General features: G+C 40.1%; 2 protein-coding genes across 2 annotated transcripts in view; one reads left to right on the forward strand and one right to left on the reverse strand.

The window, feature by feature from the left end:
* The first annotated feature begins 23,487 nt into the window (after nt 1-23,487).
* LOC120528570 (cocaine- and amphetamine-regulated transcript protein-like) lies at nt 23,488-46,083 on the forward strand. Its single transcript, XM_039752752.1, has 3 exons — nt 23,488-23,987; nt 35,325-35,408; nt 45,597-46,083. The coding sequence occupies exons 1-3, from the start codon at nt 23,853-23,855 to the stop codon at nt 45,702-45,704; spliced, it is 327 nt and encodes a 108-aa protein (XP_039608686.1). The 5' UTR covers nt 23,488-23,852; the 3' UTR covers nt 45,705-46,083.
* A 21,253-nt stretch (nt 46,084-67,336) lies between these two features.
* jtb (jumping translocation breakpoint) overlaps nt 67,337-72,089 on the reverse strand; it is a 15,235-nt gene continuing 10,482 nt past the window's right edge. Inside the window, exon 6 of the mRNA XM_039752738.1 lies at nt 67,337-68,973. Within this exon, the coding sequence (XP_039608672.1) occupies nt 68,817-68,973 (157 nt within the window). The 3' untranslated portion in view covers nt 67,337-68,816. The remainder of the gene's footprint in view (nt 68,974-72,089) is intronic.

The raw sequence follows: 72,089 nt of genomic DNA on the forward strand, positions 1-72,089 counted from the left end.
GTCAGTGAACACTGAATTGATTTTTCATTTGCAGGATCTGCATCCTAAGTACTGCTTACCAGATGAACAATAAATATGAGAAAATGTTTTTAATTATGTCAACAGAGACCATTTTACATTATAAATGGTTCAAGGTAATCTCAAAACAGCTTCACTGTTTAAACCTCTAGCTAAAATAAATAATACAGAATAACAAGATCTGTACATTACTTATTGGCCACAGAAATATTCTAGGTTTCTGAAATGAAGGTTCATTTATTTGTTTGTAAATCCCTATCTGGTGTTTACCTCCTGCAAATACACTTGCAGACAAATCCTGTAATAGTTCAGAAGCACATGGTCTAAATATGGCACCATGCACAGAGGTAGATTAGCCTTGCGTTTATAAAATTCTTCTGTACATGACTTGAATGTTCTGATTTTGTAGTACCGTTGCACACTCTGCTCTAAGGTGTCCCAAACCTAATGTCACACATAAGGTGAAGTCCTGCCAGTCTAGCAGATGGCTAACAATAGCTTTATGAAAGTTGCTTCATGTACTTACTCTGGAGACATAGACATCATGCCCAGATTACCAGTCTATGCCATGCACCATAAGGATGTCTGCTATATAGACAAGCTCTTGCCACTGCTGGAAGCTCTTGCCATTGTATATCTTGCTCTAGTAACTTTTATAAACTATCCTGATTATTAAAACACTGGCTATTAAATCATTAATCAATTTTACAGACTTACTTATTCCACTAAAAACCAGCAAAGGTTGGACCTAATCCTGACAGCATCAGTTTCCAGACAGGAATTGATGGGATGCTTGTCCATCACACCATGGAGTTTCATGGTTACCAATTACTGTATACTTTTCTGCATGTCTTTGGGGTGGTCAGAGGAAACGTGTACGCAGAGAAAATTAATGCAATCTCTTAAAAAAAAAAAACTTACTAACTGCCCACAGACAGTGATCCAGTCAGAGAATGAACCTGTGGAAGAAGAATGGTAGGCTGCAGAAATATTAAAGGGTTAATGCAGTCATTATGCCTGCTAGCCAGTACCTAGGAGGCTCCTCTAACTGGGACTGAACCGGATGATCCTCGGATTGGAGGAAGCTTGAACCTGGACACTTTCTCATCGATCTGCATGTATATAATCCAAAGTCCTTGAATGCCTTAAGTTTTGTATCTCTTTGTTCTTTCTTGGTGGGTTGTTCACTAGAAACTTCCAGAAAGACAAAGAAATTAGAAAGGATCATAACTTTGTCAGCATACTCCCTATGTATGTAAGGCCTGTTCCTTTGTACTGATGTCATTCTCTACATGGACTCGCAAATATCTATTATATATGTAATTAATAAAGTGCTTACTTAACTAATCATATAGTGAAGACTTGTATTTTCAGCAAATCAATGGCTCTGGAACTAAGTTATAGCAGAACTTAATAGTGCTCCATCATGTTATTAAACTATCCGTACATTGATCCTGATTTACTGAACTCGATCATTTAATCCAATATTAATGGCACAAAGTATGGCTGCACTGGACTCTGAACGCCCTTCCTAGAGTGCTAAATTAGACTTTAGTGGATTTATTTAGCATTACACAGTGGCACTTGTACACTTAATTTGGAAACCACAGTAAGTCAGTACAAGCTAGCAAACTTTGCATTATATTTTGGACCACCATACTCATAGCTTCTGTCAAGTGGTGAGAGCATATTATGTCTGTGCTCCCTTACATGTCACCTCATATCTTATACATTTTTGTAAGTGAGATCTTTTTGGTGGTACTGTTTTATGGTAGAACATGTACCTTTTTGGCTTCTCCCTTTGTGCTGCTTGTCTGGAGTTTGATTCAGTTTACTTCTTCATGCATCAAACTCATATGCAAAGTTTAGTTCATATGATTTTGTTTCTTTCCGTAAGTGACATCATACATTTTCACACTATCTAGCAGGGATCAAAGTTTTAGTGCTGGGCTGTTTGATTTATACACCTATTTCATATAAAAACTTTAGTGGGAAATTCTTTGTCTCTCTGAGGTCATTATACTGGAATGTTTTGGTTTATGTCTGTAAGGAACACTCATTCTTAAATGACATAACACTTTTCAGACCCACTTACGTCAACGTGGGGTTGTAGCCTGACCTGACAGCATCACAAAAAAGAAAGAGAAAAAAAAGCCTGGATGGGAAGCCAGTCCATCTTAGGTCCACTCAAGCAGATCACAAGGGGGCCATTTAGAAACACCAGTTATTGAAGAGGGCATGTCTTTAAGATATGGGAAAAAAATCAGAGAAAAATCCACATTGATGGCAGACAGTGCCCAAAATCCTTAGGTATTGTGGTTGGGAATGGGATTTGAATGCAGAGAACTGGATCTGTCAGACAGCAGGGCTAACCATTGTAGAACTTCATGTTATAATAACATGACATGACATGACGTGGTGAAACATGAGGTAACATAACAACAGAGAGCCACATACTGTAAATAAGTTAAACAAGCTTAACTCACAGCGGAGATGGACAGTTTGCAATTATCTCTTTATTAAACTGGATATGGTTTGTAGATTTTTACATAATAACTAGTTATAGAATATAATTGTATTGATTAAACCTATGTACTGTAAGATTAAAGGACTGTGGCATTGATTCCATCACATCTGTTGAACAGTGGCTGTTGGCAGCAGCAAAATTTAATTATACTGTATTTGGTGTGTCACTGTATTCTTTGTATTTTATAAATGTGAATAAATCAAATGAAAAGTTGGGTCTCCAGAGGCACTCCCCTTAAGTCAAAGTCAAAGTGAACTTTATTGTCCTCTCAACCATATACAAGTGTACAGATAGACGAAATTGTGAAGCTCAGGGTCCACAGTGTAACAACATGAAGTGCAAATAATAAATTAAAATTAAGATTTAAATTTAAAATTAAAACACAAACAAGATAAGACATTGTGCAAAGACAAAGAAGTAGCAGCAATATTGACGTGTAGTTAGCAATATGAACATTGATGCAATGTATGGTATTTGCAATCTAGATACTTAAATATAGTCAATAAATATGTTCTATAATAAATAAATAATAAATAATTGATATAGATAATGCAGAAATTATCAGTGTGTGATAATAGTTGTTTAAGACGTGTGTAAACAATGACAGGTCAGAATGTTTCACAGCAGAAGGATAAACAGTGACAAAATCCTTAAAGATCAGTATGAGATTTTCAGTTCTTTTCTACGTGCACACTCGTCTTTGCAGGACAGTGTTTTTAGAGGCAGTGTGGAAGATCTCAGGGGGGCAGCAAGGTGTTAAGGAGTCTGACAGCTTGGGAGTAAAAACTCTCCGGCAGCCTGGCAGATCTGGCTTTGATGCTGCAGTATCTCCTCTTGGATGGCAGAAGTGTGAAAAGTCCATGTGAGGGGTGTAAGGGGTCCCGCACAATGCTGCAGGCCTTGCGGACACTACGTTTGTAAAAAATGTCCTGTAGTGAAGGGAGAGACACCCCAATAATGTTCTCTGCTGTCTTCACTATTCTTTGCAGGCGCTTGCAGTTGGATATGTTGCAGATGCCGTACCAGACAGTGATGCAGCTGGTCAGGACACTCTCAATGGTGCCTCTGTAGAACATGATGAAGATGGAAGGGGGAAGACTTGCTCGCTTTAGCTGCCTCAGGAAGTGTAGTCTCTGCTGGACTTTCTTGATTAGTGATGAGGTGTTATGTGTCCACATAAGTTCCTCAGTAATGTGCACACCGAGGAACTTGGTACTCCTGACAATCTCCACATCTGAACTGTTGATGCTGAGTGGGATGTGGGCAGGATGTAATTTTCTGAAGTACACGATTATCTCTTTTGTCTTGTCGACATCGAGAGATAGATTGTTGTCTTCACACCATGCAGACAGCCATTCCACCTCATTTCCATATGCTGTTTCATCATCCCTGCTTATTAGTCCCAGAACTGTCGTATCATCCGCAATCTTGATAATGTGGTTGGTTTGTGTGGCTGTGCAGTCGTGAGTCAGCAGGGTGAAGGGCAGTGGACTAAGCACGCAGCCCTGTGGCGCTCCTGTGCTCACTGTGATGATGCGGGAGGTGTTGGAGCCCATCCGAACTGACTGGGGCCTCTCTGTCAAGAAGTCCAGGATCCAATTGCAGAGGGTGGTGTTCAGGCCCAACCTGCTCAGTTTTAAAACCAGCTTTTCAGGGATGAAGGCAGAGCTAAAGTCTATGAATAACATCCTGACATATGTGTGTTTTTTATCCAGATGTGTCAGGCAGAGGTGAAGGGTAGAGCATATGGCATCCTCAGTTGACCTGTTTGAGCGGTATGCAAACTGAAGAGGGTTAATGTTAGTCTTTATGTGTGACATGACTAACCTTTTGATGCACTTCATTATGATTGGCGTGTGTGCAACTGGTTGGTAGTCATTCAAGCATGTCACTGATTACTTCTTTGGCACTGGTATGATGGCGGTCAACTTGAAGCATGGTGGAACTGATGACTGGCTCAGAGATGTGTTGAAGATGTCTGTGAGGACACCAGTCAGTTGACTGGCACATTCTTTGAGCACACGACCAGGTATGTTGTTAGGTCCTGCAGCCTTGCGTGGATTAACTCTGGATAGAGTCCTCTTCACATCAGTTATAGAGAGACAGAGTACCTAGTCATTGGAAGGAGGTGTTGCTTTTCTTGCAGGTTCTTTGTTCTGCACCTCAAATCGTGTGAAAAAGTTGTTCAGCTCATCCGGTAGTGAGGCATCACCATCGCTGCTGTGTGGGTTGGGCTTGTAGTTTGTAATTGTCTGAACAACCTGCCATATACGACATGTGTCTTTTGTGCTGCTGAAGTGTTTGTTAATCCTCTGCATGTATACCCACTTAGCAATCCTTATAACATGAGACAGGTTGGCTCTGGCCACCCTGAGGGCGGCCTTGTCTCCAGATCTGAAGGCTGCATTTCTGATCTTGAGCAGCTTGTGCACTTCTCTCATCATCCAGGGCTTTGGTTGGCTCTTGTGGTAATATCCTTGGTAACAGTAACATCCACTATGCATTTGGAGATGTAGCTAGTCACAGAGTCTGTGTACTCCTCCAGATCCAGATTTTCCTCCTGAAAATGTCCCAGTCTGTCAATTTGAAGCAGACTTGGAGAGCTGAAACAGCACCAACCTGCCACACTCAGATGTTTTTGGGGCTTGATGAAGGAATAGGCCAATGGTGTATAATGCGCACAAATCCAGTTAGTGCAGATGTTACTCATTGAGGCTCCACAGATTGTTTGGCACATCTGCACTAAACAGGGTATAAAAGGGTTCTGAGGATGAGATGAAGAGGAAGATTGAAAACTCAGGGGAGAAGAAATGAGAAAATGGAAGAATTTGGGGATTGAACCAGCATGGTGGGGAAGAGAAAATGCAGTCACGAGGACCTGAGGTGAGTGATAGGAACAATACTCTGGGGTGGGTCACTCCAGTTGACAATTAATAGTAGCAGAAATGATTGTGTGCTTCCATGGTCATCTTAAAGATGGCAGTAGGATGAGGGAGATGACCCTGAGCATCCTCATAATCACTGGCTGAGGTGTCATCGATGAGAGCCAAAGAAGCTTAACTAGTTGGTGGTGGCATCACATATGTATTGTTAGTGCCACAACAGATGGGTATGATTCCTTACTGGGATGCCATAATAAAAGAAAGCAGAAGGACAGGGTCTCTGGCTGGATGGGAATAAGAATCCTTACCCTGCAGTGAGGTCAGAATACAGCCCTGCTGAGTTCTGTGGGTGCCTCCTGGAGGCACTGCAGTGAAATATGGTCCCTACTTTGTGAGACCCCCGAAGCCTCAGAAGTACTGTTGGCTCAGAGATACAAAAAGCCATGACCAAGCAGTCAGAATCGGGAGGAGGTAGACGAGACTTGATAGTAGGATTGTAAAGGAAGAGGATTGTTTTCTGGGCTGTTTATATGTTGGTTGCCTTAATCTATCCGTGAATATATATATATATATATATATATATATATATATATATATATATATATATATATATATATATATACTCAGCGAGAAAACACCGAGCGTCCGTCCCTTTTCAGGACTGTGTATTTCAACAATAATGTTTTAAAAATCCAAATAACTTTACAGATCTTCATTGTAAAGGGTTTAAACAATGTTTTCCATGCATGTTCAATTAACCATAATCAATTAACATGCACCTGTGGAATAAACAATGTCGTTAAGACCTTAACAGCTTACAGAAAGTAGGCATTTAAGGTCACAGTTCTAAAAGCAGGACACTAAAGAGACTTGTCTACCGACTGTGAAAAACACCCAAAGAAAGATGCCCAGGGTCCCTGCTCATCTGCGTGAACGTGCATTAGGCATGCTGCAGGGATGCATGAGGACTGCTGATGTGGCTAGGGCAATAAATTGCCATGTCCGCACTGTGAGACGCCTAAGACAGCGCTACAGGGGAGACAGAAAGGACAGCCGATCATCCTTGCAGTGGAAGACCACGTGTAACAACACCTGCACAGGATCGGTACATCCGAATATCACACCTGTGTGACAGGTACAGGATGGCCACAACAACTGCCCGAGTCACACCAGGAACACACAATCCCTCCATCAGTGCTCAGACTGTCTGCAATAGGCTGAGAGAGGCTGGACTGAGGGCTTGTAGGCCTGTTGTAAGGCAGGTCCTTACCAGACATCACCAGCAACAACGCCGCCTATGGGCACAAACCCACCTTCGCTGGACCAGACAGGAGTGGCAAAATGTGCTCTTCACTGATGAGTCACGGTTTTGTCTCACCAGGGGTGATGGACAGATTCGTGTTTATCGTCGAAGGAATGAGCGTTACACCGAGGCCTGTACCCTGGAGCGGGATTGATGGCTAGGGCCATTCCTCCAGAAATGTCCAGGAACTTGCAGGTGCCTTGGTGGAAGAGTGGGGTAACATCTCACAGCAAGAACTGACAAATCTGGTCCAGTCCATGAGGAGGAGATGCACTGCAGTACTTCAAGCAGCTGGTGGCCACACCAGATATTGACTGGTACTTTTGATTTTGAGCCTCCCTTCATTCAGGGACACATTGTGAAACATTTTTAGTTTATGTCTTATGGTGTTGACTCTTTTACTGTTCATACAAATATTTACACATTAAGTTTACTGAAAGTAAAAACAGTTGAAAGTCAGAAGACGTTTCTTTTTTTGCTGATTATATATATATATTGTGGAGAACGGCCGGCATTTCAGTCCGGTCAAAACGTCCCTTCAAGGAAGGAAACAGCCTTTTCAGGACACTACATCCCCCAGAACTTTAGATGGCAGCTCCCCTGGATGGAAATGGCTTCTCGGATTCATGCAGGGCAGCATGAGACATAGAGTTTGTATCCTCAGCCCTGTTGGGTGCCGTAGGTGCTGCCAGGGGGAGCTCACCAAGAACCAGGGGGATATTATGAGGACGTCAACCCGGAAGTGCTTTGGTGTCACGAGGACGGAAGCCCGCATTACTTCCGGACGATTAATAAAGGAAGATGTGATGGTGACCCAGAGAAGAAATACTTATGGGTCACGAAGTATAAAAGGACTATAGGAAACCCCAGCACACCGAGCAGGAATTGGGTGGGAGTGCAATGGAGCTGCTGGGAGTGGAGGATTGAATTATTGTTTATTATTGTATTGATTATTGTTATTTTTGAAGGAATTGTGGAATTCCGGTGCTTTGGGCAATTTATTGAAGAAGTATTAATAAAATCTTATTAGTGCTTTTAAACGTGTGTCTGGGACGTCTGCCTGACGGGCTCAATGGGGCAACAGTGACACCTAGCATCCACAATATATTGTGATAAATGGCTGGCTGCTCAATCTGGCCGGGACATCCCTAAACTGAAAGAATGGATTTGGCAGAACACTAGGTGGCAGCTCCCCTGGTTGGTAACTGTACCCCAGATTCCCTTGAGGCATCCTGGGACATGTTGGATGCTGTGGGTGCCGCCAGGGGAAGCTTATAAAGGACCTGGGGACTCCTACTTTTCCTACAACAAGTACTTCGGAGTCAAGAGGACGGAAGCCCACAGTACTTCCAGGCTGTTTAAAAACTGATGATGTGTCATTTGACCCGGAAGAAGAGGAAGAACACTTCCGGGACAAGGAATATATAAAGGACTGGTCGAGACTCAGCAGATGAGCCGGAGTTGGGAGGGAGTGTGTCGGAGCTGCTGGAAGGAGAGGAGGATTGGATTGTTGTGATTATTGATTATTGATATTTATGAATTGTGGCGATTGTGGTGCTTTGTACACTTTATTCTTAAATCTGCTTGGTGCTTTTAAATGTGTAAAATGAATAGCCTTGACACACGTAAGAAGGTTTGGGGCAGCCACACATATATTGTCCCTGGCTGCAAAAGGGTTCTGACACAGCACTCATGTGTACTATTTCAAGTTCTCAACTGAACTGAGGAGGAAAGATGGCGGCTTTATAAGCCAAAAGGCGGAAGTGATGTCATCTGGCCGGAACCAGAAGTGACTTCAGTCTAGGGGCCAGAAGTGGAAATGACTTCAGTCTAGGGGCCGGAACCGGAAGTATCATTGCATCAGGCAAGTTTTCCCATTTTTGGCCTGTAGAGATAACAGAGGTACGTTTAGTGCGCCCCCCCCCCCACCCCTGACCTGGTGGGTAATTACCTCCACTTGGTTCACTCAGCTCACTCTTAGTTGCACGTGTATGACAATATATATATGTATTATGAAAGGCACTATATAGCGCCTGACCCGACACAGATTGGACACGGGAGGCACGTATAAAATAAAAGGACTTTTTATTGCTCTTCAGCTGGAGGGCACGTCTTCCCCGTACTCCTCCCAGCCACAACACAGTCCCAAACACCAGTACAGTACAGCGCAGCACAGCACAGGACCAGGCCAGGCGCCTGTCACAGTATGTAAATAGATCTATCTATCTATCTATCACATATTTTTTGTTTTTGCTTATTCATTTTATTACTTTGATTATAATGCATTGCTTGCATTTGTTTTTTATTATTTTTATATACAGTATAATTCTGTGAGAGCATTTTTGGGCTCTACTATGAGACACATTGAGAAACATCCTTGTTTTGCAAAGATTTTCCTAGCTTGACACTGGTTGATTTATTGTCCCAAAACAGCATAATTTTAGTTACCAAAAATGTCACCACACTTTGGCATTTTGGGAGCCTCAACATGGACAGTGTCCATATGTGCTATATCACATGGGACTCCTGTTCTCCAAACTTCTAAACATGACAGAAGCAGATGTATCAAAAGTGCTTCCACTAACTGAGAGAGGGAGGGAGCATCATGACCGCCGTATGAGCTTTTCACCCTGCCATTATTCAAATTATGTAATGGATCTTCCCTGACAATTCCTGAATTAGATAGTATGCCATTAAAATCCTTTAATGCAAGCTAAGTATAAATTATTATTTGTTGTAGTATAATTGTGGTTATTGTTATAACTGCTGCTGCATTGAAGAACACATACAAATTTTATAAGGTTTCTGACCCAGAGATTAATCTTCTTTTTTATTAAGATTCTTCATTTTGATGTATAGAATCTGACCCCCATCTTTTTTCAAACCATTTTGTTTTTCTTCCATGCACTGCTACGTCAAGATAAGCATGTAACTTGTTATGGGTATCCTTCCCATAATGCAACAGGTTTGTGTGACTGGGATGTAATTGGCACTACCACTTAAAAGTTAACTCACATTGATCTGAGATTAAATTCATTCATTGTGATCCACATCATTGAAGTCAATACAGTTATTTGGTCACTCGTGTGGCTTTGAGACAGCACTGTAAACAGAATTACCTTTGCAGTGTGATTCCTAGCACTGAACCTAAAGGACACAATGGTTTATTATTATTATTCTAATTCTCGGCTAATAAAGTAATAGGTTTCTTTGTTGTCTCTACCATCGTTGCGACATTTTAGTTAATGTACATGCACCAGAAAGGGGATTAACCGGCTTAAAAAGGTGATGCACACCACAGACGAAAGTTCAACAAGAGACCTACAGTTAAGAGAGAGCTGCATATGTCAGTGCAGGCAATGGAAGGCAATGGTCACTAGGGAGTGGTGGAGAATGTCAGAAGAACAGCCAGACAGGGGTGCCATTGCAGAGGAGAGAGAGAAAGAGAGAATGAAAGCTTGGGTAAGTACATGTAACATTCTCCCAGGATGTTAGATATCAGGCAGCTGAGCAAGTGGCAGGTACAGATAGGTCCATAAATATTTGGACAGAGACAACTTTTTTCTAATTTTGGTTCTGTACATTACCATAATGAATTTTAAATGAAACAACTCAGATGCAGTTGAAGTGCAGACTTTCAGCTTTAATTCAGTGGGTTGAACAAAAAGATTGCATAAAAATGTAAGGAAACTAAAGCATTTTTTAATACAATCAGTTCATTTTCGGGGCTCAAAAGTAATTGGACAATTGACTCAAAGGCTATTTTATGGGCAGGTGTGGGCAAGTCCGTCGTTATGTCATTATCAATTAAGCAGATAAAAGGCCTGGAGTTGATTTGAGGTGTGGTGCTTACATGTGGAAGACAACTGGCAGTCCAACAAGCTCTCCATGCAGGAGATGATTTGGCTCGCCTACCCCCGTGTTTGGTTTACTGGATATACAATTTAAAGAGATTTTTATTTTTCGGGCGGCGGGGGGGTAGGTCTCGGCTGAGCACACGCTAAGGAGATGCCTTTGGATCATCTGCTGTCTTTCTGCTGCTGGCGAGCTGCCTATTCTGCTTGTTACATTTCATTGCTTTAAGAGCTGGGAGCACATAATGCTTGTCTGCCAAAAGCAATCCAACAACTGCTAGGTTAGATGTCAGTGGACTTGTTTTAAATGATGGCTCACTGCCTTGTCTCACATGACATTGTAAAAACAATACTTCTCCTTTCCTTGGCCCAGGCGTGGTTAAATGTCTTTCTTGCAGGACATATAACGCTGCTCGCATTGTGAAGGGGGGGGCAGCGTCGATCATTTTAAAGTCTGTACAGCCGCTGTCCTTTTTGCCACCAAACTGTGTTTTCTTTGAAATTAAACTTGTTGTTGCTTTAACTGTTGTGGAACCACAGATTCTCATAGTGTATGGTCCATTATTGTGTAAATCTACGTTTTGTGCATTGAATGATGCGAAGGTGAAAAGACTTTGTTTTCTGCTCTTTGCCTTTTATTTCTGACCTCGCTTTTTCCTGCCATTTTTTCACTTACACCTGGTCCTGATGATTAATTTCCTTTTGTTTGCGCTAATGCGATCTTTACTATCTTTTTTTTGATACTGTAGCGACTGACATAATAAAGTGTCACAAAAGTTTTATTTGAACAATCGGCGACTTCGTAACCCCAAACACAACTTTCTAGCATCCTTCCCAACCCCTCATCCCCTGGGTCTCGCCCCCCCCCTCAATTGGACCTAACAACACAAAAAAGGCTTCAACCTGGCTGGGATGCTACAATACTTTGGAATTTTACTGCTTTCATATTCTTTACCTTTCTCTGCATGTGTATCACACCATTGTTTGTTTGAGCCTTTCATAATCTCTTACCGGCCTTTTTTTCTCTCCAATGCTTTTGGGTCTCTTTACTCCACGTTGCTCTTTCTTCTTTGCTTAGTCGTTGACGTTTCATCTAGAACGTATTGTCCTTATACGCTTTAAATGTGCTGAGAACACAGGATCTGTGTGTGCTACGTGCCTTTACACAACTGAGTGTTTTGCTGGCTGTGCTCTCTCATTTGTTATTGTTTGTGTCTCGCGGGTCTTTTATGTCTTCCGAGAAGATCACGTCTCGTCGCCCTGCTTTTCCTTTCCAGGATTTTTTTTTATAATAAATGTAGTTTAAAGTGATGGCTGAGAAAATTTCATGGTTTCTTGCAGAAAAGAAATAAAAGAAGTTTAAGGTATAATACAAGCCAATGGTGACCAATACTGTACAACAGCAAACAATGTGAAAAGCTTCCATGAAAATAAGAACAAAATCTCACAATAATTGTGTTGTGTAATCCACATGTCGGTTACCCAATTGTATGTTCCAAAGATGCAAAACATGTTCACTTTTTGCTAAAATATTATTAAATTTATACTTCCAGAATAAGCAGTGCACCTCCACTCAAACAAATGAACTGCTTGTCTTATGTGATCTTCTTCTGCTTCTTTCAGCTGCCCCCTTTAGGGACTGCCACAGTGGATCATCTTTATCCATCTTGTTCTATTACACCCATCACCTGCATGTCCTCTCTCACCACATCCATAAACCTCCTCTTAGGCCTTCATCTTTTCCTCTTACCTGGCAGCTCTATCTTTAACATTTTATACTTTTCCCAATATATTCCGTGTCTCTTCTCTGGACATGTCCAAACGAATGCAATCTCACCGTTCAACCTGAGCTGACCCTCTAATGTACTCATTTCTAATCCTATCCATTCTTGTCACACCCAATGCAAATCTTAGCATCTTTAACTCTGCCACTGCCAGCTCTGTCTCCTGTTTTTTGGTCAGTGCCACCGTCTCCAACCCACCTAACATAGCTGGTCTCTCTACCAACCTGCAGATCTTCCCTTTCACTCTTGCTGATACCCGTCTGTTACAAATTACTCCTGACACTCTTCTCCACCCATTCCACCCTGCCTGCACTCTATTTTTCACCTCTCTTCCACACTCCCTGTTACTCTGTACTGTTGATCCCAAGTATTTAAACTCTTCCACCTTCGCCAACTCTCCTCTCTGCATCCTCACCATTTCACTGACCTCCTTCTCATTTACACACATGTATTCTGTCTTGTTCCTGCTGACCTTCATTCCTCTCCTTTCTAGAGCACATCTCCACCTCTCCAGGGTCTCCTCAACCTACTTCCTACACTCACTACAGGTCACAATGTCATCAGCAAACATTATAGTCCATGGGGACTCCTGTCTAATCTCATCTGTCAATCTGTCCATCACCATTACAAATAAGAAAGGGCTCACTTATTTTCCACTCCTCAGGCATCCTATCACTTTCCAAGATTCCATTAAACAATCTGGTGAAAAACTCCTCTGCCATCTCTACTAAACATCTCCATGCTCTCTCAGGTACAGTATGTAATTTAGACCAATGGCCCTTCTATTCTTCATCCTCTTCATAGCTGTCCTTGCTTCCTCCTTGCTAGTCTGTTAAACTTCCTGATTCACTATCTCCACATTGTCCAAACCCTCTCTTTCTCTTATTCTCTTCATTCATCAGCCTCTCAAAGTACTCTTTCCATCTGCTCAACTCACCCTCCTCGCTTGTGAGTACGTTTCCATCTTTATCCTTTATCACCCTAACCTGGTGCACTTCTTTCCCAGCTCAGTTCCTTTGTCTAGCCAATTGGTACAGGTCCTTTTCTCCCTCCTTAGGGTCCAACCTCTCATACAACTCCCATACACCTTTTCTTTAGCCTTCTCCACCTCACCCTTCACAATACTCCTTATCTCCTTGTTCTCTAGTCTACTTTCTGCATCTTCTTCTTCGCCAACCTCTTCCTCTGAATACTTTTCTGTACTTCCCCATTCCACCACCAGGTTTCCTTTTCCTCCTTCCTCTGTCCAGATGTCATGCCAAGCAACCTTCTTGCTGTCACCCTTACTACTTCTGCTGTAGTTGCCCAGCTATCTGGTAAAGCTTCACTGCCACCCAGTACCCATCTTACCTTCTTCCTGAACTCAACCTTGCAGTCTTCCTTTTTCAACTTCCACCATTTGATCCTTGGCTCTGCCTTCATTCTCTTCCTTTTATTGATCTTCAACGTCATCCTACATACCACTATCCTGTGCTGCCTAACTACACTTTCCCTTGCCACTACTTTGCAGTCTTTAGTCTCTTTCAGATTGACCCTCCTGCATTGGATATAATCTACCTGTTTGTATCTTCCTCCACACTTGTATGTCATCCTATGTTCCTCCCTCTTCTTAAAATATGTACCCACCACATTCATGTCCATCCTTTTTACAAAATCCACTATCCTCTGGCCTTCTTCATTCCCCTTCTTGACACCATACCTACCCATCACCTCCTCATCTCATCGGTTCCCTTCACCAACATGTCCATTGAAATCCACTCCAATCATCACTCTCTGTCCTTTGGGTACACTGTGCATCACTTCATCCATTTCACTCCAAAAATCTTCTTTCTCATCCATCACACACCCAACTTGCAGGGCATATGCACTAACAACATTCATCATCACAGCTTCAATTTCCAGCTTTATAATCATTACTCTGTCTGACACTCTTTTCACCTCCAAAACACTCTTAACATACTATACCTTCAGAATAATCTCTACCCCATTTCTTCTCCCATCCGCACCATGACAGAATATTTTGAATCCACCTCCGATCCACCTGGCCTTACTCTCCTTCCATATAGTCTTGCATGCACAATATATCAACCTTCTTTCTCTTCATCATATCAGCTAACTCTATCCCCTTACCAGTCATACTGCCAACATTCAAAGTTCCACTCTCTTTACTTTCCTCCTCTCCTCCTGCCTCCGGACATGTCTCCCCCCTCTTCTTCTTCTTCTTCTTCAGCCAACAGTAGCCCAATTTCTGCCAGCACCCTGTTGGCTAACAGTACTGGAGGCGGTCGTTGTTATCTTTATTGTTGTCTGCATATTGATCTGATAAAATTTTACATTGGATGCCCTTACTGATGTATCCTTCTTATTTATTCGGGCTTGAGACCGGCATGAAGAAACACACTGGTTTTTGTAGGGTCCCCTGTGGCTGGGTTGTTTTCCTTATGCGATAATGAGTAAAAAAGTGTCACTCAGAAAAATGAACTCTTTTTTCCCAAACGCCATGGGAATCGTGAGGTTGTAGAGCTGATTTGTGAAACTTTTTTTGATACGTATTACCCATCCTACATCAGAAAATGATCTTTTTCTTTGTTTCCAAAACAGCAGTCTCATTAATGTTAAGATTACATGAAAAATATGATCAACCAAAATCTATGGTGATTATGTTATGTGATAGTAATTGAATGACTACACACTTAATAAACTGAATAGCTTTTACATAGCTTGAATATTTATTACCCTAGATGTAATTCATTAGTACTGCTATCTATAAGAAAGTAAAGACAAAATGCTGTAATGTATCTTTTATATAAGACTATTTAATTTATACAACTTGCAGTTTTTAAATCCAGTAAAGTAAAATAATGTTGGGGTTTTGTTAGTTGTTTTAGTTTGTTGAACATACAAAATTTTATTTGCTCTAACCTGACCACATTATACATTGTCACACACGTGCGCATGGGAGGCAGCTAAAGGGCTCGAGCAAGGGCGGTTTGCCAAAGCATGCTGGGATGTGGCAAAGTGCACTGACTTTTTTTCTTCCTATCCTGTAGACCACCTGGCCCTCTTGACGTCACTTCCGGGACTAAACCAATGGAAGAAGACCTTGTCAGCCCCGGCCCCTGTGATGTCACATCCGGACTCGAACCAATGGCTGAAGACCATGAGCCCGATCCCTATGATCTCACTTCCTGTCTTCCCCTTTAAAAACCTACACCTTTTCCCTAGTCCCCCAGTTCTGTCTTGGACTCGGTTGTGTGCACATCAGTGCAGCATTCATTTAAACGACCTTTTGCAGCCAGGAAACCATATTATATGGGTGGCTTCCCCAAACCTTTCTATGACTCTGTGTGAGTTTTGTGACAACATGTAAGGAAACGATACTAAATACTTTAATTTTCAATTTACACAACTCAGTTTTGTGCAATATGTTCATATAACACAGTTAGATAAATCCAGCAAATTATTTATAATATATATATTATATAATTATTTATTAATATATATTATTATATATATGCTTAACCAACTTTTTGTGTTCTATGCACTTATTTTATCGAACCACTGTTGACAGTTTTCATTGAGACAGTATGTAGTGAAATAAGATTAGGTGGGATTGACTTAAGAAAATTATGTATCCTCAACTAAAAAAAGTTTAATAAACCTGTGTAATTTTAAAAGGGAGTCACTTACTTTAATTCTACATAAAGACTTTACCTTAACTATGATATGCTTCCTGAACACAAAGTGAATGCATCAACTTAAAAACAATGTTTCATTTTTAAACTATTCAAACTAATTGTGTTGAACCACAGTCCATGATTAAATTAAGTTCATTTAACAAATTATTTTTGAAAGCACGAACTGGAAATGCAAGTCACATGTGATTGCCCTTTAAAACTGAAAGCTAATCTCCCCTTCTCATTCAAAGATTCTTATCCCTTTGTCATTCTTGATTTTGAAGAGTCACATACACTTCCAGCACATGGTGGCGCTACTGGGACACAATGGATGATGTGCTCTGGTCATTGTGTTTTTTTAGAAAAGTGCAGTTCCTTGCCAGACATAAAACAGCAACTTTTGCTGTAGACATAAAGGCTCATTGAAACAGTCGGCTTCACTGGCTTTCTACTGAGAAGTTTTCCACATCTTAAGTAATATAACAAAACAGTGAACATAAATCGGTCAACAAACTTTCAAGCACCTCATTTGTATTCCCTCCCTCAAGGGAAATTCCAATAGTAGATACTAAATGTACATGACTGGCTGTTAACGCAAGTTATTAAATGAATAGTTTTGAAGCCAAATGGACATCTGTTGAAATTATTCACATACTGTAAGGTCTGTGTTTTGCTTCTCTTCAGGTTTAAAAGGGGTAAGAGGGGATCAGATCCCCTGTTCCACACACCCCTCACCCCCATTTCGATTGCTGCTAAACCTCAATGGAAACCAAAATTCTTGATCTGCGTCTAAACCACAAATCGGTAAAAATATTTTTTTGGGCCCGGTGTTGGCTCCCGACACCTCTGCTTCTGTTGTTATTTATGACTCTATGTCTTATGTAATATGTAGATAATCCTGTTTTGCATAGCGCAGCAGTTTAGCTGGGACTACCTGAGTGGTAGTGAGTGCACGATGGCAGGGCAGGAAATGCAAATGTGTGGTCAGGAATTTAGAGAAATCCTTTTCTTACAGTTCTGAAGGGTGGGGGGTTTGGGTATGGTTAAAGATTAAACAGGAAATGAGAAGGGACAAGAGCGGTGCCTTAATTTATGGTATACAAAGGCGGATTGGTTCATTGCTATGACAACACATGTGTCATGTGGACATGTCTGGCTGGGAGTGCAGAATTGTGAATATTATGAATGTTTGAATATATGAGACATCAAACTTGGAGGAGCATTTAAGTGCACCTTGGATCCTCAAACCTGGAGCTTCAAGAAAGTGGAGCTATGCTATATGCCAGTTACACAATGGTTAAGAATATAGGGTTGTTGGGTGAAGGGGTGTTGGATAGGCCATCTGGCTCAAATAATGAGGACTGTCAAGTAAAATAGGTGACATAAACATGCAAACCAATGAATGAGAATCCTCCAAGGGACAAGTCAACTCTATGACTGAGGCTCTGGGCTGAAATGATACTCCATCCATTATCCAACTCGCTATATCCTAAATACAGGGTTACGGGGGTCTGTTGGAGGCAATCCCAGCCACCGCAGGGTGCACACACACACACACACACACTAAGCACAATTTAGAATCGCCAGTGCATGTCTTTGGACTGTGGGAGGAAACCAGAGTACCCGGAGCAAACCCACGCAGACACAGAGAGAACATGCAAACTCCACGCAGGGAGGACCTGGGAAGCGAACCCGGGTCTCCTAACTTTGAGGCAGCAGTGCCACCCACTGCGCCACCATACTGCCTCTGAAATGATACTCCTCTCTTGAAGTCAGAAATTTTCATCATAGTTGGAAGGTGTGTTGGTATGTATTGGAGAGCTTTGACAACTTAGTTGTGACCAACATGCAGCAATGAGAATTTATTATGAAACTGTCGATAAAATGAAGCAATATTTTTTTTTCTTAGCTTAAACTATTTCAGCGTTGGGCATAGTAACCTCTTTTGGGAGATATTCCTAAAAAGGTTAAAGACCCCTGTGTCTGACAGAGCATACTTGATGGGGTGCGAGGGGCACATATTGAGGGTGTGCACTCTCAGGTGATAAAGTGCTGTGAAGTGGGCTGCTCTCAGGTATATATATTGTATCTATACTGCTCAAAATACTAAAGGAAAAACTTTATCATCACAGTCCAACACCAAGTCAATGAAGTGTCAGGGATATCAATCTGTCCAGTTAGGAAGCATAAGTGCTTGTGAGTCAACATCTCCTGCTTTGGTGCAAATTAAACTGACAACAGGTGCACTGGACAGCAAAACCAAGACATCACTCAAAAAGGGAATGGTATGGCAGGTCGCGGCCATAGACAGTTGCTCTCTCCTTACCCTTCCTGACTGATTCTTCTCTAGGTTTGCATGTTGCTAGTATCCTCGTCACTGCTAGTAGCACAAGGTGGTACCTGCAGTCAATTCAGATTTCACAGGTAGTCCAGCTTCTCCAGGAGGGCACATCCATGTGACTCAAACCACCTACACCTGAACACCAGCAAAACCAAGGAGCTGGTGGTGGATTTTAGGAGACCCAGGCCCCTCGTGAACCCTGTGATCATTAGAGGTGACTGTGTGCAGAGGGTGCAGACCTATAAATACCTGGGAGTGCAGAAGGATGATAAATTACTGATGCTCTGTGCAAGAGAGGACATAGCTGACTATACTTCCTTAGAAGGCTGGCGTCTTTCAACATCTGCAATAAGATGCTGCAGATGTTCTATCAGACGGTTGTGGCGAGCGCCCTCTCCTACGCGGTGGTGTGCTGGGGAGGCAGCATAAAGAAGAAGGATGCCTTAAGCCTGGACAAACTGGTGAGGAAGGCAGGCTCTATTGTAGACATGGAGCTGGACAGTTTGACAGAGCGACGGGCGCTGAGCAGGCTCCTGTCAATCATGGAGAATCCACTGCATCCACTGACCAGTATCATCTTCACACAGAGGAGCAGCTTCAGTGACAGACTGTCTATCTATATGTGCTGTCATATGGTGGTTTGCTGTATCTCCCAGCACAGTCTCAAGAGCTTGGACGAGATACCAGGATGTGAGCTGTTATATGATGAGAGCTGGACGGGGCCGTACAAGGGCATCAACCCAACATCAGGACTGGTGTTTGCTCCTTTGTATGACGAGGAATAGGTTGAACACTGCCTGAGCCCTCCAGTTGGCTATAGGTGTACATGTTTCTGTTCAAACTGTCAGAAACACTCTCCATGAGGGTGGCATGAGGGCCAGATGTCATCTAGTGGGACCTGTGATCACAGCTCATCACTGTGCAGCTCAATTGGCATTTGCCATACCATAATTGGCAACTCCACCATTGGCACTCTATTCTCTTCGCAAATGAGAGCAAGTTCACACTGAGCACATGTGACTGACGTGAAGGAGTCTGGAGATGCCTTGGTGACTGTTATGCAGCCTGAAAAATCATCCAGCATGACCAGTTTGGCGGTGGGTCAGTGATGGACTGGGGAGGCATATTCTTGGAGATTCACACAGACCTCCACAAGCTAGGCAACAATACCCTGATTGGTGTTAGGTACCAGGATGAAATCCTTAAAGCCATTGTCAGAACTTATGCTGGTGCAGTGGGCACTTGGTTCCTCCTGGTGCAGGACAGTGCTTGGTCTCATGTGGCCAGAGTGTGTAGGCATTTCCTGGATGAGGAAGGCATTGATACCATTGACTGGTCTACACATTCCCCTGACCTAAATCCAACAGTGAACTTCTGAGACATTATGTTTTGGTGCATCCAACACTGCCAAGTAGCAACACACACTTCCAGGAGCTCACTGATGCCCGATTCAGATCTGAGAGGAGATACCCCAGAAGACCATGCATTGTCTCATCAGGAGTATGCCCAGATATTGTTGGGAGTGCATGAAGGTATTTGGGGGCCGCACACACTACTGACTCACATTATGATTTGCTGTGCTGAAATTCACGTAAGTTGGATCAGCCTGTGATTTCAATTGTTGACTTTGATTTTAGGAGTGATGTTGAATCCAGTTCCCAATGTTCTGGTGATTTTGGTTTCCATTGACTGTTGTTACATCATTTTGTTCTCAATGAATTGCACAGTATTACTGAGCAAACATTTTCTACTTGAATGTTTTGTTCATTGAGATCCAGCATGTGGTTTAATTGTTCCCTTAATTTTTTTGAGCAGTGTGATTATATACATACATATATACAAAAATTTGGAATCACCCAGAAAACTTTCATGTTTTAATGTAGATTTATACCTTTTATTATGTTAATTATGTTTCATTATGTATCATTATGTTTATTTACAAATATAACCATGGCATTACTAGTGTTTAAAATGGTTTACTATATAATTCACATATCTCTACAAAGCTCCTTTTTCACCAGCAATTCCTTCCTTGCCCTAATGGCAAAATCCCTTAATTCATCCTCTTGTTTACATGCTAATTGGTTATTAGAGAAACCTTTGTAGTTGAATTAGCACTTTTCTGCTCTGTTACTGTCTTGAGAGAAGAGGGCAAACTGGATCTAGAAAAAGAAGAGGAAAGCTCAGATGAGCAACTGCATAAAAGGATACGGAGATCAGAATCTGCAGTTTGAGAAAAAAATACCTTGGTCCTCAGATGGCTTCTTTAAATATATGCCAGGTAATGGTGTCGTCTGCAACAGAGAAAAGATGATTCTGGGATGCAGGCCTTAATGGCCAAGTTTCAAAGAAAAAATATATGTGAAACTTTCAAATAAAAAGAAAAGGTTAAAATGGGCAAAGGAACACATGCATTGGACAGAAGATGACAAGAAAAGTGTGTTGTGCTCAGCATCCTGGAGTCATCTTTTCCTGTGGTAGATGACACTGGCTATAATTATAGTAATGTATTGGTTATTTTGTAAATCAATTTAATGGTGTCTTGATAATAAAAAGTATCAATTTATATATATATATATTGCTCAAAAGAATTAAAGGAACACTTTTTAATCAGAGTATAGCATAAAGTCAATGAAACTTATGGGATATTAATCTGGTAAGTTAAGTAGCAGAGGGGGTTGTTAATCAGATTCAGCTGCTGTGGTGTTAATGAAATTAACAACAGATGCACTAGAGGGGCAACAATGAGATGACCCCCAAAACAGGAATGGTTTAACAGGTGGAGGCCACTGACATTTTTCCCTCCTCATCTTTTCTGACTTTTTTTTTTTACTAGTTTTGCATTTGGCTACAGTCAGTGTCACTACTGGTAGCATGAGGCGATACCTGGACCCTACAGAGGTTGCACAGGTAGTCCAACTTCTCCAGGATGGCACATCAATACGTATCATTGCCAGAAGGTTTGCAGTGTCTCCCAGCACTGTCTCAAGGGCATGGAGGAGATTCCAGGAGACAGGCAGTTAGTCTAGGAGAGCTGGACAGGACCATAGAAGGTCCTTAACCCATCAGCAGGACTGGTATCTGCTCCTTTGGACAAGGACAAACAGGATGAGCATTTCCAGAGCTCTACAAAATGACCTCCAGCAGGCCACTGGTGTGAATGTCTCTGACCAAACAATCAGAAACAGACTTCTTGAGGGTGGTCTGAGGGCCCAACGTCCTCTAGTGGGCCCTGTGCTCACAACCCAGCGCAGTGGAGCTCGATTGGCATTTACCATAGAATACCAGAATTGTCAGGTCCACCAATGGCACCCTGTGTTTTCACAGATGAGAGCAGGTTCACCCTGAGCACATGTGACAGACGTTGAAGGGTCTGCAGAAGCCATGGAGAATGTTATGCTGTCTGTAACATCATTCGGCATGACCAGTTTGGTGGTGGGTCAGTGATGGTCTGGGGAGGCATATCCATGGAGGGACGCACAGACTTCTACAAGCTAGACAAAGACACCTTGACTGCCATTAGGTATCAGGATGAAATCCTTGGACCCATTGTCAGACCCTACGCTGGTGCAGTAGGTCCTGGTTTCCTCCTAATGCACGACAATGCCCGGCCTCATGTGGCAAGAGTATGCAGGCAGTACCTGGAGGATGAAGGAATTGAAACAATTGAATGGCCTTCACGATCCCCTGACTTAAACCCAATAGAACATCTGTGGGACATTATGTTTCGGTCCATTAGGCACCGCCAGGTTGCTCCTCAGACTGTACAACAGCTCAGGGATGCCCTCATACAGATCTGGGAGGAAATGCCACAAGACACCATCCGTCGTCTCATTAGGAGCATGCCCCGACGTTGTCAAGCATGCATACAAGCTCGTGGGGCCACACAAGATACTGAAAAGCATTTTAAATTAAGTTTTTGAAAAATGGACTAGCCTGCCACATCTTCATTTCACTCTGATTTTAGGGTGTCTACACAATTGAGCCCTCTGTAGGCAGAAAACTTTTATTTCCATTAAAAGACTTGGCATCCTTTTGTTCCTAAGACATTGCCCTGTCGTTATTTGTATAGATATCCAACTTCATATTGAGATCTGATGTATCTAATGTGTTTCTTTAAAGTGTTCCTTTAATTTTTGTGAGCAGTATATATATATATAGTATATATATATATATATATATATATATATATATATATATATATATATATATATATATTATCTGATCATCTAATACATTTGATCATTAAGTGAATCATTTGTAGGAAGTAAAATGGCAACCAACTACAAGGACAATAACCGATTTGTTGGCCATTGAACTTAATGCCTTGGAGGTTCAGAGTTATAAGGAAATTATCTTCTTGAACCTTCAGTTAACTCCTTTAAGCTTTGGGTGACTTCGTTCAGTGTTGCTAGGGTTCTACTTTATAAGTTATCATTTTTTTTACTTTATTTCTTAAAATGATACTAATAATAACTCGATCGTTTAAAAACCTGAAAAATCGTAAACGTCTCAGTTCACAGCAATCTTTCGAATTTTTGCACCATGGCTTTTTTTCTCGTTTACTTTTTTTCTTTGAATTCTATACAACTTTCACGCACCGTCTATAGTTAAAAATGTAAACACCATCCGAGATTCTTCCTGGAAGGCAACAGAACATTGCCAATGCTGATAACAGGCTCACACATAAGAAGAGAAGCTAAACCGCTGCCGCATCTTACTCAGTACTATTAAGGGAAGTTGTTTTTCCTTCTTGGTTAAATGAACCACTTGATGCTGTTTGGTTGCAAAGCCCGTCTAAAAACGGAAAGGATTAAGCGAGTAATTGAGAGTAGATTAAATAAGATACTTTCTTTCATTTTCATTTTATGTAACAACTAAGTAAGTGACGGCTACGACAAAGTGGGTCAGGAATAGATCCGAAAAGCAGTTTAACTCGTTCTGTGAATTAGATATACCAAATCTGACGAATATACTTTTCACTTCCAGTTGCTGTTTAGAAGTCTGACAATACATTTTATGTACTATCATCCTTTAATAAAGTGTTAAATTAATTATTATAATTATTTGTTGAAAAGAAAGTCCTTTGAGGTGCCTGTCGATACTGCTTGATATTATTTAAGATATTTAACATCCATTTAAAATTGTTTAAAAACTTGCAAAACATTAAAAATGTGCTAGCAATAGTACCGTTACATATTCTTAAATTCTTAAGTTGACCAGTCAATTATCTTACTGTTTAAAGCTCTGGGTTTGCTCGCAGTTCCGCTCGTCTGTATGTACAGCTGTGTGCGCGGGCCCGCCGGCAGGGGCGCGCGCCTCTTACTTTTCTCGGCTTCACGCTGAGTGCCGCTAATTTAAGCACCTCGGACAGCGACGGAGTAGCAGACGATTAGTCGCGCTCTGTGAGTACGGATCAATAGACGCGTCTTAAAAGTTCCGACAACAAACCTCTGTGCTGGAGCTATGAAAAAGGCCATCGTATTTATCTTGATTTTGTTCTTTTTAATGTACTCTGTTATCCAGTCCCGTCGTGTAGAAGACAGGTGGCTGGACGAATTTCCTGCTAAAACAATTGATAGCGAGCAAGAAAAGGAACTGGTAAGCGTTTTGGTGTATTCATTTCGTTGTGCTTCTTTTGTTCTAGAAATTCACTAATTATACTTCAGGTGTGGAACTCGTCTTTACTATTCCTCTATACTGAAAGTCGCTCTTCTTTTTGATTTACTTTACTGAAGGTTTTAAAATTAATTAACTTGGCAGTTTCATTAGACCTTTCTGAGCCCCAGCTCTTTTAAATGCCAATGGCTTCAATTGACTCAACCTTTAAAATAGATCATTTCGATTTACATTATTTTGACTTTATTGCAGCTGTCCAGGAAAGCAAGATTATGTAATCTGGAACTCTTAGCTCCATGTGTACCTCCTTTTTTCCCTTCTTGAAAGGTATTTTAAAACCATATTTGACTGCATTTGACTGGAATGCTTAATCCAAGACATTTGCTTTAATATATAATTTCTTTTCAAAAATGTACAATTTCATTAGCAATGTGTTGATATTATTAGATGGTTTTCTGAATTACTTGGGAAAAGTTGCATTAAAAATGAACATATTACTTATTCTGACATAGTACACTCTCATACCCGATGTCTGATATTTTTCAAGTACATGAATGATCATTGTAATGGAGAAGGGCAGCTTTAAATGAAACAACTTCTTGTGTGTAGCACTCCTACACAAGGCAGTACATAATAATCTTCTCACACGTGCGACTTGGGAGTAAGGAGGTGATCTTGTGATGAATCTACATATGCTGTGTACAGGCAAACGTTTTATTGAAAGTTTTGATGTTTACCTTTTCATCATTTGGAATTTTAACAGAATGTTATGTTATGCTATGTGTGTTATTCTCAAACAGGCTGTGCAATGAATATGGATTGTAAGATATATATGCTTTAAGGATTTAATTAAAGAGTAAGGTAGAAATCAGTAAGAGCTTCAGTACAATATCTTAATCAAATCAGGCCAGATGGATGATTGCTTTCTTTTCAGAGTACAGATAAATTAAAAATAAAGTTCTATAAAGAAACTGCAAGCAATCTGGCTCTTTTAAGGTAAGCAGTCATGTTGTGTAAATAATTATGAAACAATATATGAACAAGCTTTGAGAAAATGTATTGTAATGGTGATAGCGGGTGGACAATTCATATGAATATTATTAACATCTACATATTAATAACCATAAATAAGTATTTAGTTAATAATACTTTAATACAGAACAAATTATGTATTCACTTCTCAAGCCTGCTGTGTCAGTTTCAAAGGCATTCAGAGCTCACTCACATACACCAGGCTAACTAAGAGAAACCACTTTCAATTAACATGCACTTCTTTGGGACATGCAGTGAAAGAAGACTGTGTGACTGGCAAAGAAATACATGCACACATTAGGGCACCGCAGACAGACAGTCAAGGTCAGGCTCTTTGATTTAGTTACATTCATATTGTACAGCGAAATTCTTACCTGCATACAGTTCCTCACAGACCAAATAATCAACATAAAATATCAGGAACAGAAAAACCTCAAACTTAATTCTAATATTAATAATAATCATAATAATAAATAAATAAATTATATTATGCATTACATTACATACACAAGAATAACTCAAGATGTGGCACTTAATTCACTCAGTTGATTACAGACAGTTAGTCGCATATAATAGTTGATTTAACTGCGGCTATAAACTATTCTTAAACCTAACAGCTGTATGGTGGCCTTCTGATTGAGGGAGAAAAATGTCCACGTATGGTGATTTTATTCACCATCGTTCTGAAGAGTGGTGATACATTGCATGTTGGTTCAGACATTGACCTGACCAGAAACCGAACCTTAGCACAGTGGTTCTTAACCTGTGGGGAGGGCCACCCTAGGGGGCCACGAAGTAACAAAAAACAGCGGCGCGAAGATGTGAAAAAAAGAAAACAAGAATCAAAAATATGAAAAAAACATCTGTTGAAACCAAAACAAATTAACTTAAACTACATTCTGATACTAGAACAATAAATATAGAGTTAGATAGATAAATGTCGATAAAAGTTAAGTAGGTATAATAAAATATGCATCTACATTTCAAACAAAATGTTAGTGGGAGCGCGATTAAAACTGTTATGAAAACTCGGGTCGCAAATACTTAAAGGTTGAGAAACGCTGGCTTAGTATCTGAAGCTGTAAAGCAATCACCATGTGGACAAAGTACAATTCACCTCTTAATGTAATTACTACAGTTTCTGGAGCCTCATGACCAGACTTAAGGAGGCAGCTTCAGAAAATTGGAACCACTAAAACAAATATTTACTTATAGCTGTTTAGCAAGGCTTTCACACAGCAGGATCTTCACATGTGTTAAGTAAAATAGTTATTTGATGTCCATCCATATGCTGTACCTGCTGCTCCATCACAGAGGTTATATGAGTAACTCCGACAGTTAGGTGGTTTGATCATATTACTGCCTTTCCATAGTGGTTAAGATTACAAGCTTGGAGCTGTCGCCAAGCTTTGTTTTCCAAGTAAACCTTCTTCTGTATATAAAAGCTTCTGTATATCCAGTTATATATATACATATAAATAAATAAATATATAAAGAAAAAAAATATATAAGATAAATAAATATATCCATCCACTTATCCATTATCCAACCCGCTATATACCCAACCACAGGGTCACAGGAGTCTGCCGGATCCAATCCCAGCGAACACAGGGTGTGAGGCAGGAAACAAACCCTGGGCAGGGTGCCAGCCCACTGCAGATATATATATATATATATATATATATATATATATATATATATATATATATATATATATATATATATATATATATATATATATATATATATCATATCCAGAGTTGGGAAGCTGGAGCCTATCATGTCAAGCAGAGGGTGCAAGGCAAGATCAATCCCTGGACAGGGTGCCAGTATATTGCAGAGTGAACACACAAGGGCCAATTTACCATTGTCAATCCACCTAATGTGCATGTATTTGGATTGTGGGAGGAAATAGGAGTACTGCAGGAAACCCATGCAGACATGCCGACTCCTTGGAGGGCGGATCTTAGATGTGAACCCCAATCTCCTTGTTACTATCCAGCAACAAAAAATTGAATCATAGAGCTTTTTCTCTATCTGTTTCATTGTATTTGACATGTTTGTTTAGTAAATGTGTAACTATTTGTTGACAAAAAACTCTCTTTGTATTTTATTCTCTTCGTAGTTTCAATAAACTCTTCATTTTTGAGAGGTTTTTCACTTCCAAGCCTACTCTGTACGAGTGTGGGTGTCTGTGTAAGTGGGTCCTGTGGTTGACTGATACCCTGCACTGGGTTGATTCCAAACTTGTGCCTGATACTTCAAGGATGAACTCTGGGTCTCCTATAACTCTGAAATGTATTAAGCAAGTTTGAGAATATTATGTTACATATTGTTAATGTTTTAAAAGTTAATTTGTGCTTTTAAGAGGTGCAGTGGGTAGCACTTCTGTTTCATAGATTAACTGGCCTGGGTTTCAGTTCCATGCCTAGACATTGCCTGTGTTGTATTTACGTGTTCTCCTCCTGTCTGTGGGAGTTTTCTCAACACATCAACAAAGATGTGCAAGTTAGGGGAATTTGAGATTTTCAACTGAAACCTTTGGGCCTTAATGGGTCCTGCATGGACTAGTGTTCTTTCTAGGGCTGCTTCCTGTGACGTGGCCAGTGATGCCAGGGTGGCCTCTGGTCCCCTACGACTCCAAGTCAGATTCGGCAGATTTGGAAACTTATGTTGTTTCCCAGGAGATGGCAGTAATGAGTACTCTATTATGAATTCCTAATAGTTCAATAGTTCATAAATGATTGTCACTTTGGATACATAAGTGAATTATTAGATCACTTAGGGCTACATGTGTAGCGGTGGTTAACACATCGGATAAAAAAGCAGTAAAATGTAAAGAGTCCTAATAATAATTCCTCTTCTTACTCGTGGCTGGAACATTCATGAACCCAAAATGATCGGGGCCGGTGACAAACAAAGGATCCTAGCAAATGTGGAGCAAGGACTAACCGCGAAAAGACTTTATTGACTCTGATCAAAACATGTGAAGAAAATTTACTGCCAATTGACAATGTTTGTAATATTTACAATGATTGTATTGGAGAAACTAACATTACTATTGCATCATTGCTAGGGGATCATCTGTTATGGATTGCTCTTGTTTACTGTATGCTTTTAGAAGGCTAGAAACTAGTGAATATTTATGCTTTAGCAATGGAAGCAAAAGAAATTAATTTTTTTTTTTGCTATTTTCTTTTTCATTGCCTCTTTAAGTCTGTTTTTGTTGAACGGTGAACTATTCCATGCCAGTAAATTTTGTTGTATAAATATCTACAAGTGCCAAATTGATGCAAACAATATATTTACATAGTGATCATGTGGACAGAGAACATTAAATGTCATGCACGTATTTAGTACCGTGTGTAATGTCTGCTCATCAGACGTAGTTCTGGCATCTAAGTTTGACTCATTGATTGCGTGAGCGGAGTACAAGAGGGGCTGATTGCCTCAGATATTCTAAATTCTACATGCATTTGTTCTCATTGTGAATTCATCCATCTATTAATTCATTTGCCAACTTGCTTATCCTTTTATGATTAATGGCGAGCCAGTGCCCAAGTTAGCAGCACAGGAAAAAACAACCCTGGACAGGGTAGTAGAACATCGCAGGGCCCAGTCGCTCCATAGCCACTGACACGGGGCCAGTGTAGAGTCACCAGTCCTTAAGGGTATTAGTTTTACTTGGAGAATAACCTTCAGAGACAGAGGAGAACATGCAGACTGCACACAGACAGTGACCAGGCTGTGGGTTCAGCCTCCAGGAGAGCTGTGTGGCAGCAGTACCAACCTAAGATGCATTTGCTCTGTCTCTTTTTTTAGCTTTCCAGATGGTATAAGCAGCAATAAAATATGTTCTTGCTGTTATAATGTTGCCATTAAATTTTTTGTCTCAAGTTAGGTTGGCAAATATTTATTATAATCAAAATTCTAACATAACTTTATATACTCCATCCATCCATCCATTTTCCAACCTGCTGAATCCGAACACAGGGTCACAGGGGTCTGCTGGAGCCAATCCCAGCCAACACAGGGCACAAGGCAGGAACCATTCCCAGGCAGGGTGCCAACCCACCGCAGGACACTTTATATACTCTTACCTGTTAATTGGGTTCAGAGTTGCAGGGGACCAACACCTCTCTTTGAAGCATCCGATACAAGGCAAGAACTCAGGGCACCACCTGCACACACACTCACTTGGAGTTAATTTAGAATGGCAATTGTCAAAGATTTCTAAATGCAGTGGTAAATGCTGCCATGATCATTAGTTTATGTGGAATAAAATACGAGTCTGTTTTTAAAATTCCTCTTGATGATCAAATGGCTTTAATTGAAAGCATTAACACATTTTTTGAAATGAACAAAAATAGTATGATTTCTAACATATTAAACAATGAGAGGGAGCAACACAAACATGCATACAAACTGGCATTGCGTAGGAAGATAAATAGTTCAGAGGCTTTTACTAAAATGTACTTTTTAGATGTTTGCTTTTAAGTCCAGCTACTTTCACATAGAAAAATGAAATAACAGCGTCTGTGGAACCATCCATCCATTATCCAACCCGCTATATCCTAACTACAGGGTCACTGGAGTCTGCTGGAGCCAATCCCAGCCAACACAGGGCACAAGGCAGGAAACAAACCCCGGGCAGGGCGCCAGCCCATCGCAGGGCACACACACACACACCAAGCACACACTAGGGACAAGAACCAATGCTACTTAAAGACTTTTTAAAAATGTCTTGTCACACTACGTTTTCACGAAACTTTATTTTTATTTATATCACACATTATTTTTCAGTCCAATTTTAAAACATCTTACTAATGAGCCTCATGAGACTGAGATTTGAAAATCTCAGTTACTTAATAATAACATGAGAATCTTTGTAATCTTTTGTCAGTTCTCACGAAGTAATTCTCACAAGTGCAGTGATTATTATATTTATCTTGAATACAGACTTATAAAATACCAAGTTCCTGAATTGAGTCACAGCAGAATCAGAACATTAGTGATGCCATGAATATTAGTAGTAAATCAAAAGCACTAGTACTGTGAGTGCTGTGCAGAGTGGAGGCTGAACCTCTGTGTTTTTCTCAGTTCATACTGGGGTTCGTCAGGGGTGAGTTTTTGCTCCTGCTGTGTTCAGTGCTTGGATGGACTGGGTGTTGGGCAGGGTTGTGGGGTCCAGCGGCTGTGGGTTGGTGAAGAAAGATTCAGTCACCTTGACTTTGCTGACGATGCTGTGATATTTGCAGAGTCAATGGAGGCTCTGATCGGAACTATCAAGAAACTGAGTGAGGAGTCAGAGTGTCAGGGCTTTCGAGTGTCTTGGATAAAAAAACATTCAATGACCTCTTGGGCACTGCCATCAGCAGTGTGTCTGTCTGTGGAGGGAGTGTCGACTTTGTCGAGAGGTTTACTTAGCTTGGCAGTGACATTCATGTCTCTGGTGACTTTTCCTATGAAGTCAGTAGATGGATTGGGAAAGTATGGGGGGCCATGAGGTCACTGAAAAGGGGTGTGTGGCACTCCTGATATCTCTGCAAAAATACAAAGGTCCAAATCTTTAGAGTCCTGGTCCTTCATGTCTTGCTATATGGTTTAGAGACATGGATGCTGTCTAGTGATCAGAGACAAAGACTGGAATCCTTTGGTACCATGTCTCTTTGGAGAATCCTTGGGTACCACTGATTTGACTTTGTCTTGAATGAGCAGTTGTTCATGGAGTCCCGAATGAGGCACATTACCTGCATTGTGATGGAGTTACAGCACTATGGCCATGTGGTGCAATTTCCAGAGGGTGATCAGGCTTGCAGGATCCTCACTGTTGAGGACCAGGCCAAGAGAATGCCCATATAAAACCTGTCTGTGGCAGATGGATGGTCATTTCCAGAGGATGGGACTGAACTATGTGTCTGCCTGAGGGGTTACCAACCAGGATCTCGTGTGGTGAGGTTTCATCGTGCGGTGGGTGTGGCAACATGCTGTACCAGTGCATGCTCCCCAACCCGACCTAACCTGATCAGGAAACCTGGGCACTGAATGCTTGTGAAGATATAAATAAAAATGAATTAATAATGAAAAATCAAAGGATAAATTCAGTTCAGTTTTAATTGAATTCAGTTTATTCCTATTAAGTACTTAAAAGACCAGAGTTCTTTGCAATGATTAAAAATATATTATAAAAAAAGAAGTGCAACATAAACACAAAGAATAATGTTAGACATAAACATGCATTATATAGTATATATGAAATATTTCCAGTATACAGTATACATAGTTTTAGAACTCTTCTGATTTTTTTCTGTTTTTTTTTTTTTTTTTATGTAAGCAGTTTAAGTCCGGTGAATAACCTGAAATTTTACAAATGTATGGCATAAACAATCAGAGGTAAAAAAGAACATTTAGGTTACCAAAAACTGAAAAATGATATAACAAGTAATGGGTTAACAACTTAAAGCTTTTCTGCAGCAATGGAAGTTCATATGAACAATTCCTGCGGGTGACCCAATTTTTGTTGATTACTTACAAACCTACTTACTGTATACAAGCAGTGTTGGAACAAAGGCTGTGTTGCTAGACCATCTTCATAATTATTTGAAAACTGTTGTATCATATATTGCAATCTTAATGGCAAGAAAAAGGCAGTTTAAAAAAGGAAGACAGACAGACCATTACAACTCATAGGATTTCAGGTTGTTCCTTTAGAGAACCTGTGAAGAAAACCAAGATGCCAGTGTGAACAATGGGAACTTGGAAATTGGGGGAAACTCTGAAAGGAAAAGGTCTGGCAGACCCAAAGCCTAAACAGAATCAGAAGACAGCTGTGCAGTATTCACATCTCCAATCATTTATTTATTATGTGTGTTAATTTAGGAGTATTTTCAGATTGGTGTTTCCAGGTCCAGGCTAATCTCATTGTCGTATTTTGAAATTTTAGCAATGACTTACTTACATCCTCTCCTCACAGTTGAAAGTGAGACTTGGAACATAAGAACATGCATTTGGCAAACGAGAGAAGACCATTCAGTCTGTTAGGCAAGCATGTTTACATAATAGCGAAGCTGTCCCAGTATTCCATAAAGATATTTAAAGGTTGCCAAGGTTTCTGACACAACTACACAGATTAGTATTTTGTTCCAGATTCCCACAACTCTTTGTATAAAGAAGTGCTTTCTGGCTCCAGTCCTAAATGCACTTCCCTATTAATTTCTACTGGTGTCCTCAATTACGTGAATCACCGTTCAGCAGTGTTGCTACATGTATTCTATCAATACCTTTGAGAATTGGGAAGTCATGGAAAAGGTCCCCATACAGTCTCCTTTGCTTGAGACTAGATAGATAGATAGATAGATAGATAGATAGATAGATAGATAGATAGATAGATAGATAGATATGAAAGGCACTATATGATAGATAGATAGATAGATAGATAGATAGATAGATAGATAGATAGATAGATAGATAGATAGATAGAAATGCATTATATAAGATAGATAGATAGATAGATAGATAGATAGATAGATACTTTATTAATCCCAATGGGAAATTCACAAAAAAAGTAGCAAAAAGTAGTAAAAAGTGTCCAGGGAATGAGTCCACATAAAATAAAGTGGTAGGAGTGATCAGTGAAATAGAGAAAAAGGTAGAAAGTCATACACAGAGCTGCTGGAAAGGCTGCCACTCATTTTAAAATAATTAAACAGGTTTAATTCCACGTGAATGTCTGATATGTCCTAAAATCCAGGGATACACTTCGTGACTCTCCTCTGCACGACTTCTAGTGCTGCTATGTCTTTCTTGTAGCATGGGGACCAGAACTGCACACAATACCCCAGATGTTGTCTTACTAGTGTGTTATATAGTCTGAACACAACATCATTTGATTTATATTCAACACTTTCTATGATATAACCAAACATTTTATTTTCCTTTTAAAATTCTTGTTTACTTTTAACCACTGTCCTGTGAGGTGTCTGTCACACAAGCCTTTAAATCACTACTCTGAGGGACTTCTGGACCAGGCCTTAAAAGAATTTAGGAAGCGGTGGAGCCATTTAGGAGTGGATTGCTAAGGGAGATTCAATCATTAAATTAAGCGCCCTTGGAAAAGGGAGGAAATGCAAGTCATCTTCTATTCTAAAAATTGAAGTCAAGGTATTGGTCATTTCACACACAGATTTCCCACAAGTTCTCCACGGCCTCTCCATCTCTGTTGGAGGATCAGACACCCTTAAGAGCACATTTGGGTTATCTGTCATCAGCTAAGACAGTGGTTCTCAAACTGTGGGGCAGGCCCCCCTAGGGGGGCGCGAAGTAACAAAAAGGGGGCGTGAAGATGTGTAAAAAAAGAAAACAAGAATCAAAAATATGAAAAATATATCTATTGAAACCAAAACAAATGAACTTAAACTACATTCTGATACTAGAACAATAAATATAGAGTTAGATAAATGTCAATAAAAGTTAAGTAGGTATAATATAATATGCATCTATGATATATCATTAATTAAAAAAGAACAAATTGGTATTAGTGGGCTCCTTTCAAAAAAACGTTAGGGGGGGGGGGCACGATTAAAACTGATGAACTTATGAAAAAAAAAACTTGGGTCGCAAATACTTAAAGGTTGAGAAATGCTGAGCTTAGAGTTGCCCCCTAATGTTTTATGCAGATCTTGTCAGCTTCCTCCAAATATGCAAAGAGCTCTCACATTAGAGATTTCACTTCTGGGACAAACTTTTTCAGATTTGGAATCTACAGATGTGCTCTGCCTGTTAACGTGAATGCCTCTCTCTCTTTCCATGGTCCTACCTTGGTCTTTACTCTGTCCTGTATCATCCTGCTACTTTTCTTAGTCCCTGGCTACTCTTGATGCAAGTCAGTTTTTAAATGTGCATTCAATTAATATTGATCTAATCCATAAGTATTGGATTTCAGATGAACCACATTGCTGCCTGTGTTTTTAACAGTAATCCATTCACATTACTAGGATGAGAAGACACATCCAGCAGAGTGACAGAGGGTTGCCTCACTAGCTGTCTCCATTGTTGGCTCTCATTTAAAGCAGTGTGCTGAAGACATGTTCATATTCGATGTACATCCTTGGGCCTTGTTTTTTGACAAGCTGCTTTTGTAAATGAACAATTGATTAATTTTGGTGGTTTTGGTGCAAGCCACAAGTCTTAAGATGGATTTGCCTGCCATAAAGTGTTTCTGCAACTATAATCATCTTCTCCTCCACCTCTGTTACAATGAAACAGACAAGATAAAGTTAAGTCTACAGATATCTGACATCTTCATGCTGTCATATTTGTCGCAGTTCAAGCAGCCAAAGCAGTGAGCTGAAACTATCAATTCTCAGGTAGCTTATTACTCATTTGAGATACAATTTGCTGAGCATAATCCTGGCCAAAGGTGCTGTTGTTTTCAGGTAATTTAGCATTTTTATCCAAATCAAGTGTAACAATAAAATTGTCCTGGATATTGTGAAAGAAACAAACTTCACCTTTGTTTGGCATGAAAAAAGATACCTTTGATACCACAGTAAAAAAAAAACTTTGAAGAAGAGCAGGATAATATTAAAACACTAACTTTAACAAATGCACTGATGATGCTGTTTTTGATTATCATTGAATGCATTGAACATATACTCTAAACATCGTAACATAACATTTTCCAGAGATCTCAGATTAGGTAGCTGATTTCACAATAGTCAACATCAGTTACTGGGGTTAACTATAATTAATTATGCAATGTACTTCTTATACGTATAGTCATTAGTATTCATTCTGAATGTCATGATTAGTTTTTGCATGAATTCATTCAGTAATTTCTACATCCTGAATGCTATTTTTAGGTCCTTCGATCGCTGCCATCTTGAGAGATGTTGTTGGTGCCATTGCTAGGGGTGTGGCCTCTAGGGTCATGACCCACAGGTAACCAGAGCAATGGGATAAAAGATCAGATGGGGGAGTTCCTTTCAATATACAAACTGCAAATACAAACCTCCTAAATCAATTAAAAAATACTGAAACCTTTTGCTATTGTGCTTCTTGCGTGTTTCATTTGATTTGACATTTTTGCTAATTTTTTTTGACTTTGATGGTCAGGAAACTGACCAGCTGAAGCTGCTGGTCCCAAGATAGCTGTTGAATTTGAGGAGAATTCTGGGATATATGAAACAAACACATACAATATCATACAAAAATGATTACAGTATACTACTATTAAAATTTCTATCTCAAAACTGCATTTAACAAAAGAAATTGTTCTGCTTATTGCAGCTTGGTGCTCTTCAGGAGGTTCTAGAGAAACTTCAGCACAGAAGACTGTCAACATGGGACAAGAAGTTTAGTCGAGTTCCTAGGGTAAGAAAGTTTGTCATGTAAATTTGAACTTCAGTTGTACATTATATTCTGTTTGTTTGGTACCTTTTCTTATACTCTTAGCCTGAAGGAATTTGTAATTATTATACTGTAACTGTACATCTTATAATGAACTTTTCAATATCATTCTGAACAGCCTAAACTCAGCAGACTGCCATGGAGCCTCCAAAGCTGGCTCACTACTACTTATAATTCTGAACACCAGACAACTTCCTTTGGTATTAAATTTCCATTAAAGATTTTTTTTTAATTGTTTTTGTACAAAATACTTTTATTAGGTAGAATAAGGACAACATTTATCAACAAACAGTAGTATTCTAATTGGAGGATTTTAATTTGGATGGATAGACTTGAATGCTGTATATGGAGAATACAATTGTTACTATTAATAATATGATTAATGTTTATAACCAGTAATGGCATACTTCACGATAACGTGCAGTGAATACACTTGACTTATAGTTTTCATACTGTGAGAAGAATGAGTCTCCAGACATTATAAAGGTTTGGGGCAGCCACCCGTATATTACATCCCAGCTGCAAAAGTTTGAAATAATTGAACAGAGAAGTTCACAAGACTGAGTCCAAAACAGAACTGAATACTTGGAGGTAAGATGGTGGTTTTAAGGGCTGGGGAAAGAAATGATGTCATCTATGCCGGAACCAGAAGTGACGTCATCAGAAGTGCCGGAGTCGGAAGAGACATCATCAGAGGTGCCAGACCTGGTGAGATTTCCCGGGAATGGACTGCAAGAAACTGAGAGAGACAGTCAGCACACTCTGCCACCCCCTGGTCTGATGTAGTATTACATTTACTCAGGCCCTTTAGCTGTCTCCTACTCGCACGTGTGTGACAATATTCTTTCTCTGTACGTTTAGCATTCGTTTGCTCAGAGGTTGATACTCTTGCTGCTTCCTGAGCAGCTCTTCTTTCCTCCACCCTAGTGGCCCGCTTCTTCTCTTCTTTTGTCGGCATCTTCTCGTGTTAAAACTGATTAAGTCAGATTTATGTTATAATTTCTTAGTACGTTTTTCTTACTTTTTCACTTTAGCTGGCACTTAAGTGTTGAATCTGCCTATCCAGATCCAGGATATACAGGGAGTATGGACTTTTTGGTTCAAATCCCATCTTATTCAGTGTTCTCCTTAAATTATGTGGATTTTTTTCCAAGTCTGCCAATTTTCCTCCTACAATCCAGAGATGTGCACATTAGGCTATGGGGCAACACTAAACTAGCCCGTTGAGTTAATGTATGTGTGAAATGATACACAGGTGTCCAATAAGGGGAAGGTTTCTGTATTGCTATCCTCAAGTGAATTTAATAGCTTAGATCATAGATGGGCCTTCCTTGACTGTGAACACATTTGGCAACTAGATCCATGGGTGTGCATGCAGGTTCTCATGAAAGAGCTGTGCACTGATGGACTGAAACACTCAACGATCAAGGCTGTTTCTAGCCTTTTTGAGGACCATATGCAAGATTCTGTTTGGAGGTCCCTATTTTTATAAAACTACAATGAGGAGAGTTCAAACCCTTTAAAATGATCTGTGGTGATGCATCAATCTGTTACACTTTGTGAACATTGCCCCGGACACAGACAGGCAGACACGCTCAAGTCACCCACCACACCTTTATTTTTCATCTCTAGTTTACAAAAGTCCATGCTCACCAGCCCCAATACCCCTCAGTCCAGGCCAACACAATGCCCCCTCTCTTCTTGTTTCTTCAGGCCACCTCCTGCCTTCTCCAGACCTTGTCCTATCTTCCACCCGACTCTTGTCCCTTCTGCAGGGAGGCGGCCCCTTTAAATAAGCACCAGCTGTGTTCCCGGCAATCTCCCACCGACACGCCCCAGTGTGGCGGAAGTGTCGGCTGTCTCCCCGGAGGCACTCTGGGTGTCCCCGTTTTCTCTCGCCCCCAGCACATCCTGGTGTGGCGGAAGTGCTGAGGTCTAGGGTCTTCCTGGTATTGGGGTCCCCCTGGTGGTAACCCCGGGCCCCTACAGGGTCGAGCTTCCCAGCTCTTTACGCAAGGCCTCCAGGTCGGTTGCCCCCTCGAGGTCTGGAGGAGGCACAAGCCCTCCTCCTGTCTTCTCAGGCATCCCGGCTGGGTACCACCTCCATCCCGGTATGACATCTTTAAGAAAACAGTCTAGATTGTAAATCTAAAATTCAAATTAATGATCTCAAGTTGACCCAAGAAATTTAAATCTACAGAAAATAACAATGAGGATGCTCTATATCCATAATTTCAACAGAAGCAGCATTTTTCTCAAAAATGTTTATTTCAACATGACATATAATAACAAAGTTTTCTCCCCTACCACCTAAAACAATAAAGAATAAACTAGGCCATTATCCAGAAGTACATAAAATAAATTAAAACAATTGTTTAGAATAAACATTTAACTGGCATCCTGCAAATGACAAAATGAGAAACAAAGAATGATTAATGCTGATTAATATGGCTTTGCCTACCGTTACTTACCTCCTAAAGTTTATTTCAATTGATTTTTACTTGCCGTTTTAGAAATCAATATATCCAAACGGCAAATCAAACAAAAGTTCATGTGAACATGCTTTCCTTTATGTGTTTTTTAAGATCAGTGGGTGAATTTTGAATGCTATCAGCACGTGTTTTTATTGCTGGCACAAAAGACAACACATTCAACAAGGCTTATTTTTTTTTTTGCCAACCACTTGTATGGGGCATATTTTATGATCAACTTGTATCTTTGATCTCATTAATAAGTCCAGCGTTGCTTGACATTGGCTTGCCCATATCGTCACGATTTAAATCAGCACAGTTGCTGCTTGTGCTGTTCCTTTTGCTTCTCTCCCTCACGCTTAGTGTTTTGTATATGAGGAAATCAAAGACATAAAATGTGCAAAGAAATAAATAATGGGGTAATCCCTCAGTTTTGCATATATATGTGAATAATTTAATAAAATTATCTGACCTAGTTTCCCCTATTTTTTGGAGGCAGAAACTTGCTGGCAAGATATTAACAGATATTGTTTTCATTGTAGGGAGTAGTGAGAAGTCAAGCAAAATGACACCTTTTATTGGCTAACTAAACAGATCACAATATGCAAGCTTTCGAGGCAACTCAGGCCCCTTCTTCAGTCAAGATGTAATTGGATTTTTTTTCCTTTGAAATATAGTGAGTTAAAGTAGAAAGTCTCAAACAAATGAAATGCTCTAGTAAAGATACAGATAGCCTACCTGAAAATTCTACTTTAGAAAAGTAACAAACTTGTTTTACTTTGTTACTTCCCACTTCTGACCAATTTGCAACATTGTTAACAAATGTTTTACATTTATTCTGACCAAATTTTGTTCTATTTCCATTTTACAGCACCAGAGGGATAAGCCCTTTTTCATGCCATCTTAGGTATCGAAGTGGCTTTGGCTACCATTATTTTCCTCCTGACGTGAGTTGTCAGTGTGTTATTCCATCACACTTGTCAGTAGACAACAGCACAACACAACTGCCTAGTGATAATAATTGATTTTGAACTGTTTGTCCCATAAACACAAGCCAGATGTTCCCAATCATTGCAGCTGTTTTGTGTTATTAAGTTTTAAGCTGTAACAAAGGCGCTATATAGGCGCCTGACCCGACACAGAAAGACACGGAGGCACGTATCAGAATTTTTTCTTCAGCTGTGGGACACGTCTTCTCCGTGCCACACGGCCCAAACACAGTCCCAAAGCACCAACACTAAATCACAACACACTCTTCTCCCTCTACCACCACTCCTCCACAAGCGTAGTCCTCCTCCTCCCGACCCTGGCTCTTCGAGTGACTGGCCCTTTTTATAACCCACCCGGAAGTGTTCCAGGTGCTTGACCACCTGGTCCTAATAGCACCTCCGGGTGGGGCTGAAGATTCGTTCAGCCAGGCTGCTGAGTCTATGCAGCTCCCCCTAGCGGCCATCCAAGCCCCAAACCAGGCTGTGGAGGACTCCATCTCCCATGGAGCACTGCAGGTGGTTGGGGAATCACCGTCAGCGATGGAGGCTGCCACCAAGCGTCCCGGGGGAGGTACTGGAGTGCCCATGGTGGCTCCCCCAGAACATAAGCAACAGGGGCGTCCCTGCCGGGCATGGGACCCGGCTGTCCTTCACAAAGCATATAAATGCTTAATTAAACACATGATGGAGCATAGCTGGATACAAACATACAGGTAATTTCATACATCTCAAATATACTGAGGCTGAACCTGCAGCTTGGGTTGGTCCTAGTTGTGTTGGGGGCCTTATGCATCTGCATAGTCTGCATAGAGCAAGAAATGGCTCTGCCAAGGACACTTCAACATGTGAGCAGGCTAGAGGATAGACCAGCTTGTCCGACATACTGTTGCCTTTGGCAAATGCCCCATGATTATCAGTGGTACATTTGTGCTCACTACATGTAGTTTTCCAGCCAAAATTTTTGTGTCTCCTTAAGAAAGAATTGAAGACTTAACATCCCATCACACAATAAAATACTGCATGGTTGAAAACATTAAAACATTAGAACAATCTAGATGAGAACAGGCCATTTAGCCCAGCAAAGCTCACCAGTCCTATCCACTTAATTCTTCTAAAATAACAGTGAGTTTAGAAAGTCCCCAACGTCCTACTGTCTACCACACTACTTGGTGGCTTATACCATGTGTCTATGGTTCTCTGTGTTAAGGAAAACTTACTGAAATCTGTGCAAAATTTACCCTTAACAAGTCTGCAACTGTGTCCCCATGTTCTTGGTGAGCTCATTTTAAAATAACAGTCTTGATCCATTGGACTAATTCCCTTCATAACACTTTAGTTATATCTCCTCTTAATCATCTTTTGCTTAAACTGAAAAGGCCCACCTCTTTTAATCTTTCCTCATAATTCTTCCCGTTATTTCTAGAATCAGCCTAGATTTTCTTCTCTGGACTTTTTCAATGTCCATTTTCTTTTTCTATGTCTCTATTTGTAGCCTGGAGACTAATACTGCACACAGTACTCCAGATGAGGCCTCACCAGTGCATCATAAAGCTTGAGTATAACCTCCTTGGACTTGTACTCCACACACCGTGCTATATAACCTAACATTCTGTTAACCTTCTTAATGGCTTCTGAGCACTCTTTGGCAGTTAATACTCTCAAGTCCACTGTGACTCTTAAATCCTTCTCCTAAATCTTTCTCATAAGGTGTACTTTTGAATTTCCCATCATATATTCAAACCTAACTTTTTTACTTCCTCTGTAATGATTCAACGGATTCCAGATTATTTGTCAATCCACTTGGTTTGGTATCATCTGCAAACTTAACCACCTTGTTACTTATATAACTTTCCAAATTATTTATATATATTAAAAATAGCACTGATCCCTGTAGGTCACCATGCTTAACATCAACTATTTCTGAAAGTGTTTAGGTCAGGTCAGGTTGTATAGAATGTAGCCACACCCATCACATGATGAAATAGCTTGGAATTCCGGTTGGCAACCCTACAGGCAGACATGCGGTTCAGTCCAACCCTCTGGAAATGAACATCTATCTGCCACAACCGTTACATGGACATCACCTTAGGCTGGTCAAGCCACTGAAGTCCATAACAATGAGGATCCTGTAAGCTGGATCACCCTTAGGGGATTGCACCACATGACCGTAGTGCTGTAACTGATACTCCCTCACAATGCAGGTAATGTGCCTTATTCGGGGGTCCATGAACAACTGCTATTTCAACACAAAATCAAACCAGTGGTACCCAAGGATTCTCAGAAAATACGCAGTACTTAAGCTGTCCATTCTTCATCTCAGGTTACTGGATATTGTCCATGTCTTGCAACCATAGAGCAAAACAGGAACCACCAGGACTCTAAAGACTTGGATCTTTGTCCTTTTGCAAAGATATCAGGAGTGCCACACACCCCTTTCCAGTGACCTCATGACCCTCACATGCTCTCCCAATTTGTCTACTGACTTCATAGGAAGAGTCACCAGAGACATGAATGTTGCTATAGAGGTAAGTAAACCTCTCCACGTGGTCAACACCTTATCTGCAGACAGACACACTGCTGGTGGCTGTGTCCAAGAGGTCATTAAAGGCCTGGATCTTTTTTACCCAGGACACTCTCAAGCCCCAACACTCAAACTCCTCACTCAGTCTCTCAAGAGCTCCAATGAGAGCCTCCATTAACTCGCAAACATCACAAAGTCAATATCAGGGAATCTTTTTTCACCAACATTGGCTTTCTTTTTTTTCTTTCTTTTTTTTTTTGAAATTGGCTTTCTTTTTGACTGCTTATCATTTCCTGGTCCTTCCATTAAACTTCTGCCAACCTGTGTGGCGTCAAAACAGGAATACGTTTAAATGTAAAGCCTGTTATATCACAAAAGGAAACAGGAAATGTGTTTTATTGTCCTTAAGGACACAACTTTGTGCCTGACCCTGTATGTGAACTATGTGGAATAAGTGAGCCAACTACTTTAATGACTTTTCCCCAAGCTGTGTGATTTGAAGCCGGAGGAGAGAGATTGAGTGATTGAGTCCATTTGAGGAGAAGAACATTAATAAGTCTTTTGATGGGTAAAGAGATGTATCTGCATGTGCATTTAATCCTTAATTTGTGTTATTTCTTAAACAAACATGTTCCATTCCTAAAAGTACTAGAAATACATTATTCCAGTATCTTCTGAAACCATCCAAATTGTTAACTATAACCTGACATGGATGTTTGGCCATGCCGCAAACTTCTATGTCCTAATCAAGGTATGTCCAGCTTAATCTCCATCTGCAACAGTTATTGTTGGCATATGGACGCGTGCCACTTTTAGACTTGTTGCAACAGACTGCACAGTGCAATTACTCTTTTATTCAAATGGGTTTGGGGTATCTGTTCATTTGTGTTTTGTGTGTAATGTTGGATTGCGGAAGAGAGGTGAAAAGGAAAGTGCAGGCAGGGAGGAACGGGTGGAGAAGAGTGTCAGGAGTAATTTGTGACAGATGGATTGCTATATCAGCAAGAGTGAAAGGGAAGGTCTACAGAACGGTAGTGAGACCAGCTATGTTATATGGGTTGGAGACGATGGCACTGACCAGAAAGCAGGAGATAGAGCTGGAGGTGGCAGAGTTAAAGATGCTAAGATTTGCATTGGGCGTGATGAGGATGGATAGGATTAGAAATGAGGACATTAGATCAGGGGTTCTCACCGTCAGTCCTGGGGACCCCCTGTTGGTGCAGGTTTTTGTTCCAATCAGCTTCTGTTTTTAATTGAACTCCTGGGCTAATTAAGTGAACTGATATTTCCCAAGCTCTGTGTTTAAGGCACAATATATTAATTAGAAAACTAAGTTTGCTAAAAAAAAAAATACAGTGATCCCTCGCTATATCGCTTCGACTTTCGCGGCTTCACTCTATCGCGGATTTTAAATGTAAGCATATCTAAATATATATCATGGATTTTTCACTGGTTCGCGGATTTCTGCGGACAATGGGTCTTTTAATTTATGGTACTTGCTTCCTCAGTTTGTTTGCCCAGTTGATTTTATACAAGGGACGCTATTGGCGGATGGCTTAGAAGCTACCCAATCAGAGCATGTATTACATATTAACTAAAAATCCTCAATGCTATAAGATATGCATCCCGTGCGGTGCTCGATTGTTTGCTTGTCTCTCTCTGCCTCTCTCTCACCCTCTCTGACATTCTCTGCGCCTGACGAGGGACTGTGAGCAGAGGTGCTGTATGCACAGAAGCTGTTTGCCTAGTGGATACGAACGCACCTCTAAGGAATGCTGGCCGCTTTATCGCGGTGCTTCCAAAAACACACTTATTGATTTTTTGATTGTTTGCTTTAATCTCGCGCTCTCTCTCTTTTTCTCTCTGACTTCTCTGCGCCTGACGGAGGAGATGTGAGCAGAGGGGCTGTTTGCACAGAGGCTGTTTGCTTAGAAGATACTGACGCTCCTCTAAAAAATGCCGCGGCAAACTTAAAAGCACACGTATTTATTTTTTGATTGTTTGCTTTTCTTTGCGAGCTCTCTCTCTCTCTCTCTGAAATCTGCTCCTGAAGAGAAGAAGATATATTTGCATTCTTTTAATTGTGAGAAAGAACTGTCATCTCTGTCTTGTCATGGAGCACAGTTTAAACTTTTGACTAAAATGTGTTATTTCATGTCTAGAGGGCTCTAATGTTAACAGTGTGGGAGAGTTTCTAAGGGCTTAAAATATATAGAAATAACTACACAAACATATGGTTTCTACTTCGCGGATTTTCATCTATCGCGGGGGGTTCTGGAACGCAACCCTGCGATCGAGGAGGGATTACTGTATATATTAAAATGTACCAAGTAGTTATATAGGAATAATGTATTATTTTTCTTTTTAACAGTATTTTCATCTTGATTTTTATTCTACTTTTCTAGGTGTTCTAATTGTTTAATTAATATATTATTTACTAATTACAGTAGTGGGTCTGACTCTAAAGCAGCTGCAGCCTTTGATTATTCAGTGTTGTTTGCCTGGGTGTCTGCTTTGCTCATTTTAAGTTGTCGTTATTAAGATACAATGAAGGGAGAAAAACTGCACAGAGAAAGGGCAAAGTATAATGAAATCAACAAAAGAGAGTTAAGCATTGAAATCTCTAGCAAAAGCAGAAATATTTATAAATGTCTTATGAATGTAAAAATCATGCTGCTATGCTTTTCTGAATGTCGAATAAAAGAAAAATAAATACAGGCTAATTAAATGAGAGGTGTTGTCACTGAATAGGAATCTGGTTGGAACAAAATTTGTGAATTTCCCCTTGGGATTAATAAAGTATCTATCTATCTATCAAAAACCTGCAGCCACAAGGGGTCCCCAGGACCAACTTTGAGAACCCCTGCATTCGAGGGTCAGCTCAAGTTGGATGGTTGGGAGACAAAGTCAGAGAGGCGAGATTGTGTTGGTTTGGACATGTGCAGAGAAGAGTTGCTGGGTATATTGGGAGAAGGATGCTAAGGATAGAGCTTCCAGGGAAGAGGAAAAGAGGAAGGCCTAAGACAGGGGTCCTCAATCCCAGTCCTGGAGAGCCGCAGTGGCTGCAGGTTTTTGTTCTGACCTGGTTGCTTAATTAGAAAGCAATTCTTGCCAATAAAGCACTAACAAGCTATGAAATTAAATTAACTCTGCTATGTCAGGTCATTCTCATATCCTAGATTTTCTTTCCCTTTCTATCATGCAAATGATTTGAAGGCTAAAATGGACGAGTAATTCTCAGTCCTTCACTTTTTTCTCTTCATTTTTCTTCCAAGTATTTAATTAAACCCAATAGTGCAGATAAATACACACAGGTGTAAATGTAAATAAGCTAAATGGAGAAATGCTGCTCTCTCTTGTCATTTGCATGTTATTGATAATAATTAAAATAGCTGTTTAAGACAAAATTAAGCAATAAGGGCTCAAAATCACTAAAGTGAAGCAGAAGTGTTACTTTAGCAATAAGTGCTTTTTATTAAGCAACTGGGTTGGAGCAAAAACCTGCAGCCACTGCGGCTCTCCAGGACCGTGATTGAGGACTCCTGGCCCAAGAGAAGGTTAATGGATGTTGTGAGAGAGGACATGCAGGTGATGTGTGTAACAGAACAAAATCCAGAGGACAGAAAGGTATGGAAGAAGATGATCTGCTGTTGCAGCCCCTAACGGGAGCAGTCGAACGAAGAAGAAAGAAAGAAAGTGTAATGTTGGTCCTCAAGCTATATGTTCTAGATATGCAGTTCATGTATATTATTTGAAAAAAATATACAGTATATAAATTTCCAGTAAATAAAAGTAATCATGTGGGTTAGTCACCATTGACTTTTGTTGCTGTCTCCATGTTAATTGTGTGCACTCTTTTGTTGGCACACTGTTGTTGTGCCCCCCTAATATGTCATATGATGAGTATGCAATTCACCTTGAAATTTAGAGGGTGAAGCCGACCAGGCCAACCTTATCATCTTATTTTACTATTGTGTAGTTATATACTTCATTTAGCTTACACTTTCTGACCTTTTCCCATTTCTTGTTAGGGTTACTGGGTTTACCTTGAACTTCCACTAACTGCAAAAATGCAAAATGAAATTTTCTTTCCTCTCAGATGACATCCTTCAACAGATTCCTGGGATGAAATCACAAAGAATATTGACAATCCTTGTATATTGTTTTGCAGTGTGCGATTGGAGACTACTGCTCAGTGAAGAAGGGAGCCCGCTTTGGGAAACTCTGTGACTGCCCGCAGGAAGCCTCTTGTAATTTCTTTTTCCTGAAATGCTTGTAAACAGACTGCTTCTGTCTCTGCTAGCCTGGGCACTGTATATACACAATATGATAACTGTACAGAAATCTTTATTCTAAGATACAAATGTTTGTTGAAAAAATAATTTATTTTTGTGATCATAATGACCTTTCCTTTTATACCTGGAAAATGTACAATTGCAATTCATTATGTTACATTTGAGAAATGCAGAGGGGTGCGGGCTTCAGGCAATAGCAACCACTGCTTGTTAGATATGGCGTAGTCCTAAACATCACAGATCCATCAGCTTGGATCTACCATTAAAGCACAACATTTAGGACTAAAACGTTCAGTTGTGTATTTTCTTGTTCTGTATAATAAATGGTCAAATTTCAAAATAAAAGTTTATTTTTTGTGTTCAGCTTTTTATGATTATGTTAATGTTTATGAGGTTATGGCACATAGGAACTGTCACATCTGGAGACACCTTCCACTAGATGTAAGGTGAAAATCACATAGAAATCTTGTGACAACAACTGAAATGTGTACTGGGATACAATAAAACAGCTACAGTCATACAGTATAAACTCACAGGAGATTGTTTACAAGTTTTAAAATTGTATTGGATTAAAATACTTGAAAACAAGGTGGCCCAGTGGATAATGTTACTGCCTCCTAGATCCAGACCTCCTGGGTGTTAATTCTAGGCCAGTTGCTGTCCATGCGGAATTAGTCCATTGTCTCTATGGCTGTAGTTTTTTTCCTCAGGTACTCCAGTTTTCCAACCAGCTTCATGCAGTCATGCAGGTTTACTTGAACTGGAGACTTGTAATAAAAGACTGGGGCTTGTGCTGGATTCCCACCATGGCCAGCGTTCATTCTTGCCTTGAACGTGATGCTACTGGGATAGACTCCAGCTCTCATGGCTCCCAGTTTAAGTGGGTTCAGTGATAGGAAGATGGAAGAGAGAGTTTGTTGACCCTGAGTGAACTATATAGTGGACTGTATTCTTCCAAAATGTCACAGAGAGATAAGCATTTCTGACATCTGATGTAAAATACTTTCTTCTTAAAAAACAACAGCAAAAACATTAAAATGTCCATTATAGTTAAAGAAATATTAAGTTTTATTAGCCTGCATTTCAAGTGGAAGGAAGTAAATATTTGAGCAAAAACACCACTGCTACCACTGTTAACAGGTCAGGTCAGGACAGGTTAGGGAGCATGCACTGGTACAGTGCGTTGCTGCACCCACCATACGAAGAAAGAGCTAGAGATCCTGGTTGGCTATTCCCAGGTAGACATGCAGTCCAGTCCCACACTCCTAAAATGACCCTCTATCTGCTGCAGACAGGTGTTACATGGGCATCCCCTTGGCCTGGGCCAGCCACTTGGGTTCTCAACAATGAAGATCCAGCGAATCAGATCACCCTTGGGGAATTGCGCACAGTAGTACCGTAACTGGCGCTCCCTCACAATGCAGGTTATGTGTCTCATTTGGGACACCATGAGCACCTGCTCATTCCACACAAAGTCAAACCAATGGTACCCAAGGATTCTCCAAAGAGACACAGTACCAAAGGAGTCCAGTCTTTGTCTCAGGTCACTGTATAGCGTCCATGTCTCGTAACCATATAGCAAGACAGGAAGCACCAAGATCTTCCTCTTTTTGCATAGATATCGGGAGCGCCACACACCCCTTTCCAGTGACCTCATGACTCCCAATGGTCTCCCAATCCATTTACTGACTTCATAGAAAGAGTCACCTGAGACATTAATGTCACTGCTGAGGTAAGTAAACCTCTCGACAAGATCGGCATTCTCTCCGCAGGCAGACACACTGCTGATGACTGTGCCTAAGAGGTCATTAAAGGCCTGGATCTTGGTTTTTATTTAGGACACCCACCAGCCCAGACACTCAGACTCCTCGCTCAGCCTCTTGAGAGCCCCCATCAGAGCTTCCATTGACTCTGCGAAGATCACAGCATCATCAGCAAAGTCAAGATCAGTGAATCTTTCTTCACCAACAGATTCCCAAAGCCACTGGACCCCACAACATTGCCCAACACCCAGTCCATACAAGCATTGAACAGAGTAATATATCCTTGATGAACCCCAGAATCAACTGGGAAAAACACAGATGTTCTGTCTCCACTCTACACAGCATTCACAGTACCAGTGTACAGGCCGGCCATGATATCCCGCAACCTTGAGGGGATCCCACGAAGTCTCAGGATGTCCCACAGGGCAGCTCGATCAACTGAGTTGAATGCTTTACGACAAATCAACAAAAGCTGCAAAGAAAGTCTGTCGATATTCGCATTTGTGCTCCATGAGAACCCTCAGTGCTGGGATGTGGTTGATGGTAGATTTCTTAGGCATAAAACCAGACTCTAGTTGCTGGTAGGTGAGCAAGTGAGCATGGATCCTATTGCTATCTGGCAACAAAAATATTTTGTACTTAGAGTTTGACGAAAGGTGGGCCATGTATCTTTATTGTCAAATTAATAAGCTAAATATTTTTGTTTATTAAGGCATAATTAATAGGAATAAAAATAAAACACCTTGCCTTAATTTTGTCCAAGAATAGATAAAAGACTGGCAACTCTAAGGTGTTGGTAAAACCTGTCACTAAAATCACTTTCATCATTGGAATTTGATAAATTGTCATTAATGTTTACTCTAAATGATGATAGCTGTCTCATTGAAAAAAGTTATCAAAATTTTGATTCATGAAATGAAAACACAATCAGCAGTGAATATGAGTTAGGCCTGGGGTAATGTTCACTTGCTAGTCTCAGCCCAGACAAGTCTTATGGAACTGTCATGTCGACTTTCCACACTACCAAGTCCATGGACGAGGGCAATGCCAGTTGACTTTTGTGAGATTGAGTGAAGTGGATTGAACTGACAGAATTGAATGTGAAATTGGCTTGTTAAAGAGGGCCTGATATTTATTTACGTGGAATAGCCGGCTTGTACGCTACACATCAGGTTAATTAAAGATATTTTTCTTTGGAGGGGTCTTACTATTTCATTTTTGCTCCACAAAAATGGTTTTGGAATGGTGTGAAGAAGCTTACAAGCATAGGAAAACTGAGTGTACTGTAGATTTGGGGGTTCCTAATGGCAGTCTCTGAACCAGACTCTGGTTCAGCTAGAAGACTGTGATGCTCACATTGTAAATGATGGAGATGCCTGGAGAGAAGCAAAGGTAAGTAAGGTCCTGCCTGGTTTGAATCTAGTTTGTGAATTTCTTTTGAATTGTTAATCATGTATTGCCCTCCATGTTCAATCATAATGTTTCTCATAATTGACTTGCACTTTAGGCCTAAAGCTTTACTAAACAATATGATCCAAGCTAATGCAAGGGAGGTGTTACCTTTCTTTAAACTTATCACCATCTGGAGGTGAGTTGGACCAAACTGTAGGTACATTCTGCCAGAAAGTGCCAGGAAAGCTTCTTCAATATTTTGCTCTGGTCTTGATTATCTATTTTTGAGACATGTATATTTCAATCCTCATCTTGCTAGCAAAGGTTTTGGGATGGATGTTTGCTATATAGCTTCAAACGTTCTTTTTCAAAAGTAATCTTTTTGAACCTGTCTTAGTTTATGTCTCTGCATGCTTCACAGTACAGTACACTGTTCTGATAGCCATAATTGACCTCCTGTCTGCTGATACTGATGTGCTACTTTCAATACTGTAGACCAGTGTAACAAAACTCCAATCCTGGAGTGCCACTGTGGCTACAGGTTTTCATTCCAACCACTTTTCTTAATTAATTATACATTACTGCTGCTAATACAACCGACTTTCTCACTTAATTTTAAGTAATTTGTTTTCCAAGATTTAGAACCTTTAATTTTTTATGTTCCCCCTATCATTAACCTAACAATAAAATGAAGAGCAAGTCAGCAGAAGAGCATGTGGATCTCATTGGAACGTATGCGTCCTCCATACAATATCTATTTCAATAAAATGAAACCCTTTTAAGGAATGTGAATGTTCTTGTTCGGAAAAAAAAAACATAGAATTGAAAAATGTGTTTTATAAGCGGGAAGAATGGTCTTCTAATTAAGAAACTGGCTAGAGTGAAAATAGTGGTCTACTGGGATTTAGCTGGTCATCTGTTGGACATATCTCATTATTTTACCTCATTACTGTTTGGCTGCTGGTAAAAAGAAACACACAGGTTCTGATTCTTACAAGGCAAGTCAATTACAACAAATGGAAAAGAAGTGATTTCAATTTATGATGGCAATTGGTTACTAATTAAGAAAGTGGCAGCTCCTGTGGTCCTCCAGGTTCTGAGTTTGGCACCTCTGCTGTAAATCATGACATTTTTGCCTCACATCTCTCTCTGCAGCTGGCGTTATTGGCACTGCATTTTCTTGATTTCCTTCATATGAGGGGTGTTCAATAATTTATTTCCTGGCTGTGTATACATCATTCATACGGTACTTGTGTGTGCGTATGTGTATATCTACGTATATGTGTACTAATTTTAAAGTGTGAGAGTAGACCAGTCCAGTAACAAACCTGTTAAATTCACATAATCCTTAGGAAAAGGAAATAAGGATAATCAGAGGAGAATATCACAATAATACAGATTGTTAATCTTTTACAAACTGTTGATACTCTGATTGTTTTACTCATCTCATACCTTTGAGCTTCATATAGGTTCACTTTTCATCTATGCAACATCTCTTGCCTTGACCCTCTGCTAAACAAGAGAGACGCTGAAACACGGTCTTATACTTTTAAAGGTCATTGTAATGCCCTGATCACTGTCCTCCCTGCTAAAGCATTCATAGACTACCTACTGTCTGTTCAGAGCTCAGTTTACATCCACTAGACGTACAGAGCACATTGCTCCTGTTCACTACTAGTTGGTTACTGATTTCTTTGTATATAAAATATAAACCTGTGCCTTCTGTCTAGTGTGGTGTAGTGGTTAAGGCATTGGACTTCAAAACCCTGAGGTTGTGGGTTCAGATGCTGCTACTAACACTAAGCAACCATAAGCAAGTCACTTGACCTACCTTTGCTCCAATTGGAAAACCAAAGGAAATGTAGCCAATTGCATTACAGTGTTGTAAGCTTCCTTGGATAAGGTGTCAGTCAAATAAGTAATGTGAAATCTTCAAGATTTCTAATCCCCATTTATCTATCTGAGCTCCTTTCCACTTACTGCCCTCCACATGTACTCAGGTCCTGTCACACTGGAATACTGATGGTCCTTCAGACACAACCATCAATGTGGGGAGACAGGTCACTAAGTGCTCTGGACTCCAAATGTTGCAATTCATTCCCGCAATGTATTTTGAGACTGCACTCCCCCTTTTTCTTTCGAAATCAACTCCAAACCTTGCTTTGCTACCAGTACTTTCCTTATCTTAACTCTTAGTTTCCATGGATTTTGTTTTTTATTTTGCTAATTTTCAGTTTATTCTAATATTACATTGTTAATGGTTCTGTGTTTTTCATGCTAATGCTATATGTAGTGACATGTTTGTGAAAGTTCCTATATGAATAAATTATTATTATTATTACTACTACTACCTACATTACAAGGGATTGGAGAAATAAAGTTTTCTGGATTCTGTTAAAAAATTTAGTAACAGAAGCAACCTGAAAGAAGATGCACAACAATGCTGGGACTCTATTGTAATGGTGAGCACAAAATGACAGATATCTAGTTGGGATGCCTGGAAGGTGGAAGGACTGGGAGTGGACCAATACCTCCCTTGGGACACAAGAGGGCAACCACCCTGGTTCGCAGTTGGGCCACCCGTTCAGAGCTGGGAAGCTCCTGCCGATTGGGGCTCGTGGCCACCACCAGGATCTGCCCAGACGTTCCCGGGGATGTGGAATGCATCACTTCCGCCACACCCAGGAGTGCTGCAAGAAGATCGTCAAGAAGCAACTGGAGCACATCTGGGTACTGTATAAAAGGAGCTGCCTCACTCCAGTAGAGGAGCCAGAGTTGGGAGGGAGCGAGACGAAGCTTACGAGAGAGGAGGCGGCAAGAAAAGAATAAGAATAATAATATATATTAGGATCTGAAGCTCTCTGAGACCATTTTTGAACATTAGAATTATTATTATTATGGCTTCTTTCTATGAAGTTATTTTTTATCTGTTTTACATGTTGCATTCTATACATTAACAAGGAGATGTTCCTGTTGTGGTAATGTCACTGCACACATGCCAATTTGCGACATTGCAGTTACCAATTTCTTTAAGAACAAGGGGGTATAGATGCTACCCCATTTAAAAGAAACAGACATTTTCTTCAAAGATTACTTAATTCAGCCCTTAAGATTGTCAGGTTGTTGATACACAACTGCCATTCTTATAAAACCCAGGTAAGAATGTTCATATATTTGATCGATCATTACTGGTTTTCTGGTTAGTGTTTCAAAGCTCTACCACTGAAACCTTTAAATAATGGCCCATATTTTTTAATGGACTCGTTGCTCACAGTTCTTCACAGTTCTCAGACTCCTACAGTAGATGCACCAGGAGACCCAGAGAAGGATTCATAACACACAAGAAGAATTATTTATTTGAACTTCCAGGGAATAACTTTAAAGTAGCCTGGAGGACCCATCATTTTCTACCTGAGGCTATGGAAGTCTATTTTGTGCTGGCTTTTAGCTCCACGAACTTTACCAGAATATAATAAAATTAAATATGATTTAAAAAATAAAAGGTTAATACCAGTCAGGCTTGCAGGGAAAGAAAATACAGTGCCTTGTGAAAGTATTCCTCCCCCTTGGGGTTTGTCCTGTTTTGTCACATTACAACCTGTAATTAAAATGAACTTTTTGGGGGTTAACGCTATTTGATTTACACAACATACCTACCACTTTAAAGGTACAAAAACTTTTTTTTTTATTGTGACACAAACAATAATTAAGACAAAAATAATCATGAGTGTGCATAAGCATTCACCCCCAAAAGTCAATACTTTGTAGAGCCATCTTTTGCTGCAGTTCCAGCTGCAAGTCTCGTGGGGAATGTCTCTATTAGCTTAGCACATCAAGCCACTGGGATTTTTGCTCATTCCTCAAGGCAAAATTCCTTCAGCTCCTTCATGTTAGATGAGCTGCGCTGGTGTACAGCAATCTTCAAGTCATGCCAAAGATTCTCAATTACATTGTGGTCTGAACTTTGACTAGGCCATTCCAAGACATTTAAATGTTTCCCTTTAAACAATTCCTGTGTAGCTTTAGCTGTTTGTTTAGGGGCATTGTCCTGCTGAAAGGTAAACCTTCGTCTCTGTCTGAAATCTCTGGTGGACTAAACAGATTTTCCTCAAGATAGCTTGTATTTAGTCCATTCCATTTTTCTTTCAGTCCTGAACATTGCTTGTGTCCCTGTTGATTTAAAACAACTCCACGGGATGGTGCCTCCACCAACACGCGTCACTATGGGAATGGAGTCCTTAGAGTAATTTGACATATTGGGTTTTTGCCATACATGGTGTTTCTCACAATGGCCAAAATGTTCAGTTTCAGTTTCATCTGAACAGAAAACCTTCTTGTGTTTTGTGAAGTCCCACACATACTGGTGAGCAAACTCCAAAAAAAAAACTCCTTTTTTCTTTAAGCAATGGCTTTTTTCTAGCCACTCTTCTTTAAAGCCCTGTTCCATGGAGTGTATGGCTTTGTGACTCCTCAGTGTCTTTGTTGACTTACTGATTAATGCCCTCCCTGCCCAGTCTGTGAGGTTTGGTGGACAGCATTCCCTTGTCAGGTTTGTAGTGGTCCCATATTCTTTCCATTTTGTTATAATGGATTTAATGGTGTTCCATAGGATATTCAAAGTTTGGGATATATTTTTATAACCCAACCCTGAAATATACTTCTCCATAACTTTGTCTCTGACCTGTTTGGAGTGCTCATTAGTCTTCTGAAGTGCCTGCTTAATTGTGTTGCAGAGTCAGGGGCCTTTTGGAACAGGTCTGTTTATATAGACATCATGTGATAGATCATGTGACACTTTGATTGCACACAGGTGGACCCTAATCAACTAATTATGTGACCTCTGAAGTTAATTGGTTGGACCAGACCTTATGTAAGGGCTTTATTGTAAAGGGGGTTATATATATATCTGACGATATAAACGTACACTGTGTGCACAATTATTAAGCAAGTTGTATTTTTGAGGATTCATTTTAATATGTAACAAATACAGTGCTATCAGTCAATCCAAAATGGTAATAAACCTGTAACTTGAATGTTTTGCAAAGGAAATGTGAGTGTGAACATTCTCAGGGGAATACATATGTGTGCACAATTATTAGGTAACTATTAGTGTGCAGAATTATTATGCAACTAAAGGAAAAATGAAAATTTTCCCGTCTCACTTGTTTGTTTTCATCTGTTAAAGTGAGAATAATAAACAACTCAAAATATACAAATAAACATTTCTGATATTTAAAAAAAAAAAAATCAGTGACCAATATGGCCATCCTTCTTTTCAATAACAGTCATAAGCCTTTCGTTCATGGGGTCTGTCAGTTTTTTGATCTGTTGACAACATTTTGTGCAGCAGCAACCACAGCCTTTCCCAGACACTGCTCAGAGAGGTGTTTTTCTTTTCCTTCCCCGTAAATCTGCCCCTTTAAAAAGGGCTTTAGGTCAGGTGAGGAAGGAGGCCATGTCATTTTTCTTTTATCTGTAAGGCCTTTACTGGCTAGCCACGCAGTGGAGTACTTCCATGCATGTGATGGGGCATTGGCCTGCATAAAAATCATGGTCTTCTAGAAAGATGCAGACTTTTTCTTTTACCACTGCTTGAATAAAGTGTCTTTGTCTTCTAAAAACTGGCAGTTGGTTTGGGAGTTGATTTTGAGTCCATCTTAAACTTGAAAAGGTCCAACTAGCTCATCCTTAATAATACCAGACCATACCAGTACCCCACCTTCATCTTACTGGTGTCTGAGTCGAAGTGGAGCTCTGTGCCCGTTACTGATCCAGCCATAGGCCCAGCCATCTGCTCCATCAAGAGTCACTCTCATCTCCTCAGTCCATAAAACCTTTGAAAAATCTGTCTTCAGATATTTCTTGGCCCAATCTTGATGTTTAAACTTATGTGTCTTGTTCAGTGGTGGTTGGGTTTCAGCCTTCCTTACCTTGGCCATGTCTCTGCACACTGAACACCTTGTACTTCTGGGCACTCCATATAGGTTGCAGCTCTGGAATATGAGAATATGACAGCACTGGGGGATAATGGGTTCCTGGTAACTTCATGTTTGATTCTTCTCAAATCATTGACAGTTAATTTGCGTCTTTATTTCCCCAACATGTTTCTTGTGACCCTGTTGACTATTTGCAACAAAATGTTTGATGATTCTGTGATCACGCCCCAATATCTGAGCAATTTCAAGAGTGCTGCATGCCATGAATGACTTTTTACAATTTTTGACTTTTTAGTATCACTTAAACCCCTTTTTTGGCCCATTTTGCTTGAGGAAAACAAGCTGCCTTATAATTATGCACAACTTGATATAGGGTGATCTCCTTAGGCCACACCCTTCCTCATTACACAAATACACATCACCTGAGTACTTCCATCCATCCATTTTCCAACCCGTTGAATCCGAACACAGGGTCACAGGGGTCTGCTGGAGCCAATCCCAGCCAACACAGGGCACAAGGCAGGAACCAATCTAGGGTAGGGCACCAACCCACCACAGGACACACACAAACACACCCACTAGGGAAAACTTAGAATCGCCAGTCTACCTAACCTGCGTGTCTTTGGACTGTGAGAGAAAACCAGAGCACCCGGAGGAAACCCACGCAGACACGGGGAGAACATGCAAACTCCACGCAGGGAGGACCTGGGAAGAGAACCCGGGTCTCCTAACTGCGAGGCAACCTGAGTACTTAAATCCAATAACTAGATAGATAGATAGATACTTTATTAATCCCGATTTATTCAAGTTTATATAGCTTGGAGATGGAATACATAAATAAAAATGATATGGTCAAAATACTCACTTGCCTAATAATTGTGCACACAGTGTATAAACTAAATATTTTATTTACATTCCACTTTAACAATTTAGGCTATATCATTAGGTTCATTATATAAAATCCAAGTGAAACACCTTTCAACTCGACTCAACTTTTATTGTCATTTATCCACATACATAGTATATGGTTAAATGAAATTTCATTCCTTACAGTCCTTGGTGCACAGGCAAAACAACATACATTTAGCCTACACCATAATATTATTAAAACCAGTGCAACAATACAAGGTAACCACACAAAAGATGCAGGAGTATAAAGCTCGAACAATACTCAAAATCCATAATAAAATGCAGAATGTAAAGTGACAGTACATAATTAGGGAAACATTCAGAAATCTGTCAACTTGGGTAAGAAGCTGTTATAGGACCTGGAATTGCTGGTCTTAATGGTGCAGTATCTTCTACCTGACGACAGGAGGTCAAACAGTATGTGTGACGGGTGAACGATGTCCTTCACAATGGCACAGGCTCGACTTAGACAGTGCGTCTGAAAAATGTCCTGGATTGAGAAGAGGGAGACCCCTATGATCTTCTTGGCTGTCCTTACTACAGTATGTGCTGCACAATCTTGTGCTCATGAGCTTTGCTGTTCCCAAACCACACAGTGATGCAGTTTGTCAGGACCCTTTCTGCAGTTTCTCTGTAAAAGGTGGTAGGAATGGGTTGTAGCAAGCTGATTTCTTCAGTCGCCACAGAAAAAAAGGCATTGTTGTGCCTTATTGATATCAGAGTTGGTGCTGATTATCTAGGAGAGGTCATCAGAAATATATATACATACTGATTCTCTCCAAAGCAGAGCCATTTATATGCAGTGGGGAATAGTCAGTTGATGTTATCCTGACATTGACAAGCATGTCTTTTGGCTTACCGACATTTAGAGGTAAATTATTTTCACTACACCACCTCATCAGATGTTCAACCTCCTCTGTGCATGATGTGCCATTATCATTGCTGACGTGGCCCGCTATGGTTGGATCATCTTCAAACCTGACCATGACATTGCACTCAGACTTGGTGGTGCAGTCATGGGTGAGCAGAATGAACAATAGTGGGCTCAGCACGCAGCCTTGGGAGGTACCAGTGTTTAGCCTGATGGTGTTTAATGAACTGCTGCCAATGTGTACTGACTTTGGTCCCTCTATCAAAAAGTCTAGAATCCAATTACACAGTGGAGTGTCAAAGCCCAGCAGAGAGAATTTCCTCAACAACTGCTGGGGAATGATCGTGCTGAACGCCAAGTTGAAATCAACAAATAGCATTCTGACATACAGTATGTATCCTTGATGTTCAAGTGAGAGTGAGTGAAAGATATAGGAGATATCATCATCAGTGGAGGGGTTGAGATGGTAAGCAGACAGAAGTGGGCCCAGGGAGGGGTGTAAGATGGAGCTGATATGCCTTTAGACTAACTGCTCACACTTCATCATGATAGGGGTCAGTGCTATAGGGTGGTAGTCATTAAGACATGTCACCACTGACTTCTTTGGCACTGGAATAATAGTGGGTTTTTTGAAGCTTGTGGGGACCATAGCCTGGCTGAGAGAGATGTTAAAGATATCTGTGAGGACATCAGCCATTGGGTAAGCACGGTCTCTAAGCACACCCCCAGGAATGAGGCCAAGGATCTGCACTGGTATCTGGACGGTTGCTGGTTTGGATCCCCATCACTGCCAAAAGAGATCCTACTCTGCTGGCCCCTTGTTCCAGGGACGCTGTACAATGGCTGACCCTGCAGTCTGACCCCAAGGAGTATGCAGAAACTAACAAATTCCTAATACAAAAAATTGCATAATGTGAAATAAAGAACAAAAAAAATCTCGTTTGGTCCTGTAGCTTTCCGTTCAGAGTCCAGATTAAGTCCAGATTGTAATGCGACAAAATGGGACAAATACCGATGCGGATGAATACTTTCACAATGCACTATTTTTCTTGCTATCAATGAATGTGAATTGTAAAAAAGGAAATCACACATCCCTTAAACATGGGATAAATAATGAACTCCCTGGATACAATAACTGGTAGAGTATATAAAATCTGGAAAGAACTTAAACCTTTAGAAATAGAATTCTTGGGACAACAATGCTAACCACTTCTACTTAGCAACATGCGTTTACATAATTATATAGAATCACACAAACACATCCATCACAAACACTGTGGGAAATGTTTAAGGAATGAAATATGACATGCCTCAGTGCAAACTACTTTCATAAATCACATTCAGGCTTCTGAGAGGCGGTAGGCAGGAAGGAGGCGTCAGAAGTGATTACAGCGAGCGAACCTTACTTAGCCCTGTCAAGTGTTTTTATTAATGGCGACCCACAGAATTCAATCAATGTTTCTAATTTACTTTGACTTTCATTGTGTTTCTTTGTTTTATTAAACATTACTAATGTCTATCAGTGTTCCACACAAGTGATTTAACTGACAAAGTGGAGGAATCAAATGTGATAACATTCAACCCGGCTGTTATGTCACCACAGATTAAGTGAGTTAAATAACAAGTGCTTTGGCAGTCAATACATCAGCTTGGTGCAACACCAGGACAAAGGGAAACAATGTAAATAAAACAAAGCATCTTTTATAGTATACAGGCGTTTATATATAAATATATATATATATATATATATATATATATATATATATATATATACTGTAAATATACACATATATATATATAAATAAACAAGTAAAAACTGAAAAGTTGTGCATGCATATGTATTCAATCTCTTTACAATAAAGCCCTTAAATAAGATCTGATCAGGACTGTACAACAATAAAAGTTGTATTTATGATGTTTGTTCACAACATCATGGAGGAGTCTAGGGTGTTTTCATTTATGTTTTTCAAAATATGACATGCTTCATATTTTCCAGATAAAGACATACTAAAATGCATGGCTGCGTACATGACTGCCTTTTTTTTTTAACACAAATCTCTCTTCATTTGAAGTCACTCCCTACCAAAAACCTGTTCCTGTGTCTTGATTCCTGCACATGAGGATGAGGATATGTAATCTCCGAGCACTGCGGAGCTTCAAGATTATTTTCTGACTCTGGTGCATCTTTAAAACTGCGATTGCCAAGGCTGCCATCATAACAGACAAAGTGGTGATTGTACTACCAGAACACATCTGGTAAGTCAACAAAATGTCTACATATAACATGATACGAGTCTCTCTACATAAATAACAGGCAGGGGCATGCATAATTAAAACATGAAAACGCTTTCAGACGGGACCAAGCATCTTGCATTTTGTGTCAATGAGATGAATTTCACTGGAGGTGAAACACAATTTGTTTTGCAATTTTTTTTTTTTTTGCATAAGACAAACAATGAATTTCCCTGGGAATGCAATTTTGTGCAGATTGTTTGGCTCGTCACTACACACTCACAGACATTTCTACAATCTCTGGCACGAAACCAATTAACCACATATGCAGGTATTCTGTCGTGGTGTGGTCCTAGGGTGACACTTCTCCTCCTTTCAGATGCTTTACTACACAGACATTAGCAGAATGCCCCAAATCCCATCTATAGCCCTTACACATGGACTCTTATCCTCCAAGTCGCCATCAGAGCTGACTGCTACTGTGTGACGATGTGGTTGCACTCCATGCTCCCATCTTGCTTCTGGGAGCCCTTGAACCCTGCACTGTCGGTAATGTTACCGATGAGCTTGGCAGTGAGGCACAACAATGGGTCAAGGAGATGGTGCAAAAGTGCAAAGTGCTTTTATTAAAATCAACAACAACAAAACAAAGTCCAAATTAAATAAAGTGCAGTGCTTCAAATCATTAAATAAATAATCCATAAAAACAGTTGTGAAGTGGAGGTTAAAAAAACACAGAAGAAAAAACAATCCTTTAAAACGACAAAGAGGTTAAAACAACGCTGGAAACAGTCCTTTAAAAACAAGCTGGTGTCTTCTTTTATCTGGCAGCTCCCCTGCTTCTCCAATCAGGCTTCTCAGCAGGAGAGTTGCCCTACCAGCAGCTGGCTTTCTCTGCACTCTACTGGTCTGGAGGCTTCCCGATCCCTGGCTTCGGTTGCACTCTCCAGAGCGAAACTTGGCTTCCCTAACGACCAGGACACTCATGTCAGGGAATTCACCGCCCAAACCTCCCGACTCCCACTGCCTTATCGGCCTTATTCGTCCAGATGACCGACTACCAGTCACTTCCATTCCTCCATAAAATGTTCAGCGGGAGCGACCACTTCCAACTGCCCTAAGTGTTGGCCAAACACCCCTGCTAGGGCTCTGCTGTCCAGCTGCCTTCCTGTGAGCCTTCGCTTGCTCACACCGGCTCTCTCTCTCTCTCTCCACGCTGCTTGCTGCAACCTCCGTCTTTCTTTTTCTTTACTTTTTCATCCCCCTAGCCGCCTCGTGCTTCTATTTATGATGGAGACGTGATTCACCTGTGGCAATCAGTGTCTCCCGGGAATAATTACGGATGCGGACGACTCCTCACCTGTGCACCTAAGTGAGACTTGCCCGCACCGCAAATCACCCCAGGAACCACTTCAGCCACACATCACCACACCCCCTTACTAAGCCGCAAGTGCAGTGATTATTTATTTTAAAAATGGCCCTTTGACATGAGCTGTGGACCCACTATACCACATACTGTAATTCAATACTTGCCCCATTCTTTTACATCTATATACAGTCAAAGTAAAAAGTATGTGAACCCTTTGGAATTATCTGGTTAACTGCATGAATTGGTCATAAAAAGTGATCTGATCTTCATCTAAGTCACAGGTACTGATATACACAATGAGCTTAAGCCAATGACACGCAAAAAAAATCTACTCTTTTATTTTACAAATGCATTCAATATTCACAGTGGTTGTGGAAAAAGTAAGTGAACCTTGAGAGTTAATAACTGGTTGACCCTCCTTTGGCAGCAATGACCTCAACCAGGCACTTCCTGTAACTGCGGGGGGATTTTGAGCCCATTCTTCCCTGCAGAACTGCCTTAACTCTTCCATATTCTTTGGTTGTCTTCTGTGTATGGCTCTCTTCAAGTCATTCCACAGCATCTCAGTAGGATTGAGATCTGGGCCACTCCAAAAGGCGGAGTTTGTTCTTCTGAAGCCATTATGCTGTGGATTTGCTGCGATGTTTGGGGTCATTGTTCTGTTGATGGACAGGCACCCTCACATGATCCTGGAGAATTTGTTGATAAACTTGTGAATTCATTTTCCCCTCAATGATGGCAAGCTGCCCATTGCCCTGATGCAGCAAAGCAGGCCCAAATCATGATGTTCCCTCCACCATACTTTACTGTAGGGATGATGTTTTGATGTTGATATGCAGTGCCCTTTTTATGCCAAATGAAGTTCTGCTTGTTTCTCCCAAATAGTTCAGTTTTGGTTTCATCACTCCACAAAACATTTTCCCAGTACCGTTGTGGAGTGTCCAAGTGCTCTTTCGCAAACTTCAGGTGTTCAGCAATATTATTTTTGATAGCAGTGTCTTCCTTCTTGGTGTCCTGCCATGGACTCCTTTTTTGTTCAATGTTTTGTGTATAGGTGACTCATGAACAGAGATGTTGGCCAGTTCCAATTACTTCTTCTTCAAGTCCTTGCTGTCACTATAGGGTTCTTCTTTACCTCATTGCTGACTTGCATTGTGCTCTTGGCATCATCTTGGCAGGGCACCCACTTCTAGGCAGAGTAGCCACAATACCAAATTGTCTCCATTTATAGACAACTTGCCTAACAGTAGACTGATGAAGATCTAAAATCTTTGAGATGACTTTTTAACCCTTTCCAGCCTTATGTAGATTAACAATTCTCAATCGTAGCTCTTCGGACAGCTCTTTTGTGCGAGGCATGATTCCCATCTGGATATGCCTCTTGTCAAAAGCTCAAACTTTACAGTGTTTTTTATCAATCAAAGTAATTCTAGGCCCCACCTCTGAACTTGTTTCATTAAATGGACACCAGGGGCCTCATGTATAAACGGTGCGTACGCACAGAAATGTTGCGTAAGAACTTTTCCACGTTCCACGCGATGTATAAAACCTACACTTGGCGTAAAGCCACGCACTTTTCCACGGTACCTCATGCCTTGTCGTACGCAAGTTCTGTGCTCGGTTTTGCAAACTGGCGGCACCCAGCGTCAAAGCAGTGCTACTGTTCTTGTGTGATTACTCATTATTTTCATTACGCGGCTTTATTAATACACAGAAACTAACCGCATATTGTTTATTAGTGTAATGCATCTGATTGTAATTAACTCGTAACAATATAATGGTCCAGGGAACAGCCATAGTATTTTAAATATCATAGCTGCTTTAGCGTTGTTACTCTCACTTCTCCTTCTTCTTCTTCTTTCAGCTCCTCCCGTTAGGAGCTGCCACAGCGGATCATCTTTTTCCATATTTCTCTCACTGCACCACCCGGAGTATTTATATCACTGTATCTGAGTGTGAATCACAGCAGCAGCTGATCGGAAAGAGAATTATCGGTATACGGCATTAAAGACACGCTGTCTCAGCCACTGCAAAACGTTTTAAAGCCTTTCCTGTACGGACCTCGCGGTTCAAAACAGTTTAATCCCAAGAACTTTAAATGCAGCCAATCAAGTGCTCCTTATAGAACTGTTTGTACTTATAAATACAATCACCCCACTGTAAACTTGCACTATAGTTATAATATCGCACAACCTGAGCCACTTTATAAAGCGTATTTACATATGATGACGATATCATTTTTAAGGTGAAATGCAGCAAAATATGTTTGTTAAATTATACAGATAAAACTTTAACTTCATTTAAATAATCTATATTCTTCACTGGGAGTGTCTTTAAGGATAGAATACTTAAACATGTACTACGAAGATATTTCAATGTTCTTTAAACGTTTTGAAGAATCGGCGCTAAGCTTACAGATGGCTTAACGTCTATTACAGAGCTGATTGTATGGCGATCGGTTACTTGGAGAAAGAAAAGCACTGACTGCAGGACGGCTACGCCAATATATATTGAATATAACACAGAAAGAGAAAATAACAACACAACTAAAAACGCAGCGACAAATTTCGGCAAAAGTGAAATGCTTGTGTCATGAGCACAAACGTTCTTTAACTCCTATCATCATGAAAATGATATCACGTATACATCTCAGTATTTTAGTTATTCAGAGAGCTGTAATATCACGAATGTCATGGATTCTGTGTCCAGTTGGAGGAAGAGAGACAGTTTATGAAGCAAGTAGTGATTCACACACACAGAGCACACAGAAAATCAAATACAAAACAAAGCATTTAACGTGCTACTTTAATTACGATGTGATTTTAGAAACTGGTTAATTAAACAATTTTAAGATGAATTTTATGATGTTCTACTTTAATGACAAAATAAACTACGTGATTAAAGTGGAAATGTCGAGATTGAAGTTGACATTTCGTGCTTTTTCCCCACCGTGTGCCCTTTTTCTCTGTACCCTAATAAGCTTTCATATGACACTCAGACAGTGGGCTTACAACTCGCCTTTTCATGGCGACTTTGATATGTGACTTCTTTTTTATTTCCGGCACTGTGCGATTTTGTGGATGTGAGCTTTCAAGTTTCTCCAACACGCTATGCCACTCGATCAACTTCCTTTTGTTGATTATACCACGGCTTATTTGAACAAATAGCATGTTTTTCCTTTGCCTCCACTTGGTATTCGCTGAAATTCTTATATTTTCCCCGTGCTTTTCCCATTGTCTTTTCACAGAAGGCTGCGCTTAAGGGCGATTTATATTGATTTGCATATTCAAAGAGGCGTAATTCTGGGAGGAGTTGGGGCGTTACATAAAGCGCGTGCACGAGCGTTAGTTTTCACTCTGATCGGGATTTATGTAGCGGAAGAACGTGGAAGTTGGAGTACGCAAAGATTCCTGCATCTGGATTTTTCTGTACGTAACCACATTTCGGCTTTTGTGCTTACGCCATGTTATAGTGCGAGTTCTACGCACGGCGTTATACATGAGGCCCCAGGTGTGCTAAATTCTTACTGCAGTGACCATTTAAAAAAGTCTAGCTTAGGGTTTACTTACTTTTCCAACCTTCAGTTTCACAGTTTGAATGATTTATTCAATATGGTCAAATATTCTCTGAAAATCTGTGTATCTTTAGTTATAGGAGACTGTGTTTGTTCATTATTGTGACTGACATGAAGATACAATCATGTTTTATATGGGAATTAGACATAAATATAGAGAATTCCTAGGAGTTCACATACTTTTTACTTTGACTGTATCTAAACCAGTATTTCTGAACATTTATGATCTCAGAACACAGTTTTTCCATTCTATTCTTGGCCACCTCTGTTCCCCCAGGCTGCCTTCCTGAAAGACGAAGGTGTAGTCATGCTTCCACAGCTTCTAGAGGCTCATTACTGTACTACTAAATCCATGCTGCTCATGTCACAGATATACAGTAGTTTCAAAGGAGCAGCTTCGTAGTCATTGGGTATGTAGGTTAGAACGAAACACACTTGGGCAATTAGTTACAACCAAAATGATGCAAAGCCTTTGGCTTGTAACATCAGAAAACTTTGAAACATGACTTCCTATAAACAATGCCTCCTTTTTACATATTTCATAATTAATGTATATATCTATATGCCAACTGCCAGAAAGCGATTTATTTGTTTTAAACATCCAATCTAGACTCATTATCTAAAAGATATACATCAGACAAGGTATCAGAAAATCCTAGATATTACAAATGCACAACAACAAAATGGAACAACATGTAAAACATCACCTTGTGCAGTCCTTTTACCATGGTTCACTACTCTTCATTTCTGAGCATAATTTAAATTTTCATAACATTATGTCTTTGGGAAGTAAAAAGGAACAGTGATCAAATCATCCACACACACGGGGTGAAAGTGCAAACTTTGCAGTGACTTGTGAAGCTACAGTGCAGTGTTGTGTCATCTGCCATTGTGGAAGAAACAACATCAGTAATCAGCTTCTTATGTGACTTACAGTGGTGTGAAAAACCAGTGATTAAGTGATTTCTTATTCTTTTGCATGTTTGTCACACAAAATGTTTCTGATCATCAAACACATTTAACCATTAGTCAAATATAACACAAGTAAACACAAAATGCAGCTTTTAAATGATGGTTTTTATTATTTACGGAGAAAAAAAAATCCAAACCTACATGGCCCTGTGTGAAAAAGTAATTGCCCCCTGAACCGAATAACTGGTTGGGCCACCCTTAGAAGCAATAACTGCAATCAAGCGTTTGCGATAACTTGCAATGAGTCTTTTACAGCGCTCTGGAGGAATTTTGGCCCACTCATCTTTGCAGAATTGTTGTAATTCAGCTTTATTTGAGGGTTTTCTAGCATGAACCGCCTTTTTAAGGTCATGCCATAGCATCTCAATTGGATTCAGGTCAGGACTTTGACTAGGCCACTCCAAAGTATTCATTTTGTTTTTCTTCAGCCATTCAGAGGTGGATTTGCTGGTGTGTTTTGGGTCATTGTCCTGTTGCAGAACCCAACATCGCTTCAGCTTGAGTTGACGAACAGATGGCCGGACATTCTCCTTCAGGATATTTTGGTAGACAGTAGAATTCATGGTTCCATCTATCACAGCAAGCCTTCCAGGTCCTGAAGCAGAAAAACAACCCCAGACCATCACACTACCACCACCATATTTTACTGTTGGTATGATGTTCTTTTTCTGAAATGCTGTGTTCCTTTTACGCCAGATGTAACGGACATTTGCCTTCCAAAAAGTTTAACTTTTGTCTCATCAGTCCCACAAGGTATTTTCCCAAAAGTCTTGGCAATCATTGAGATGTTTCTTAGCAAAATTGAGACGAGCCCTAATGTTCTTTTTGCTTAACAGTGGTTTGTGTCTTGGAAATCTGCCATGCAGGCCGTTTTTGCCCAGTCTCTTTCTTATGGTGGAGTCGTGAACACTGACCTTAATTAAGGCAAGTGAGGCCTGCAGTTCTTTAGACGTTGTCCTGGGGTCTTTTGTGACCTCTCGGATGAGTCGTCTCTGCGCTCTTGGGGTAATTTTGGTCGGCCGGCCACTCCTGGGAAGGTTCACCACTGTTCCATGTTTTTGCCATTTGTGGATAATGGCTCTCACTGTGGTTCGCTGGAGTCCCAAACCTTTAGAAATGGCTTTATAACCTTTACCAGACTGATAGATCTCAATTACTTCTGTTCTCATTTGTTCCTGAATTTCTTTGGATCTTGGCATGATGTCTAGCTTTTGAGGTGCTTTTGGTCTACTTCTCTGTGTCAGGCAGCTCCTATTTAAGTGATTTCTTGATTGAAACAGGTGTGGCAGTAATCAGGCCTGGGGGTGGCTACGGAAATTGAACTCAGGTGTGATACACCACAGTTAGGTTATTTTTTAACAAGGGGCAATTACTTTTCACACAGGGCCATGTAGGTTTGGATTTTTTTTCTTCCTAAATAATAAAAACCATCATTTAAAAACTGCATTTTGTGTTTACTTGTGTTATATTTGACTAATGGTTAAATGTGTTTGATGATCAGAAACATTGTTTGACAAACATGCAAAAGAATAAGAAATCAGGAAGGGGGCAAAAAGTTTTTCACACCACTGTATATAATCCAGTGGGTGAAACTGATACAGTAACAAGTAAAAATAATAAAGTGATCATATTTGTGAAATATACATTAAAGTAATGAAGTAAATTGAATGAGGATACTGAGTTGAAGTGATTGGACAAAAGTTGTCATATTTTTATCAGTTTCAATAACATACGAGCAATGTTCAAAAAGTTTCCGCACTTTTATATTTCCTCTGGAAATGATGAAAGCGAGAGGAGTAATAATTGGACATTAAAAAGTTGGTATGACGCTGGGGACATTGAATCGCAAATGAAGGTGACTATGTAAAATGTGATGTAGTTTGTTTTTCAACTTCTTAATAAATAGGGACAAAAAAAACACACAGGCTAACAGTTCTGGGAGAGTGAGCTTACTTTTTAGCCCCATTACCGTCCAAGTCCGTTAGTCAGTACTCCATTGACAACCCAAAGATGTGCATGTCACCATAATGTGAGATTCTAAACTAGTCTGTGTTTACTGAGCCTCAGGGCATCATCTGGCATTGTGTCCTGCAGCGGCTCTCACCTTGTGTGTCATGTTGCTAGGACACGTTTAAAACATTACATGACCATGTAATTGAAAACTTTGGTTCAGAAAATAATTAATTATGGCTATTTCAAAATCTGACATTAACTATTATTAAAATATTCAAAACACTAAAATTCTTCTCACATCCTCTGTATTTTCTTAATGTTTTGCCCAGCAGCAACTACGCATGATTGGTGAAGGAAACATCTTCAGGGAAGCCACTTCTTAAGTCAACTTTGTCAGAGTTTTCCAGATATGTGGCGCAAGGTGATGATGATAAAAGAGAGTGATTCGGCTCGACTTCTAGAGCTAGTTGTAGGTGGAACAATTTAAATAAGGATTTGGGGGAGAAGAAAGATGAGCGTAAGAAACAAAGAAAGGGAGAGAAAGGCTACAGCAGATCAGTGCATCTAAATTCTTTTACGCAACAGAACTTGAAAAATGTATAAGGATGTGAAAATATTTAAAAGGAACAGACAGGAACACATATGTATTTATATATAAAAATGCATCAACCATTTTAATTGCTTTAACATCTGTCATGAAAAACAACTCAACCAGATAAACCAATAAAATACCCATTTTCATGTTTAAAATAAATAATGTCTGATTCAGAGCAAATTTCTTCACTTTAAATCGCTAGAAATGTGTGAACAAAGGATTTAGAAAGATCTGCATTTCTTTTGGTGAAGTTAGAAGCACAAAACTGCTGAATTATTTTATGTCACTAATACTCAGACCCTTTGCAGCATTTAACTGCTATTTTTCCCTCTCACTAGTGTCCTAATTCCCTGCCCTGTATGTGTCTTTCCGTCACACTCTAATCATGATTTCTAGATCTCATATGATTGCTTTCCCAAAACAGTGATTAGGACAGTGATTAGGACTAATCTGGTTTAACACTTCAGAAAATGAAACATCTCTATACTCCTCAGTCACAAGGCAAAATTAATACAAGAAGCATTCCTATACTCCTCATTATATAAATATTAAATTTGTTGTAGTAATGTTCAAGGTCCTAAAGTAATAAAAACTCTGAAAACCCATTGATGGGAACAAATAAAGCCTGTGCAATGTTATATATATCAAATACTTGAAACTCTAATAACTTCTATACAAGTGGGTTCTCCATCTATCCATCCATTTTATTACCTGGTTTATCCAGTTCACAGTTTCTGGTGGCTGAAGTGTATCCTAGAAGCACTGGATCCTGGGAAGGAACCACACCCATTACAAAGCACAAGGATGAAAAATAAAAGCTGCAATTAATTAGTAAATCTGTATCTTTAAAGAACAGAACAATGTGTCCGTTAAACAAAACTCATGTTATTAAAAGGGTACCAACACGATGCTTAAATAAAGATATATTGCATACAGAATGAAATCAATAAAAGTTAAAGGCTATTTTAAATTACATTTCCATTTAAACCTTTTGTAATTCTTAGCAAAACCATTTTTGTCTGATCTCTGGTAAAAGAAAAATAAATCTAAAAGTGAAGAGACTAAGCAATAAAAACCCATGATCTTACAGAATTTCTAAACATACTTTTATCTGGCAGAAATGGAATGAGTGCATCGTTAGATTTGTTTTGTCTCTGAAATTAAATGACTGCTTAAGAAAACCAGACATTTTAGAACCATTAAAAACAAAAATGGAAAAGAAATTTCAATCTCCATAATTTGTCATATATCATTTTGTGCTACCAAAATGGAGATGTTTGCCCTTGTAAATATGAATTTTTGCAGAATTGTAACTGAGAAAGCAAAAAAGAGATCATGGCAATCAAGCAAAAACAGCTACATTGAGTAGCAAATCATATAAAAGTGGCCACAAGTTATGGCATTTCTAAATGTTACAACACATTGCAAAAGTCTTTGTTTACACCAGAGTTCCTGTTCATTAAAAAGAATTCAACAATCCATGAAGAAGTTCATTGTATAGACTAGTAAATCCCAAAGTCTCCATAGGACTTAAATAGATTCAATCTGCTTGCGCACTTTTTCTGAAGCAAGTCGGTCCAATGCTCTTTGTCGAAACACCACTAAGACTGCAAAAATGACAGTCAGTCCAACCATGGAACCTTCAAACTTCCAGAATAGATGCTCCTCCATTACAGCAGAACGACAGCTTAAAAGAAAAAAAGATCATTTGCTGAGTTATTCAGTTACTCACAGGCATATTTAAATAGAACTTATTTAGGTAGACACAATCATTCAATGTACAATGTGAAAAGTGTTTAAAACTGTGATGGGTACAATCACAGCCCAGGTATTTAGACTGTGCCCCTAATACACTCCTGGCAAACTCTGTGGGACTGCTGGGAACCCAGATAAATGATGGACAGCTCAACAGGTCTATGTAGTCTACAAGAGATCAGATTTCGGTCTTTTTCTTGAATTTCCACCTACAAAATTCCCTTTTGGCTCTGGGACATTAATACTACTGAAAATCTGGCAGAATTGCTCATTTTGAAAGTATATTGTAGATAAGAGGCACGATATGGTTCCCCCAAAATAAAACTATTTAATGAGTTTGTTGACTAGATAAGTAAAATGTTAAAAGATAAGAGAAAAGTTTGCGTTGGTCACTTCTGAGTATCATATTGTCCAGGTCATCTCATTTAGCAGTCACTAGAGCAGTTCTTATTTCAAGGAATGAATAGTTTTTTCGGCACAGCAAACCAAAGTATTTCTAAAACAGCATTTAAAGATGAGATTTAAACCATGGGGGATTCTTTGACTCGTCAGATTTAATCTACAAAGAATGCATTGTTAAAGTGGTGCAAGAATACTTATTGGTAATAACTGTGAGATAAAGTCACCCTTGGTGTTCTTTATTGGGAAGATAAAGATGACAATGACAGGGAATGGTAGAAAAGTCAGATCATGTAGAGAGACCAAACATCTTCTCCCAAAAAGTCAGAATGAATGAGGCAATCAGAGGATCAAAGATTGGACATCTAAAAATATTGCTAACATGTTTGATGATAGCTATTAATCCTTTGAACTGGTAATGTGCTTTGGAAAGTCAAACATATTTAGCTCCCAATTTAATTATCAGAAACACATAGGACTTGGCACTACTGTATACCACAAGGAAAAGTTTTAGATGGAGACGAAGCTGTAATTGCACAGTGAAGCTATGCAAGGAAGCCTGACCACAATTCATGCTTTTATTGACAGCCGACTTTTTCTTTGCTGAATGACTTACATAAAATGGGTATAGAAAAGAATCACTCCCCTTCAAAATATTAACATTTTGTTGCTTTGCAGCCTGAAATAAAGACATACGCACAAATATCTTTCCAGCTGTATTTATTCAACGCAACCTATAACAGCCAAGTGAAAGACATAATAGCACCAGTTCAGAAAAAAATGAAAAAAACAATCAATGAGATGGTTCAAGGATCACCTCCCACCCCCTCAACTAAAAAATAACTTAATTAGGCGTAACTTATCACATTCTCCATTGCAACCAAGCTAACTGGCTTCCATCTATGACCAACTGTAATCATTCTGATTAATTCAGCGTTAAAACAGACAATCGTAGTGCATTTGAGTGCTTGGAAGTGCAACTAGAAGCAAGTAATCAACTATGGATGGCAAAGCACTGTCAAAAGATCTCAGGGATAAAGTTGTAGACACGCACGAGTCAAGAGATGGATACAAAAAAATATTTAAAGGCTTTGTCGATCACTAGGAGCACAAAAAAAGTTAATAATCGAAAGTGTCTGGTACTACTAGGGACCCTTCCCAGATCAGGCCGTCCCTCCAAACTAGATGGAAGAGCAAGAAGGAAACTGACCAGAGATGCTACCAAAGCACAAGTCAACTTTGAAGAAATTACAGGAATTTTTGACAAAGAGTGGTCATTGTGTGCCTGTAACAGCGATATCACAAATGCTCCACAAATGTGGCTTATATGAGAGGGTTGCATGAAACACCACATCGAGTCTCAACTGAGCTTTGCCAAAACTCAACTTGAAGATTCTGAGACCAATCGAAAAAAGGTGTTATGGTCAGATGAGACCAAAACTGAACTATTTGGCTTCAGTGCCAAATGGTATATCTGGTGGAAAGCCAGCACAGCTTACAATCCAAAGAACACCATATCTACAGTAAAGCATGGAGGTGGTAACATCCTGTTATGGGGGTGTTTCTCTGCAGCAGGGACTGGGGCACTTGTCAACATAGAAGGAACGAATGGATAAGGCAAAATACTGTCAAATTCGTCAGGAAATCCTGTTGCCCTCTGAGAAGAAGATTCACCTTCCAACATGACCATGACCTGAAACACACAGCAAAGTTGACCACACAGTAGCTGAAGGAGATAAAGGTTAATGTCCTTGCGTGGCCTAGTCAGAGCCCAGACTGACACCATAGTGAAATTCTGTGGAATGACTTGAACATTGCAGTCCAACAACGGTCAACATCTAATTTGACCGAGTCTAGACGTGAAAAGTTGGTAGAGAAGAATCTTAACAGAGTCATTTCTGTAATTAAAGCAAAAGGTAGTTTCACACTGTACTGACATGGGGGGTGATCATTTAACCATTTCAGTGAATCCAAGCAGATACATTTTTTTCCTGAACTACTGTTATTATATTTTTCACTTGGCTGTTTTAATTTGCATTGAGTAAACACAGCTGGAAAATATGTTTTGTGTGTGTTCATTTCAGGCTGCGAAAACATTTTGAAGGGGGATGATTCTTTTCTATACCAACTGTAGATGTAATGGAAAGACAGACAGGATTAATAACCAATTGCCAGGCTATCTGCAATAAGATGAATCAATAGTACTGGTCACTGAAAGTGGAACAAATATTATCAAAGTGATTGGGAGAAAGGCATGTGAAACTGCACAACTTGAAAGTGAAAGTATGGCAAGGTCAACATAAATATCTAACAAAATTATGCAGCTAATGCTAACTGGCAGAAGGCCTGAAAGTGAAAATAAAATCAGCAGGAACAAGTCATGAGGGACACAAAATGAGGAAAGCACACCACATGCTTGTTTTAAAAATTAAGACCTCTTGCACTGCCGGGAAGAGTATTTTAGGATAATACAAGGATAAGGGGACATGAATAGGTGGGAGCTTTGCACTTTAGGCAGGTAACTAGAGAAATTCTGAATATTAAATAAAGTACAATTTGTCTGATAATGTCAAATGGTGGTAGACAAAGCACAGGGCTGAAGATGAAAGCACTGAATTTGATAGTTGTTTCAGGATGTGCAGCTGCTGA

Source organism: Polypterus senegalus, chromosome 1 (assembly GCF_016835505.1).
Source record: "Polypterus senegalus isolate Bchr_013 chromosome 1, ASM1683550v1, whole genome shotgun sequence".
NCBI lineage: Eukaryota > Metazoa > Chordata > Cladistia > Polypteriformes > Polypteridae > Polypterus > Polypterus senegalus.

What these genes read in the sequence shown, in the direction of transcription:
- LOC120528570 (XM_039752752.1), top strand. Translation starts at nt 23,853, where the DNA reads ATGAAAAAGGCCATCGTATTTATCTTGATTTTGTTCTTTTTAATGTAC. An exon ending in GCGAGCAAGAAAAGGAACTG is followed by an intron (nt 23,988 to 35,324) that starts GTAAGCGTTTTG and finishes TGCTTATTGCAG; the next exon opens with CTTGGTGCTCTTCAGGAGGT. An exon ending in AGTTTAGTCGAGTTCCTAGG is followed by an intron (nt 35,409 to 45,596) that starts GTAAGAAAGTTT and finishes ATTGTTTTGCAG; the next exon opens with TGTGCGATTGGAGACTACTG.